At 33.9% G+C, this 60,948-nt stretch overlaps 3 protein-coding genes across 3 annotated transcripts; all 3 read right to left on the bottom strand.

The window, feature by feature from the left end:
* Positions 1 to 1,561: 1,561 nt before the first annotated feature.
* Positions 1,562 to 4,375, bottom strand: LOC137397349 (fap1 adhesin-like). The gene is made up of 2 exons (XM_068083638.1): positions 4,034 to 4,375; positions 1,562 to 1,663 (listed from the first exon to the last, which is right to left on the bottom strand). Exons 1-2 carry the CDS (start codon positions 4,373 to 4,375, stop codon positions 1,562 to 1,564), a joined length of 444 nt encoding a protein of 147 aa, XP_067939739.1.
* A 10,823-nt stretch (positions 4,376 to 15,198) lies between these two features.
* On the bottom strand, positions 15,199 to 18,012 carry LOC137397350 (fap1 adhesin-like). The gene is made up of 2 exons (XM_068083639.1): positions 17,671 to 18,012; positions 15,199 to 15,300 (listed from the first exon to the last, which is right to left on the bottom strand). The coding sequence occupies exons 1-2, from the start codon at positions 18,010 to 18,012 to the stop codon at positions 15,199 to 15,201; spliced, it is 444 nt and encodes a 147-aa protein (XP_067939740.1).
* Positions 18,013 to 24,918: 6,906 nt separating this feature from the next.
* Positions 24,919 to 36,942, bottom strand: LOC137396360 (uncharacterized). Its single transcript, XM_068082598.1, has 7 exons — positions 36,744 to 36,942; positions 34,606 to 34,702; positions 34,010 to 34,174; positions 31,329 to 31,475; positions 30,279 to 30,362; positions 27,592 to 27,851; positions 24,919 to 25,470 (listed from the first exon to the last, which is right to left on the bottom strand). The coding sequence occupies exons 1-7, from the start codon at positions 36,915 to 36,917 to the stop codon at positions 25,258 to 25,260; spliced, it is 1,140 nt and encodes a 379-aa protein (XP_067938699.1). The 5' UTR covers positions 36,918 to 36,942; the 3' UTR covers positions 24,919 to 25,257.
* Between the last annotated feature and the right edge of the window lie 24,006 nt (positions 36,943 to 60,948).

Here is a 60,948-nt window from a genome sequence, read left to right on the forward strand (position 1 = left end):
TCTATGACCAAAATGTCAACTCGACTTGGACAAATCTAAAGAGCTGTATTACTGAGACATGCGAGGAGGTATTAGGCAAAGCGAAAAGGCACCACCAAGACTGGTTTGATGAGAATGACCTAGAAATAGAACAACTTATAAATATAAAACGATCTAAATTTGCAGCCTGGCAAAACGATCTTAGAAACAAGGAGAAACAGAAGGCATACCACAGCATACGAACAGATGTGCAGCGACGAGTTCAAAGGATGCAGAATGAATGGTGGACACAAAAGGCAGAGGAGCTTCAGAACTTGGCGGATCAGAATAAGACAAGGGATTTCTTTGCAGAGACACGAAAACTGTACGGTCCTCTGTCACATGGCTCTGTACCTGTTCGAGACAAGAATGGTGTGCTCCATAAAGACAAAGATGCCATCAGAGATTGCTGGAAAGAATACTTTTCAAATCTTTTGAACCAAACATCCACTGTAGCTGATCCAGTCCTGCAGAAAGTCCCACAGCTGCCAACCCATCAGCAGCTAGGAGAAGAGCCAACACTAGTCGAGACGAAATCTGCCATTCGAGCAATGAAGAGTGGGAAGGCTGCTGGCGCTGATGGAATACCTGCAGAAGTTTTCAAGCATGGTGGAACTAAACTTACCAAGAAACTGCACTGCCTTTTTACACTTGTGTGGACAACTGAGAAAACACCTGATGAATTACGTGATGCACTGATTGTTACCATCTTCAAAAAAGGAGATAGGACGATGTGTGGGAACTACAGGGGGATATCCCTCTTGTCAATAACGGGGAAAATTCTAGCTAGAATTCTGTCCTATAGACTCTCCAGTGTTGCGGAAAAAATTCTTCCAGAGACGCAGTGTGGTTTTAGGCCTAGCAGGGGTACAGTAGATATGATATTTGCTGCTAGACAGATCCAGGAAAAATGCCGAGAACAGAACAAGGACCTCTACATGGCCTTCATAGACCTTACCAAGGCTTTCGACACTGTTGACAGACAATCTCTCTACAAAGTACTTGAGAAAATCGGCTGCCCTCCCAAATTTGTGGCTATTGTGCAGCTTCTGCATAATGAGATGAACGCATCAGTTTTGGTGGATGGCCAACAAACGGATCCTTTTGGAGTAAAAACTGGGGTGAAACAAGGCTGCGTCATTGCGCCAACGCTGTTTTCTATCTACTTATGTGCTGTACTACACCTTGTGAAACAAGAACTCTCTGAAGGTATCACATTGAACTACCGAATAGGCGATCTGTTCAACCTGCAGAAACTTCGGGCTAAAACTCTAACTTTGAAACAAAGTGTTCTTGAGCTCCAATATGCTGATGACAATGCTCTCGTGGCTCATACCAAAGAACATCTTCAAGAAGTCATGACAGCTTTTGAAAATGCTTACAGGGCTCTTGGACTCAAGCTGAATGCAAAGAAAACTCAAGTATTGTACCAGCCGAAACCTGGAAAAACATATTCACTCTACGCATTGTTGCCGGAGGCAAACCACTTTGCCCTGTAGATGACTTTGTATACCTAGGTAGTAATCTCTCCTCCAAGGCCGACCTAGGGAAGGAGATAGAGAGAAAACTGCAGGGAGCTAGCATAGCATACAGCAAACTGAGACAAAGAGTGTTTGAAAATCCAGTCTTGCAAGTCGACACCAAGCTAAAAGTGTACAAGGCAGTAATTGTCCCCACACTACTGTATGCCTCAAAAACGTGGGCTACTTACAGCACTGACGTTAAGGTTCTGGAGAACTATCACATGAGGAAAATGAGAGAATTACTAATGATCAAATGGTCTGACAAACGCACTAACAATAGTGTGTATCAACAAGCTAAGATGTCCAGCCTCGAAAGTATGATCGTTAAGAACAGACTTCGTTGGGCTGGACACTTGGTTAGAATGCCAAACTACAGACTACCAAAACAGATTCTGTATGCCTAACTAAAAAATGGGAAGAGGTCACAGGGGGGGACAAAGAAAGCGCTATAAAAACTGTCTCAAAGATAGCTTGAAGCGTTGTCACATCAGATGTGAAACCTGGGAATGGAATGCCACGAGAAGAACTGGATGGAGAACTCTAACTCATAAAGGGGTGAAAATACTTGAAAATGAAAAGATGCGTCACAGAGAAGAGCTCAAGGCAGCACAAAAGTGCGGCTTAGCTCATCTGATACTTTGATGAATGATGACTACCAATGTCCACATTGCAATCGTCAATGCAGAGTAATGATCGGACTACGAAGCCATCTTAAAACACACCAAACACATCAATAAAGCAAGCAGACATTTTACTCTAAAGAGAGGGATTGCAGAGAGAGAGAGAGATATTTTGCAATAGTTGATATTGGCTATCACATTCAAGTTGCTTTGTTACACACTTCTACTTTGTTGCTCGCTTCGCAACTACCAACACAAGAATCGCACCTTCACTAGTTTTAACGCCGTCAATTTTCAGCCATTTTCATTATGAATCGTTTTGGAAGTTAGACTACCTCAAGCATCAAAAGCAATCGCAAATGATAAAAAATTGCTGATGCTTTCTGACTAAATTTTTGTACAAGTTCATAATTAATGAGCACAGAAAAATATGTGGTATAAGTTGAAATATCTGTCTTTTATATGTAGTTCTAGCATCCCACTACATGAGCCTGCTAAAAATAATAATGCTGCATATACAAATAAAACAAAAAAGTTTGTAAAAAAACCTTTATGGTCTTTTTTCAATTATGCAACAGCAATTGATAACAAAACTTAACTTGAAGTAAAAAAGAGTATTTAAGTTAACCAAAAATATAGCTTTTATGGGCTAGAAGTAGTTGAAACAGCTATCAACATGTTTAAATTTTAGTACCAGAGTTTAGTAAATGTACATAGTTACATGTACTTAAAATGTTGCAACTTTCTAACTTAACCACTAATAGTAGCCCAACAAAAATGAGCTAATTTACATATTTTTGTTGCTGCGTAGATACGAAAACCATGTTACTTCAGCGAGTATAAGATGCTTATGGTCAAGCGTGGCTGCAACTAGCTGTAGTTGGTGTGAGTGTCGCATTCAGCTCTAACTGCATTGGTATGTATAGACAATGAGAAACTTGTTTATTGTATATTAGTATAAGCCAATTCCTTCACTCTAGCTTGTAAAAAGTAATACTTACTTTATAACTTAATGAATGGTAAGTAAATATTTTAATGAACTACTCAATTAATAAAGAAACAAGCACGGGCTCACACACCTGACATAATAATGAAATGTGAGTTTACAATTGAAAAAACTGTTCGCTATTAAAGATAGGAGTCAATATTTATATAGCCAAAATGTCAATTAAAATTTTATTCATTAAATGAAAATCATTGATTGAACTTGTTTTTGATATACTCCCTGACAAAAAAACAAAGTTAAAAGCAGTTACAGTGAGTGTCAAATAAGTAAAAACCATAATCGTGCTAAGATTTGTCAAAACTTGGATTCTTAAGTTAAAATTAACTGCAAACACTACTTCATGCCGCTGTCACAAAATAATCTTGTTGCTAATTATGTTTCAATTTTGTTTTAGACTTGTTTTAGTTTAAAAAATCATATCATCTAGTAAAGCACAATTATTTTTTGTTGGAACAATTTCTTTTATTTGAGAGCACCGGCAAAACTTACATAACTAAAATTGAAGTACAACTGCAGATTTTCAATAGATTTTGATCCTAATAAAAAAAATGACAAACATACATAAAAAATCATCAGGCAGCTGGCAGACACACAGACAGACACACAGACATACACACAGATAGACACACAGACAGAAACACAGACAGACACACAGGCAGACACACAGAAAAAAGCACACAGACTGACATACAGACAATGGCGAGACAAACATACAGACAGACTGATCGACTGACAGACTAACAGACAGACTGACTGACTGACAGACTGAAATACTGACAGACTGACAAACTGAAAGATTGAGAGACTGACAGACTGACGAACTGACAGAGTGACAGACAGACAAACCAATGGACCGACAGACTGACGGACTGAATGACAGACTGACTGACTGATTGACTGACTGACAGACAGACTGACGAACTGATTGACTGACTGACCGACAGACTGACAAACTGACTGACTGAGAGACTGACAGACTGACTGAGAGACTGACAGACTGAAGGACTGACTGACAGACTGATTGACAGACAGACTGACTGAGAGACTGACAGACTGACAGACTGACGGACTGACGGACTGACAGACTGCCAGACAGACTGACAGACTGACAGACTGACAGACTGACAGACAGACGGACAGATGGACAGACAGACTGACGGACTGACGGACTGACGGACTGACGAACTGACGGACGGACGAACTGACATACTGACAGACCGACAGATAGAATGACAGATCTGCAGAAATGCAAACGAACAGTCAGTTAGACAAACAAACCGATCAATAAATAAGTGTACAGACATATAAATGCTTCACATTTTATGTGCATCAACAAGGTTGTCATGGGCTAGTGTTATCAGTTCATTTATCAGTTTAAATTTGAAAGCATATTTTTCTTTGAATTCAGAAAACAAGGAGTTACTAAGTTCAATAGGCACAGTGAACAGAGTAGCTATTTGTGTACACTGGTTAAGTATTGACTATCTGTAGCTACTTGACAAGCGCACTCAAGCATAGAACATATTCTTTGGTGTCAATAAATATATATTTACACACATAGCAAGCGTAACTGTGGTTTAAAGGTATTAAGCAGAGCGGTTTTGTAAATTAGTCAGCAACTAAGCAGTTCACTTGGCTAAAGAATTTTAACTAGGGAAAAGAGTTATGGTCAATTTTGGGCAGTTGGAATGTTTTTTAAATGTGATTAGACGAATATTGTTTTATTGTTGCAATGGCATTACTACTGTTTGAGGCTGCGCTGTTATTATTATTTGATTTTTTTCAGCTCTTTGCCTGGTAGTATACTGACATCCAGTCAGTTCCTTTCTTTTAGATAGACAGGTTTTGTCATACCATCCGTCAAGTAGCGCGGAGAGGAAAACAGTTTAAAAAATTATCTTTACTATTATTATTACTGTTACTATTATTGTAATATAGTATAACAAACACAGTTTAACAAAATTAGTACTACAACTAGAAAAAAACATAAGTTAACATAACATCTAGACTTACATGTAGGTTGGTAACAAAAGTTTCAAATAAGATTCTTGAAAAGAGAACAGTTTGTGGAGCTGTAGCAGCCAAAGGTCTGCTATGTAGCAGTAAAACAGTTTGTAATATAGCACCAATATATCAATATATTGACAAATTTTTCAATTTTTTAGAAAGCTTTTATTTGTAAGGAGAGATTGTTAAATTGTTAGTTTTTTTATTATTTTTCTGTTTGTGGCAAGGAAGATCTGCCTCTGGCTTATGTAAAGCTACGGATTGTGATTATATGCAAGAAACTTATCATTTGATTAATAAAATGCCTTTGATATAAATTCTCAATTGTACAAATTCATTGCCTAAAATAGCTCACTTGATTATTATGTAACAGAAAACTTTTGAACAAGGGATAGCGACTCCATGCACAATCTACTTCTGAAGACAATTTTAAGCTTGAAGTTGTTTCCTCTTGTGACCTATTCATAAATAATGTATGTACTGTTGTAATGGATTTATATATAATATCTGCGATATGTTGGCCATTTTTGTTTGGCTGAGAATTTTGCCTTCTTCATGACAAACAACCGGTAGACTTGAATTACGAAATTATGAATCATGTTGTTTGCTAAGAACGGTGGTCAGCTTGGAATTTCTGCTGACTCCGGAACTACAGCCTACACGTGAAAGGATAATGATTGGACCAAGTATATAGAGACTTTAAGTTTATTGGTCTACCTTTTATGTTTAGAAGGTATATAATAATATGTTACCTTATTTTTACTCAGTCTTTTTCCTGCTCTTATCTGAATATATTCTAAGCCTTATTCTATATCCCAGGTATGTTTTAGTCTGAATCAGTAAATAAAAGGAATTATAACCTGTGAAATTAAGCTTGTTGTTATATCTATCAATCTAGATTGTGGATAAGAGATTTTAGTGCTATGCTATTCTAGGCTGTAACGGCTTATCACCGAACAGCGTTGGTCTATCAATATCTGATTATCTCAGATATTGTTTGAGTTTGTACAACTTTCCATAGTCATCATATCACTATGTCAAGTTGATTATCCTATGTCAATTGATTGTCTCAATTACATAGGACTACGTTATTGAAGTAGCAATTATAACACGAAAGTCATCCTTTCGTACTGTTCATCACAGTTTAGTGTAGCTGTGGGCAATATCAATAACCCGAAAGTCATCCTTTCAGGGTTATGTGGCTATGCTAACACTGTTCATCACAGTTTAGTGTAGCTATCTAGGCCTATTTAAATATTAGGGTTAATATTAATCTGACAGCATTTAAACTATAGCCCGTGAGTTCTTGAAGGTGTAGTAATACGTAGGTATTAGGGAAAATCCTTCACACTGTTACAAAATGTTTTCTGCATATATTTGTGATGACAAATTACTTGCTCACACAACAAAATTGAGGGGTTGATAGCTCCAGAGCTGTGATCAAGCAATGGGAATTTGAATATTCACACAGTCCAATAATTGAAACAAAACTTATTTTTAGTGATTTGAGTTAACTTGGATTTGATTTTAGTAGACTAATATGAAATAGATTAGAGAAGTGATGAAAAAAAACTGTGTAGCAGAATCCAAGTTTAGCAATAAAAATAATTCACACTGTATCATATTTTATATGCATGTTTCAGTAGATTACCTATCAACTATATACTAGAAGCAAAAAATTATTTACATCTATTTACAAAGGCGATTTACTAGCTTAAGTAATTTATAAAAACTTAGCATTGCGAATAAGGAAGGTGGCTAGCAAACCTGCAGAACTAAAAATAAAAACCTGACAAAGGGCGGATGAGCTTCTTTTCAAGCCAATAGTCAGCTAGTTAGAAATGGTGTCCCAATAAAAACCCTCAAACAGAAGGAAATCACAAACCACTGATGTAACCTGCTAAGTAAAGTCATTGTAACAAGAATGGGAGAACTATGATCGCCTATGTTCTCACAGGAAAGGGTAGAAAGAGAGGAGAGAGAGAGAGAGGTCACAAATAAGTTGTGATAAAATATGAAGGTATTAGCATATTTCCTGGTATACAAGTGTCAATTTACTGCATGTAAATACTTATTCTCAGTGCGAAATGACACATACAAATCAGTATTTTGTGGTTGGATAATTTTCCAAACTACATGTAGGCTTACATAGCCTGGTAAGGTGAAATTTAAGTACTATATGAGTACAGCCCTATAGTTTAATACAGGGGTACAGTACTATACTTTACTATAGGGGTACAGTACTATAACTTACCATAAAGGTACACTTCCCTCTGCTGGTAAAACTACTCATCTCCCTTAAAAATGGTTTTTCGCTATGCAGCTGGTCAATTTTGTTCCAATTAATTAGTGTAAACAAAATTCTATTACATAATTCTTTCATCTATTATGTAATTTAAGTTCATCAATAAAGGATTATTAATCCCTGTGTTAATCTGTTATGAGTAGTTCTATCCGCAGTTCCCTTAAACCGATTTTGAGAATTTTGCTGATAAAACTACTTATCAGCTGTTAAGCAGTTTATGTGCAGTTGAGGATATCTGATTTATGCAATGTCTGCTGCTGAAACCATTTTTAAAATAATTTAACAAAGCTAATAGACAAAATTTTAAAGCTTACCAAACAAATATTATCTCCTTTTACCTGTATGTATAAATTTGGGCAGCCTACAAAAGGCAGTGTTTAGTTACATATGGTCATGGCTACAGCATCTCAAGAACTTACCTGACAACCCGCTAAAAAGCAGAGACACATTTTTGAAGACAAGATACAGTATGAAAGATCTGAACATCTGCTGAGACCATCTTTTGATTGTTCAAAACCATACAGTCACAAAATAAGCCAGTTCAGAAGAGTTCGAGTATAAGTAGAGTTTTTGAAAATTAGTTAAATGATAAAAAAACATTTATTCATCAGAGTTTTGACCAGCAAGCAGCGAATAAAACTGCTCTTGCTACAGAAAATGGAGATGAAGTTTGTATAATAGTTTATATCCTTTACTTAACTTATATTATTCTTTACAAGTACATAGTGTTCAAAATAATAAAATAATTTTTGCTGAATATTTGTGTTAAAGAATTATTCTGCAAAATGTTATATTTAGAGTACTGTTATTGTGTAAAATGGTATATGGATAATAACAATTAACTGGTATATGAAAAATAATTAAATGGTACATGTATATGAAGAATTTCCTATGCAGATTTATATTCCCACGACCAAACACGAACGAAATGATTGTTTGGGAGCTTTAGGATAAATGCATATGCGCACACAACTCCCGAAAAATTCTCCCTCAACCGACGTAACCAAACCCTTGTACCGAAATCCCATCAAAAAGTTTAACCATTTTTTGTGTAGAGTCGTTTAAGTATAATAATGATACAAAACACATATAAACCTATTTAAATATGTTACCAAGTCTTTGAAAAGTATAGACAATATCCTGAAACTCACCCATCTAATCAGATTATGCATAAATAGAAAGATAAATTTGGCCTAAAATTGCCATTAAAACCTGACAAGCCTTTTTTTATCAAAATTAAGACCGGCAACAAAAACGCCAATAAAGCCGTGCGACAGATAGTAGAACTATTAGGCCATGCGCATTTCACGAGAAAAACGTGCACATTTCACCAGTCTATGGCATTGTCTAATTGCTAGAGGTTTCTGTAATAAACGTAGAAGTACTGAAAAGTAATCGTTTCTTTTTTTGCCGATTCTACCGGACTCTGACATTTTGGGCACTTATAATGAGTACTTTGGTATTCCAACTGATGTCCAAAGCAGCGAAAGTAAAGAAAATGATGATGATATTTTTCTAATGATTCTTATAAGATTATTACAATATTTAATTGTAAGAATAATTATTCGATTTTATAAGATTATGATTAGATTTAGTTATAAGAATAATAATTCGAATTTGAATTCGAATAGTTGCGGAGACCAACAGAATAGAGATATGTAATGCTGCAACTTGAATTCAATAACTGTATAAAATAATCTGTATAAAAATTATAGTAACGATAACAACCAGTGACATTATTTCACATAGCTTTCTTGCATGGTATCAACTTTTGTCAATTTTAAATTTAAAACATTTTGGCAGTCAGATTAACTCAAACATCAAAACTATTGAAAGTGATAGTAAAATACTGACACTTTCTGTTAAGAACTAGCAAAACTTTGTGTAAGCGGTCATCTTTATTAATTTTGTTTAGTAAGTGCTTTGAAGGATTTGAGTAAAAAAATTTAGTATCATCATTCCAGAAGGATGATATTCTTGCTCAATATTTACTTGTAGCTACTTATACGGACAAATCTTGGATTGAAAGTAAGGGCTAGTCTAACACTGACTAAAGGTCTTTCACTGGCAGCAGAGGAAAAGGCAGCCATCATTTTGTAGCATATTCCTGTAAGAGAGGTATTGACATATTTATTGCAGCTGCAATCAGTATTTCAAATTGATCACTATTTCTTTTTTGATAGCCTTTTGCGAACTCTTGGCGCGTCTGTGCCCAAAAGTTGGCCCATTCCCTGTAAACTTAATGAGCCTTAGTAAAAGTACATCTTTCAGACAAATAGCCTTGTCAGATTTATAATTTTTTTAGTAAATGAACAGCCTCTCTATAGTAGGAGTTCAATTAGTGTTCATTTTATATTTCAAACTCCTTTTGACAATTTATTACCAAGCTTTTTCAGAGCTTGTTTGCCTTGCAATTTTACTGGTCATGCACATCATGACAGAAGTAAATATCTCAAACTTATGGATATGTTCCTGTAAAAATGGTACATGTATGTCTTGAGAAGTATAATTTTTTGAAAGTTTGAACAGGTCTGACAACAAACTTTGAATTCATTGACATTAATTTCTTTTTATATTGAGGTTTTTGTAGCTCCTAAAAATCATGAGGCTTTTGTAACATTGCTAACAATTTAAATTCTGGACCAGAGATAGTTCAAAGAGTTGCTTTTCTACCTGATCTTATGGCTGCACAAATCAACTGCATACTTATGTTTTTTTTCTTCTATACTTTCACTCTACGCAAAAATATGAAAGTTTACTTGATTTGTCTGTAAATGGTTTTTGGTGTAATTTCAAGTTTCAAGCCCACTAGACTACCACTTTTAAGAAATTGCCAAAAAACCGATAGCATTTCTAGCTTACCAAGAAATAAACAATGGCCAATAGTGAAAAATTAGTTTATAATGCCTTCAATAGTATTTATTCTTTTGAACTAATTAAAAAAATTCAGGGGCTTTTTATCGCAGTTAAATTTACCAGATTAAGTGAAAGTGGGATAATGGCATTCATAGTTGGAAAGAAACCAACAGAATGAAGATGCACAACGGTGCAACTGGAACGTAATAGTCAATATCAACTATAACAATACTAGCAGCTAATCAGATCATATTCTAAAGATTTTTCTTTAGAGCTTTTTTTCGCAAACAAGTTTTTCCAATTTCAATCTTAAAACATCTTGGCAGTTATATCACCTCAAATATTCTGACCGATCCCAAATAATAGAAAAAATTCACTAAAAAATTGTGAAAATTCATTTTTGAAAAAATTATATCAAAAAATGATTTCTTTATCTCTTTTTAACAAAAAAATAAAACATAAAATACAAAATTTCAAGAGCTTCAAATCACCTTAGACTTGGGAAGTTCTTAAAAATGCACTCTAAAATGCTACGTGCTTCTTTTTTCTGTTCTTGAGCGATCATGCTAATAGGTGGCTTATACTTTTTTGCTAGAGCATTAGGTTTGGTTGAACACTCCCGCCACTGTAAAACATCAATGCGTTATTTGAACAAAGGACTTAGAAAATGCCTTTTGATACACGAATATGTAGAACACAAACAAAGAAAATTTAAAAACTGATAAAAGGAGATGGAACAAACAAATGAGTTTAAAATATTCACCACAAACAAAATAAAATGCCCCAGCTGACTTGATAAAAAAACAAGAAAAGTGCAGCAGTGGTTCAGCAGTTAGTGAGTCTAGAGACTAGTGGTTTGAGACATACGTCGGCCATTGGTAGTTTTAAGAAGAGCATCCTACTGCAATTACTTCTGTGGCAAATCTCATGAGCAAATGAGCCCTTTAGATCCCATACCAAAAAGAAAACCATATGCAGAGGTGATCTTTAACAGGAAAAGCTAAAAGAAGAAGAAGCTCCAAGCAATAATAAATAAAACTTAAAAACAACTGTAATGTCCATGTAGAACAGCTGGATGGTTAAAGATTGCAGGCTTTTTTTAAGTTGCGCAACGAGTTTATGGCGGATCATTTTTTACAGTTTTATCCTATCTGCTAGAATCACAATGACTCAAGAAAAGTTAAAAACTTTTTGTAGAACATTTCAGATTCCTTAAACTGTAAATAACATTTCTGTTTATTTGGGATAAATGACCATGAATGAAAGGTATTTGAACTTAAAAGTTTTTTTCTGTTTCAATAAAAAAGATACAGATTGATTACATACAGCTTTAATAGAAATTGGATGTCAAAAAATTTTTACATAACATTAAACTGATCTGCAGCAAGTGTAATTAAAACCAACTATTACGTGAGTAAGACAGATACTAAAAATATATTATTTGCAGAAGAAATGTTCAGAGCATATATGCTCTCAAATAGACTTTGTTATTGTTTTTCAAAAGCTTGCAGAATAAACTTAAACCAAAAGCGATGAAAGTACACAACATTTTAATATACAGCATCAGTATTCTGCTACTTTTTTTTCAATTTTTATGGATGTTTGAAGTAATCTGACTGCCAGGATGTTTCAGGATTAAAATTGACTAAATTTGGTTGCAGCTATAACGATTAGAAGAAAAATGCTTGCAAAATGAGGTCACTGGTGGTTATATTTTGCAATAGTCAGTCAGGTCAGGTGCTAGCCTGCTACTGGTAACCATGTAATCCAGTACTACCTGTGCCATGGGTCGGGTCGCCGGCGAATAAACCGGCAACCCCTCCCTTTCTTTGAAAGGAGGGTTTGGAGGGAACCAAAAACAACATCCACCCAACATTCGGGCATGTACTATCCCGACAGCAAAAACACCAGTTGGAAAGGACGAAAGAATCTCTTGCAGACCAACGGCCGCGTACTGCAACTTGTCATACTCCCAATTGTCTAGGTCTTCTTGCCATTGGATCAGAGTATGACTAGCCAAGTTAGTGGATCTCTGCAGTGCATCAGAAGAACCACTTAAATCCACGCGCAGCTTTCTGCTTGCGCCAAACCAACCAACCAAGCCCTGCGGCGATTGGAAGGTGGCAACGGGGACAGGGTAGTGAAACCTGGGAGTCCTCAGTTCCCAACCAGCACGCAGGCGGTGGAAGTTTATCCGTCGCTCGTCTCTTGAATGGAACAGGAGAGATGTTCGGTAGTTGCTTTCACGACTGAGCAGCCCTTTTTAGGGACCACCCTGCTCACCTCAATCCGAGGAAGGGACTAGAAAAGGTGTCCTATACATGGTTTGTTCCATTCTCACCTGGCTGGATTACCGCGTCCAGATGGTTCACCTTTTTGCGGTAGAAAACAACAGATTACACTAGCAACATGGAATGTATGCACGCTCATGGACAATCAGCGCAGTGATCGACCTGACCGTCGCACAGCTTTTGTGGCACGTGAGCTCAGAAGACATGATATTGATATTGCTGCACTACAGGAGACAAGACTTGCTGATGAGGGCCAGATGACAGAAGTGGGAGGTGGTTATACATTCTATTGGAAAGGGAGAGATGCTAAAGATCATAGGCTGTATGGAGTAGGTTTCGCTGTTAAAAATGAGCTTGTTAAGCACATGGACCATCTTCCTGTCGGCATTTCAGATCGACTGATGACTTTACAACTAAACATCAGTAAGAACAGGAAAGCAACACTGATCAGTGCCTATGCTCCGACCCTGATGGCTGAGCAAGAGGATAAAGAGCTTTTCTATTCAGCTCTTGATGACACTGTATCGCATATTCCTAGAGCCGACAAGGTTGTGCTTCTTGGAGACTTTAATGCAAGAGTTGGTACGGACAGCACGACATGGAAAGACGTCATCGGCAAAAAGGGAATTGACAGTATGAATGACAATGGTCTCATGCTTCTCACCAAATGTGCAGAACTTAACCTTGTGATTACAAACACCCTGTTCAGACAGAAGAATAGAAGGAAAACAACCTGGAGGCACCCTCGCTCCGGTCACTGGCACTTGATAGACTATATAATCACCAAACAGCGGGACTTGGCAGATGTAAGAGTAACCAAAGCGATCAACTCAACAGATAGCTGCTGGACGAATCACAGATTGGTGAAAACTCTGCTGAGTTTCACTCTACAGCCCAAGCAGAGAAGAGCTAAACAGACAGCAAGGCCAAAGTACAACGTGAATCTATTCAATAAACCGGATGTGAAAAAAGACTTTCAAACAAAAATCAATGAGAGACTATCAGCTGAAATCTATGACCAAAATGTCAACTCGACTTGGACAAATCTAAAGAGCTGTATTACTGAGACATGCGAGGAGGTATTAGGCAAAGCGAAAAGGCACCACCAAGACTGGTTTGATGAGAATGACCTAGAAATAGAACAACTTATAAATATAAAACGATCTAAATTTGCAGCCTGGCAAAACGATCTTAGAAACAAGGAGAAACAGAAGGCATACCACAGCATACGAACAGATGTGCAGCGACGAGTTCAAAGGATGCAGAATGAATGGTGGACACAAAAGGCAGAGGAGCTTCAGAACTTGGCGGATCAGAATAAGACAAGGGATTTCTTTGCAGAGACACGAAAACTGTACGGTCCTCTGTCACATGGCTCTGTACCTGTTCGAGACAAGAATGGTGTGCTCCATAAAGACAAAGATGCCATCAGAGATTGCTGGAAAGAATACTTTTCAAATCTTTTGAACCAAACATCCACTGTAGCTGATCCAGTCCTGCAGAAAGTCCCACAGCTGCCAACCCATCAGCAGCTAGGAGAAGAGCCAACACTAGTCGAGACGAAATCTGCCATTCGAGCAATGAAGAGTGGGAAGGCTGCTGGCGCTGATGGAATACCTGCAGAAGTTTTCAAGCATGGTGGAACTAAACTTACCAAGAAACTGCACTGCCTTTTTACACTTGTGTGGACAACTGAGAAAACACCTGATGAATTACGTGATGCACTGATTGTTACCATCTTCAAAAAAGGAGATAGGACGATGTGTGGGAACTACAGGGGGATATCCCTCTTGTCAATAACGGGGAAAATTCTAGCTAGAATTCTGTCCTATAGACTCTCCAGTGTTGCGGAAAAAATTCTTCCAGAGACGCAGTGTGGTTTTAGGCCTAGCAGGGGTACAGTAGATATGATATTTGCTGCTAGACAGATCCAGGAAAAATGCCGAGAACAGAACAAGGACCTCTACATGGCCTTCATAGACCTTACCAAGGCTTTCGACACTGTTGACAGACAATCTCTCTACAAAGTACTTGAGAAAATCGGCTGCCCTCCCAAATTTGTGGCTATTGTGCAGCTTCTGCATAATGAGATGAACGCATCAGTTTTGGTGGATGGCCAACAAACGGATCCTTTTGGAGTAAAAACTGGGGTGAAACAAGGCTGCGTCATTGCGCCAACGCTGTTTTCTATCTACTTATGTGCTGTACTACACCTTGTGAAACAAGAACTCTCTGAAGGTATCACATTGAACTACCGAATAGGCGATCTGTTCAACCTGCAGAAACTTCGGGCTAAAACTCTAACTTTGAAACAAAGTGTTCTTGAGCTCCAATATGCTGATGACAATGCTCTCGTGGCTCATACCAAAGAACATCTTCAAGAAGTCATGACAGCTTTTGAAAATGCTTACAGGGCTCTTGGACTCAAGCTGAATGCAAAGAAAACTCAAGTATTGTACCAGCCGAAACCTGGAAAAACATATTCACTCTACGCATTGTTGCCGGAGGCAAACCACTTTGCCCTGTAGATGACTTTGTATACCTAGGTAGTAATCTCTCCTCCAAGGCCGACCTAGGGAAGGAGATAGAGAGAAAACTGCAGGGAGCTAGCATAGCATACAGCAAACTGAGACAAAGAGTGTTTGAAAATCCAGTCTTGCAAGTCGACACCAAGCTAAAAGTGTACAAGGCAGTAATTGTCCCCACACTACTGTATGCCTCAAAAACGTGGGCTACTTACAGCACTGACGTTAAGGTTCTGGAGAACTATCACATGAGGAAAATGAGAGAATTACTAATGATCAAATGGTCTGACAAACGCACTAACAATAGTGTGTATCAACAAGCTAAGATGTCCAGCCTCGAAAGTATGATCGTTAAGAACAGACTTCGTTGGGCTGGACACTTGGTTAGAATGCCAAACTACAGACTACCAAAACAGATTCTGTATGCCTAACTAAAAAATGGGAAGAGGTCACAGGGGGGGACAAAGAAAGCGCTATAAAAACTGTCTCAAAGATAGCTTGAAGCGTTGTCACATCAGATGTGAAACCTGGGAATGGAATGCCACGAGAAGAACTGGATGGAGAACTCTAACTCATAAAGGGGTGAAAATACTTGAAAATGAAAAGATGCGTCACAGAGAAGAGCTCAAGGCAGCACAAAAGTGCGGCTTAGCTCATCTGATACTTTGATGAATGATGACTACCAATGTCCACATTGCAATCGTCAATGCAGAGTAATGATCGGACTACGAAGCCATCTTAAAACACACCAAACACATCAATAAAGCAAGCAGACATTTTACTCTAAAGAGAGGGATTGCAGAGAGAGAGAGAGATATTTTGCAATAGTTGATATTGGCTATCACATTCAAGTTGCTTTGTTACACACTTCTACTTTGTTGCTCGCTTCGCAACTACCAACACAAGAATCGCACCTTCACTAGTTTTAACGCCGTCAATTTTCAGCCATTTTCATTATGAATCGTTTTGGAAGTTAGACTACCTCAAGCATCAAAAGCAATCGCAAATGATAAAAAATTGCTGATGCTTTCTGACTAAATTTTTGTACAAGTTCATAATTAATGAGCACAGAAAAATATGTGGTATAAGTTGAAATATCTGTCTTTTATATGTAGTTCTAGCATCCCACTACATGAGCCTGCTAAAAATAATAATGCTGCATATACAAATAAAACAAAAAAGTTTGTAAAAAAACCTTTATGGTCTTTTTTCAATTATGCAACAGCAATTGATAACAAAACTTAACTTGAAGTAAAAAAGAGTATTTAAGTTAACCAAAAATATAGCTTTTATGGGCTAGAAGTAGTTGAAACAGCTATCAACATGTTTAAATTTTAGTACCAGAGTTTAGTAAATGTACATAGTTACATGTACTTAAAATGTTGCAACTTTCTAACTTAACCACTAATAGTAGCCCAACAAAAATGAGCTAATTTACATATTTTTGTTGCTGCGTAGATACGAAAACCATGTTACTTCAGCGAGTATAAGATGCTTATGGTCAAGCGTGGCTGCAACTAGCTGTAGTTGGTGTGAGTGTCGCATTCAGCTCTAACTGCATTGGTATGTATAGACAATGAGAAACTTGTTTATTGTATATTAGTATAAGCCAATTCCTTCACTCTAGCTTGTAAAAAGTAATACTTACTTTATAACTTAATGAATGGTAAGTAAATATTTTAATGAACTACTCAATTAATAAAGAAACAAGCACGGGCTCACACACCTGACATAATAATGAAATGTGAGTTTACAATTGAAAAAACTGTTCGCTATTAAAGATAGGAGTCAATATTTATATAGCCAAAATGTCAATTAAAATTTTATTCATTAAATGAAAATCATTGATTGAACTTGTTTTTGATATACTCCCTGACAAAAAAACAAAGTTAAAAGCAGTTACAGTGAGTGTCAAATAAGTAAAAACCATAATCGTGCTAAGATTTGTCAAAACTTGGATTCTTAAGTTAAAATTAACTGCAAACACTACTTCATGCCGCTGTCACAAAATAATCTTGTTGCTAATTATGTTTCAATTTTGTTTTAGACTTGTTTTAGTTTAAAAAATCATATCATCTAGTAAAGCACAATTATTTTTTGTTGGAACAATTTCTTTTATTTGAGAGCACCGGCAAAACTTACATAACTAAAATTGAAGTACAACTGCAGATTTTCAATAGATTTTGATCCTAATAAAAAAAATGACAAACATACATAAAAAATCATCAGGCAGCTGGCAGACACACAGACAGACACACAGACATACACACAGATAGACACACAGACAGAAACACAGACAGACACACAGGCAGACACACAGAAAAAAGCACACAGACTGACATACAGACAATGGCGAGACAAACATACAGACAGACTGATCGACTGACAGACTAACAGACAGACTGACTGACTGACAGACTGAAATACTGACAGACTGACAAACTGAAAGATTGAGAGACTGACAGACTGACGAACTGACAGAGTGACAGACAGACAAACCAATGGACCGACAGACTGACGGACTGAATGACAGACTGACTGACTGATTGACTGACTGACAGACAGACTGACGAACTGATTGACTGACTGACCGACAGACTGACAAACTGACTGACTGAGAGACTGACAGACTGACTGAGAGACTGACAGACTGAAGGACTGACTGACAGACTGATTGACAGACAGACTGACTGAGAGACTGACAGACTGACAGACTGACGGACTGACGGACTGACAGACTGCCAGACAGACTGACAGACTGACAGACTGACAGACTGACAGACAGACGGACAGATGGACAGACAGACTGACGGACTGACGGACTGACGGACTGACGAACTGACGGACGGACGAACTGACATACTGACAGACCGACAGATAGAATGACAGATCTGCAGAAATGCAAACGAACAGTCAGTTAGACAAACAAACCGATCAATAAATAAGTGTACAGACATATAAATGCTTCACATTTTATGTGCATCAACAAGGTTGTCATGGGCTAGTGTTATCAGTTCATTTATCAGTTTAAATTTGAAAGCATATTTTTCTTTGAATTCAGAAAACAAGGAGTTACTAAGTTCAATAGGCACAGTGAACAGAGTAGCTATTTGTGTACACTGGTTAAGTATTGACTATCTGTAGCTACTTGACAAGCGCACTCAAGCATAGAACATATTCTTTGGTGTCAATAAATATATATTTACACACATAGCAAGCGTAACTGTGGTTTAAAGGTATTAAGCAGAGCGGTTTTGTAAATTAGTCAGCAACTAAGCAGTTCACTTGGCTAAAGAATTTTAACTAGGGAAAAGAGTTATGGTCAATTTTGGGCAGTTGGAATGTTTTTTAAATGTGATTAGACGAATATTGTTTTATTGTTGCAATGGCATTACTACTGTTTGAGGCTGCGCTGTTATTATTATTTGATTTTTTTCAGCTCTTTGCCTGGTAGTATACTGACATCCAGTCAGTTCCTTTCTTTTAGATAGACAGGTTTTGTCATACCATCCGTCAAGTAGCGCGGAGAGGAAAACAGTTTAAAAAATTATCTTTACTATTATTATTACTGTTACTATTATTGTAATATAGTATAACAAACACAGTTTAACAAAATTAGTACTACAACTAGAAAAAAACATAAGTTAACATAACATCTAGACTTACATGTAGGTTGGTAACAAAAGTTTCAAATAAGATTCTTGAAAAGAGAACAGTTTGTGGAGCTGTAGCAGCCAAAGGTCTGCTATGTAGCAGTAAAACAGTTTGTAATATAGCACCAATATATCAATATATTGACAAATTTTTCAATTTTTTAGAAAGCTTTTATTTGTAAGGAGAGATTGTTAAATTGTTAGTTTTTTTATTATTTTTCTGTTTGTGGCAAGGAAGATCTGCCTCTGGCTTATGTAAAGCTACGGATTGTGATTATATGCAAGAAACTTATCATTTGATTAATAAAATGCCTTTGATATAAATTCTCAATTGTACAAATTCATTGCCTAAAATAGCTCACTTGATTATTATGTAACAGAAAACTTTTGAACAAGGGATAGCGACTCCATGCACAATCTACTTCTGAAGACAATTTTAAGCTTGAAGTTGTTTCCTCTTGTGACCTATTCATAAATAATGTATGTACTGTTGTAATGGATTTATATATAATATCTGCGATATGTTGGCCATTTTTGTTTGGCTGAGAATTTTGCCTTCTTCATGACAAACAACCGGTAGACTTGAATTACGAAATTATGAATCATGTTGTTTGCTAAGAACGGTGGTCAGCTTGGAATTTCTGCTGACTCCGGAACTACAGCCTACACGTGAAAGGATAATGATTGGACCAAGTATATAGAGACTTTAAGTTTATTGGTCTACCTTTTATGTTTAGAAGGTATATAATAATATGTTACCTTATTTTTACTCAGTCTTTTTCCTGCTCTTATCTGAATATATTCTAAGCCTTATTCTATATCCCAGGTATGTTTTAGTCTGAATCAGTAAATAAAAGGAATTATAACCTGTGAAATTAAGCTTGTTGTTATATCTATCAATCTAGATTGTGGATAAGAGATTTTAGTGCTATGCTATTCTAGGCTGTAACGGCTTATCACCGAACAGCGTTGGTCTATCAATATCTGATTATCTCAGATATTGTTTGAGTTTGTACAACTTTCCATAGTCATCATATCACTATGTCAAGTTGATTATCCTATGTCAATTGATTGTCTCAATTACATAGGACTACGTTATTGAAGTAGCAATTATAACACGAAAGTCATCCTTTCGTACTGTTCATCACAGTTTAGTGTAGCTGTGGGCAATATCAATAACCCGAAAGTCATCCTTTCAGGGTTATGTGGCTATGCTAACACTGTTCATCACAGTTTAGTGTAGCTATCTAGGCCTATTTAAATATTAGGGTTAATATTAATCTGACAGCATTTAAACTATAGCCCGTGAGTTCTTGAAGGTGTAGTAATACGTAGGTATTAGGGAAAATCCTTCACACTGTTACAAAATGTTTTCTGCATATATTTGTGATGACAAATTACTTGCTCACACAACAAAATTGAGGGGTTGATAGCTCCAGAGCTGTGATCAAGCAATGGGAATTTGAATATTCACACAGTCCAATAATTGAAACAAAACTTATTTTTAGTGATTTGAGTTAACTTGGATTTGATTTTAGTAGACTAATATGAAATAGATTAGAGAAGTGATGAAAAAAAACTGTGTAGCAGAATCCAAGTTTAGCAATAAAAATAATTCACACTGTATCATATTTTATATGCATGTTTCAGTAGATTACCTATCAACTATATACTAGAAGCAAAAAATTACTTACATCTATTTACAAAGGCGATTTACTAGCTTAAGTAATTTATAAAAACTTAGCATTGCGAATAAGGAAGGTGGCTAGCAAACCTGCAGAACTAAAAATAAAAACCTGACAAAGGGCGGATGAGCTTCTTTTCAAGCCAATAGTCAGCTAGTTAGAAATGGTGTCCCAATAAAAACCCTCAAACAGAAGGAAATCACAAACCACTGATGTAACCTGCTAAGTAAAGTCATTGTAACAAGAATGGGAGAACTATGATCGCCTATGTTCTCACAGGAAAGGGTAGAAAGAGAGGAGAGAGAGAGAGAGGTCACAAATAAGTTGTGATAAAATATGAAGGTATTAGCATATTTCCTGGTATACAAGTGTCAATTTACTGCATGTAAATACTTATTCTCAGTGCGAAATGACACATACAAATCAGTATTTTGTGGTTGGATAATTTTCCAAACTACATGTAGGCTTACATAGCCTGGTAAGGTGAAATTTAAGTACTATATGAGTACAGCCCTATAGTTTAATACAGGGGTACAGTACTATACTTTACTATAGGGGTACAGTACTATAACTTACCATAAAGGTACACTTCCCTCTGCTGGTAAAACTACTCATCTCCCTTAAAAATGGTTTTTCGCTATGCAGCTGGTCAATTTTGTTCCAATTAATTAGTGTAAACAAAATTCTATTACATAATTCTTTCATCTATTATGTAATTTAAGTTCATCAATAAAGGATTATTAATCCCTGTGTTAATCTGTTATGAGTAGTTCTATCCGCAGTTCCCTTAAACCGATTTTGAGAATTTTGCTGATAAAACTACTTATCAGCTGTTAAGCAGTTTATGTGCAGTTGAGGATATCTGATTTATGCAATGTCTGCTGCTGAAACCATTTTTAAAATAATTTAACAAAGCTAATAGACAAAATTTTAAAGCTTACCAAACAAATATTATCTCCTTTTACCTGTATGTATAAATTTGGGCAGCCTACAAAAGGCAGTGTTTAGTTACATATGGTCATGGCTACAGCATCTCAAGAACTTACCTGACAACCCGCTAAAAAGCAGAGACACATTTTTGAAGACAAGATACAGTATGAAAGATCTGAACATCTGCTGAGACCATCTTTTGATTGTTCAAAACCATACAGTCACAAAATAAGCCAGTTCAGAAGAGTTCGAGTATAAGTAGAGTTTTTGAAAATTAGTTAAATGATAAAAAAACATTTATTCATCAGAGTTTTGACCAGCAAGCAGCGAATAAAACTGCTCTTGCTACAGAAAATGGAGATGAAGTTTGTATAATAGTTTATATCCTTTACTTAACTTATATTATTCTTTACAAGTACATAGTGTTCAAAATAATAAAATAATTTTTGCTGAATATTTGTGTTAAAGAATTATTCTGCAAAATGTTATATTTAGAGTACTGTTATTGTGTAAAATGGTATATGGATAATAACAATTAACTGGTATATGAAAAATAATTAAATGGTACATGTATATGAAGAATTTCCTATGCAGATTTATATTCCCACGACCAAACACGAACGAAATGATTGTTTGGGAGCTTTAGGATAAATGCATATGCGCACACAACTCCCGAAAAATTCTCCCTCAACCGACGTAACCAAACCCTTGTACCGAAATCCCATCAAAAAGTTTAACCATTTTTTGTGTAGAGTCGTTTAAGTATAATAATGATACAAAACACATATAAACCTATTTAAATATGTTACCAAGTCTTTGAAAAGTATAGACAATATCCTGAAACTCACCCATCTAATCAGATTATGCATAAATAGAAAGATAAATTTGGCCTAAAATTGCCATTAAAACCTGACAAGCCTTTTTTTATCAAAATTAAGACCGGCAACAAAAACGCCAATAAAGCCGTGCGACAGATAGTAGAACTATTAGGCCATGCGCATTTCACGAGAAAAACGTGCACATTTCACCAGTCTATGGCATTGTCTAATTGCTAGAGGTTTCTGTAATAAACGTAGAAGTACTGAAAAGTAATCGTTTCTTTTTTTGCCGATTCTACCGGACTCTGACATTTTGGGCACTTATAATGAGTACTTTGGTATTCCAACTGATGTCCAAAGCAGCGAAAGTAAAGAAAATGATGATGATATTTTTCTAATGATTCTTATAAGATTATTACAATATTTAATTGTAAGAATAATTATTCGATTTTATAAGATTATGATTAGATTTAGTTATAAGAATAATAATTCGAATTTACAAGATTGAAGTATATAGTGACCGATGGTGTGTAATATGTTAAAATCTAAATACCAGCTAAAATCTGTTTAGATTTTAAAATTCAGCATAATTTTTTTAATATGAATACAGAAATCTAGATAAATATCACAACTTCTTGATATTGGTTGCTATGACCATTGATATACAGCCCCCTGTCCAGCCGGCCTGTGTATATTACACAGCAGCTTGCGATTTGGATTCTAATATTGCATTTTTCCTATTGCAGGGAAAATATATAAACCTATAATCTTTTCCTTTCATTATTGCTGTTTGTTGTACATAATAACACCCATTACATTACAGCTACCATTGCAGCTACCATTGCAGCTACCATTGCAGTTCTCCGATTGCACTGAAGTGCCATTTGATTGCTAATGTTGCACTTCTCAACCAGCAGTACCCTTTATTTTTCCATTATCACTTTAGTCGTGGGCTGTATGGCAGGGGAATTTCTAGTACATATTAAATGAATAATGCTATGTTAAGATTATTTTGAACAGTATGTAACGAATAATATAAGTAAAGTATTTAAATTTTATACAAACTTCCTTCTCCGTTTCTCGTAGCAAATGCAATTTTATTCGTCCTTGCTGGTCAAAACTCTGGTGGATAAATGTTTTTTTTATCATTGTAACTAATTTTCAAAAACTTTACTTATACTCGAACTCTTCTGAACTGGTTTATTTTTTTGCCTGTATGGTTTTGAAAAATTAAAATATGGTCTCAACAGGTGTTTAGATCTTTCATACCGTATTCTCATCTTCTAAAGTGCGTCGCTGCTTTTTAGAGGATTGTCAGGTAAGTTTTTAAAATGCCAAAATGTAACTAAACACTGATTTTTGTGAGCTGCCCAAATTTATATACAGGTAAAAACAAATTTGTTTAGTAAGCTTTGAAACTTTGTCTGTTGCCTTTATTATATTTTATAAATAGTTTCAGCAGCAGACATCGCATGAATCAGATTCCCTCAACTGCACATAAAATTACTTAACAGCTGATAAGTAGTTTTATCTGCAGAATTCTTGAAATCTGTTCAAGGGAACTGCGGATAGAACTACTCATAACAGATTAACACAGGGATCAATAATCCTTTATTGATGAACTTAAATTACATAATAGATGAAGGAATTATGTAATATAATTTTGCTCAAACTAATTAATTGGAACAAAATTGACCAGCTGCATAGCGAAAAACAATTTTTAAGGGAGATGAGTGGTTTTACCAGCAAAGGGCGGTACAGTACTATAGTACTATAGGGGTACAATACTATAGTTTACTATAGGGGTACAGTACTGTAGTACTACAGGAATACAATACTATAGTTTACTATATGGGTACAGTACTATAGTTTACTATAAGAGTAGAGTACTATAACTTACTATAAGGGTACAATACTATAGTACTATTATAAGGGTACAATACTATAGCTTACTATAAGGGTCAAGGACTATAATAGTTTCCTATAAAAGTAAAATAATGAGGTAACCGACTTCATTGTATGAATAGTTTATACTATCAAGTAATACTTTTGTTTGATATTATTCTATTGAAGTGTGTGAAATAGACTTGAACTCTTGTTGGAAAACTAAAAAGCAACAGCGGCCTAGGGGTCTAAAATTTTGACTATCAAACAACAGTTCTCGTTTCGATTCCCGGAAAGGCCACTGATGGTAACAAAAATAACATCAATTCTTAAAATGCTCTCTGGAAATGAACATTTCTCCATTGGTTTAGATTGCCTTGCCACTGGACTCAAACATATCCATTCAAGATGGGAAAGCCTTGTTTGTGTATTAATGTTCCTGAAACATGCACAGCCTTTTCTTGCAGTCAGCTGAGGGAGCATCATATTCTATCTTTGAGAGATTACTCAGAAAGACTGTCTATGGTAGTAGACTGCCTGACTATTTTTATGTAGTTATGTATCTAATACTCATTTTGGTTTGACAAACATCTATAACTACCGTCCACGGTTTTAGTTAGTCATATATTCACATGTTTAAATTGGGCTGCTTGTTTGTTAATTAATGTTTAGTAAGTGCAATGAGTTATATTCTGAAATCCCTAGAAACTGCTAAATCAGCTGAATCGGCGTATCGGCTGGTATCTTCCGATATCGCCTCCCGTCTGTCGCTTTCATGATGTATAAGAAAGCCGCAATTTAGAAAAGAAAAGAGTTGTAGTAGAGCCAATCAGAGATCGAGTTACAACATACATGTATATACAATTGCACCCCAAGGCTTAGAGACTACTTCAATTTATCCGCAATCTGTGAACTTGTACAAATTCACAGTTGAATAGAAAAAGTCAAGCAGTGCAATCTTCAATATTGATATAAACAAGTATCAAAATCCTTTCACTATAAAAGTAGGGTTTAAATAGAGGATTATTCGAAACATTTTCAAAACCAAGTAATCATGTAGCAAGATTAGTATTTAGTATTTATCGAAATTTGGTTTAAAATAAAATAAAACAAATACAAATGAGTCACTCAATTAATTATTTTGAACATACAACGCATGCAAGCTCCGCTGCCTCAATATATGGAGGACAACGACCTAGTGTTGAACAACTTCCTTGTACGAAGTACATCAGTGCACCGTCGAGTCCTCCTTGAAGACCAGCAATTGCTTCTGGATCCTTGTCGACGCAAACATAGTTATACGCTCTCTTGTGCGAGTAATGGCCAGACATTAGATACCCTTCATATTCCTGTATAAAATGGCATATTATGGTAAAATACTTGAAGTTTCTAAATATCTTTGTTATATTATTTTACAGAAAATACAAGTTTAGAAATCCTAATAGAAATACTAGCAGTATGCGTATCTTGATGCTGACAAAATGATTTTTAATATAAATTTTGACGAAACATTTTAGAATAAAGGGGCTGTGTTTAATAGGATTTTGTTTCACAGAGAAAACTATAATCGTGAAAAGCCGTTGTCTTATAAAATAAAAAGAGCACCTCACATTATGTAATTGAGCCCGTCTTCTTATACATATATATATATTTTTTGTAAATTATAAATATATATATTTGTACATGTATTATTTGTTATTATTTGTGTTTATGTTTGTATTGTTTATATGTAAAGATATATATATATATATATATATATATATATATATACACTAACATGTTTCCTATAGTAGGAGCAGTGTTGGTAGGTTCATCCATCTTTTGAAAGGGAGTTAAGGTAGGATAAAAGAATGGTTTAAACGTAATAAATGTATATATTATACAATATAAATTATAAATATTCATACAAAAGAAATAAAAGTATTGTATACATTTAAAATCATTTATATAATATATATATATATATTTAAATGATTTTAAATGTATACAATACTCTTTTTCTATAAATATATATAACATATATTATATAATATTAATATATTATGTAATATATATTATATAATATATTTAAACAGTCTTTTATCATACTTTTAACTTGTCTTCCAAAAACTGAATGAGCAAACTGAAGCTGCTCCTACTATGGTAAATATGTTTTTTGTCTCTTTGATTTTAAATATATACATTGCATCTCTTGCTTGCAACCTCAATTTTGCTGCCTAACAAAATAAAGAAAAAATTAATTTATTTCAACATTAAAAATTTGCGCTCCGATCTTTTCCACTTAACTTGAAATTACTGTCATCATGAACACTAAAACAAGGAAGAATTATATGAACAAAAGAAAATTTGATGGTACAAAGCAATTATATAACAGTTACGCTACAGTCACTAAACTGAAACTTCATGTTTGGTTTTTTCTTATATAAAAAGATGAAAAGATAGTTTGGGATAATTTTGGAATAGGTTAGGTCATTTAGATTTATTTTACGGTTAATATAAAATACCTAAAAACATATGTTTTAAGAATGACTTTTTTTCCTATGTATGCGAATTTACTGTATATCAAAATATTTTACTCAAACAGATTAGATATTTTGAATGAGGCAAAGAGTGATTGTTCTACATGTATATAGAAAAATTAATTTTACAAACTATTTATAGTATTAACAATGCTTCTGTTGTCTAAAATGTTCTTTTTTTAATTTATTTGTAAATAATAAGTAATTTAAATTCACAAAACAATTTTTACTACAATTAGAAATGTTTCCATCCATCCATCTGTTCGAAGCCCCACAAAAAAACCTAAAAAAAACACACACTACAAGAGGCTCACACCCAAAAACTTAGAGTCAAAAGCAAGCACGCTACCACTATAACTCTTCACAGCCACCTTGCTCCAGTTGGTATAATTTTGAATATGCTCGTTACACTTTCACTGCGAATGGGTCTGCCTGTGTGCCAGTATTACATAATAGATTCAGGTGTAGGTAAAATACTTTGGGATAAAAAATTTTGTGAATCCAATAAATTAACATTATATTAATGAGCTACTGAATGCTCGGTGTTGCATGGGCTAAAAAACAATTACCAAATAACTTTTAATAGCTTGAGCTAATAACTTAGTCCATGCTAATATTTTTACTATAACAAAAGCCGTGTCTGAAGCCAGCTTAATAACCATTACGTTACATGCAATGGTCTTTAGTAGTACAGTAAGTACGCTAATATTTACCCAAGCATTTTAATCACGGGTATTTTAACCAATGTTATGAAATTGACTGCCTTTATTCCATTGTATAGCAATTTAGCTGCTTAGAAAATGAGGTTGCCTGCTTGCAGATCTAAAGGTTCTGAGTTCAAATCCAGTACAAAAAGGATTTTTGTTCCAAAAACTTTCTCATTGTAACTCGATCTACAAACGACCAGCAGATAAACGCAAAGATTTATATAGATTCTAAGGAGCAATTTACCATTGTCCAAGATGGTGGACAAGTTCGCTTAGCTGGCATCATGATAGTAGTTGATCTGGTAGGCAAATAGCATCTGGCACAAGGGATGTTGTGGTTCTGCATCGATGTTGAAAATATATAACTCGCGGTTTCATACTCTGCACCGTAAATGTAGTTTCCTGTGCCAGTAGCTAAGTACGAGTTGTACTCTGGCTCCAGAGGCAAGCATTGATATTCTGCTGCTCCTCCAGTATGAGTGTAATGCTGACCAGCTGCTAAACCTAAAAAAAAATTAAATTTATAGTTTATTTTTGATGAACCATCTTAATCCAAGGATGTGGTCAATTAATAATGTGAGTCATCAATTGCATTAAATTACTTATTAAATTATTATTTATCAATTTAATTTAATGCAAAATTCTAAGCAATTTTAATTCAAAATTTTAAGTTTAATGTATTTTTTCTTGGAAATAAATTATTAATTCAATTATTTCCAGTTTTTCAAATGTTTATTTGATACCTTAGAAAGTAATTCACATTTTGAAAAATTTCAGTTTATTAATTGAACTATTAATGCATTTATTTGACAAGATAATTTTTTAAGCAAATGCATAACTAAGTTTAAACACTATTAACTCATTATTTTAATTATTAATCGAAATAGTTTAAATAGTTAGTTAAATTAACAAACAATTTACTTTGATCAAGAATTGATTTAGAAGTTTAATTGTTAATGCAACAATTTTACAAATTAATTATGTAATATAATTCATTACGTGATACACTGGTTGTATCTAGACTGCATGCATCCAGTATTTTACACAAACACTCATAATTACTCTCATTGCAATGTTTTAACTGCTTGTCGATTGGCAAATGCAGGAAAACCCTAAGTGATGACTGAATTTGAGTATCAAACCAGGGTAATGTATAAAAAGAGTGCTGCCACTGAGGCAGTGAGAATAAAACCATTGACTGAATGTTTATAAAAATCACTATATACTATAAAGGGCTATAAAAAACTAATGAAATGTCAACTTGCAATATGTTAAAAAATAGATTTTATTTTAAAAGCTAGAGTAGTTCTCAGTTTAGTTATTTACAGCTTCAATTGAGCAGAAAGCTTCTGCAGCGCATAACTTTGGCACATATATTTTACGTCACAAATGTGTTCAACAGAGAGTAGAGTCACCGGAATTATAAGAGCCCCGTATTGATACCATTTCTGCTGCCTTGGCATCCTTACCATCTTTCTACACCGCTCCTAGTTAAGAATTGGCCATACTTAGAGCCGCTCTATGGCTGTGAGCCATGGAGCAGCTGCTTGGCATTCTTTAGCATCATTGGGCAATCGTAAAACCGAGTGCAGCTATTTAGAGGAAAGTTATAGTTTCAATACTACTTGGTATTAAAGATAAACTCGCACAACATTTTAATAAATATTATCGGAAGATATCGGTATTTTTTCTATCTTAAGCAATTGTTCTGATGTTAAAGATAATCTAACAAGATATTTTAAGACTAAAATTTAAAAGATTTGATTGCAGTAAACACACTCCAATTTAAGCAAAAATGCAATTATGAAGTCTGAAGTTGCACTTTAACATCTAATTGTCTATCCAAAAGTCTACACAAGCTCGTGCAATTTTTAGCTCTTACTATATACTTTATATACCCTGTTTCCAATTTGCGTGTTTAATGACATAATAATTGTAACCGTATAAACTCTATGAAACACAATAGAGTTTCATAGCTTTTTTCCTCCTTGCCGTACTAAAGCTTCGTTCTCAAGTTTCATAGATACTTTTTTGTCCTCAGCGTACTAAAGCTAATTCACTTTTCGCAAAATTTTATCAACAATAATTATTCTCAAAATAAATTTTTTTCGATTGTATCTCAGTTCTATTGTAGTAAATATGGGCTCACAAGCAGATACATGTAAGTGATAAAACTTTGATTAAAGGTTTAATAAAATGCGTACTAAAACTTTGAAATATGTTTTTAGTAAGTCAATTTTATAGAGTTAGAATTAGCATTTACGTTACACGTCTGGCTTGAAAGTAAAAACTCAGCACATTAAATTGTAATGTTACATTTTCTTGCAGATCATAACAACAAAATGCACTAAAGTTATTGTAGGTAACTATGGTTACTAAGGTTAACACATTGTTTTGTTACTATTACTTAATGATGATAATTTTGATGATTTTAACTGGGCAGTGATTGCATTAGATAATTACTATGGGTTTTTATACCACTGTGTAGGTCTATACAATAGTTTCGCCTTGTTATGTCACAACTGAAATGAACTAAAATCATATAATTGTGAGCTAAACAATTTTTCATTTTAATCGTAGCAAAACAGAATACATCTAGCCATTGCTTGCTAAGGATTCTGCATTTACTTTTAAACTCCTTTACAGTTTTATTTTTCTTCCTAATTTATTTCAGTGAAAAACTTGTTTCATGATATAAAATTTAAAAGTTACAGTTGTTGGAAAAAGTTTGAAAATTTAATCTCTACAATTGTTTTGTTTCTTTAATTCATTTTAACTGCACAAAAAATACTTTTCCCATGATATGAAATTTAAAAATTAGAATGGTAAATGTTGCATATGTGAACAACTTTTTTTCTGACTAAAGACTTTTTTATTACCCAGACAACGCTGGGCATTTACCTAGTATATATATATGCCTAGCAGACATACCTGAATAAAGCAGCTCAGATGTGTTTCCGCATAATTTTCTTCCCCATCTAATGTAAGAGCTTCCTCCTGAGGCCGAACTCATCTCTACAAATACAATGAGCTAAGTAATTGTTAAATTTAATTTACAATAAAAGTTTACAAAGCAGTGAGCCAAACTAGAACATGTTGATTATATAAGGACTTCGGCTATCGTATTAGTATTAAAACTCATCACCTCTAATGAAATACATATATAGGCACGTATGCATCTTTCAGCAAGCTTCACTTTGACACCCTGCTTTCTGATCTTTTTATTGTGGGTGTGTTACTCCACGAGCTTAATTCATTGACAAGTGTTTTTAATAATGTAAACAATGTGAAGAAAATTATTTATTATTTTGTCCTACTAACAATACTAAATTTATAATTTTGCATGATACTCACTTCATTGTAAAACGTGTATCTTGTTTTAGAATAATGTTTTTTGTTAATAATTACTCTTTTTTTTGTTATAGTGAAGACACAACATGATTTTAAAAAGTACAGTTTCTTTTACTAAATTGCATAACTCTAATTTTGTACTCTTGCTAAAGAAATTATATGGGGAGGGGTAAATAAAACGTTTTATAAAATATTTCTTTCTACTTGTATTGAACTCATTTACTTCAACACCAAATATCTATCATATTCATATCTTGAAAAATAGTGTTTAGTATTAAAAGAGCAATTCCCCATGATGTTAACAAACGCTCATGTAAGGTAAGAGTTATACGACCACACTCATTATAGCTTATTTAATGTGCAAAATACTTTTAGTAATTCCAATCTCAATTGATAATGTTCTAACTTTCGTTTTCAGTATAAATGTGCCATTATCCATCTGATTAAAAACACAAAACTCCATCTTTAAATGCACTGAACGACCGACTTTAATGAACGAGCTCATGGGTTGCTGTTACAAATGATTTACATTAATTATGAAAAAGTCTGAGCATTGTCTACATGTAGCTTAAAGCTAGTGAGACTATAGGATGCATTTAAAAGATGTACAAAGTCTAACAATAAACTCACGACTTTGTGGACGTGATGACTCGCTTGAATCCTCTCCCATTTGACCATCCAGTTCACTTTGAATAGCTGAGAGCTTTCTGTCATTACTTTGGAGCATTCGAATCAAGTTGTATGCAATAGTTGTATTAAACTCCTGTATTAGTCCTTCTAAAATATTCAATAAGCCAGCATATACATACAATGTATGTAAATCTCGGTGTTTGTCACTCGTCTGTTCAGCTATAACAATAAATATTTAAGAATCAAAAATCCTCTTCGCAAAAGATTTGAACTTAGAACTTCCGTGCCTGCAGACCAATGAACTAATTGAAAAAGCTATGTTGTCCTTGTCAGGCTACACCAAAATAGGGCACCTACTTATGCATTGCTTGTAAATATATTAGCAAGCTTTAAGTTCATCATTGTGTTATAGATTATTGTGCATAATTTAATGTCACAAGCTAGTTTCAGATGGAGGACATAGCTTTCATTATGGTAAGCTGCTAGCTTTGCTAATTCTAGTTAGTTCTAATTCTAATTTGCTAGTTGCTCAAATTCATCGGGTAGTTATTATATTACTCGGCACTGTTGGGCATTCATCTAGTATCTCTATAATAAGAGCAGTGTCCACCGATCTGTCTGTCTAAAACCTTGGTTTGGTGTTGAGGAAAAAATATTGAATTACCATGAATTTGAGCTCAAGTTATTTTGCTTGTTAAACTAACACTATAACACCTTCGCTGACCAACCATATAAAAGTTCTGAATAATTATGTAGCTAGGTAGTATATATTGTACATTTTATCGACACACCTGATCACCTGTCACAGCATGCCATACTGCCAGAGCACTAATACTAACAAGATAACCAAATAGTTTGCTCTGAAACATATTTATATATTTAATAACATATTTATATATTTTGAATGCTCAAAGTTTAACAAATAAAATATAATTTTCTGATGTTATTTTAACCATACTTTACTTTCAACATTGCTCAAAAGGTAGAAAAGGCTATCAGAGAAGGTTATCAGAAATTTTATAACAATATCGTTCAAAATTTTCTTAATAGTTCATTTAATTGAAAGAATATGTCCTCTTCTCCTCTTCTAGCAATTTTTACTATAAGATTTTTAAATTTTTTGGTTGATTTGAAATGCGAGCTTTTTGAAAAAAATTGTTTGGTAATTTGAGTTATGGCGAAGGGTTTTTGCGTTTTTTTAAAGTATATTTAATCTCTAATGGGAAGGAACCAATCCTTTTTATGATACACAATTAATAACCATCAGCATTTTGTGTCTTGGCAATACTATGCCTAACAAGATTAATATCCTGAACAGTTGAACGATTTAAATAGCAGTATATTGTTAAGAAAGCCAACTAGCGTCTTTTGTGACACAACAATATTACAAAGTAACTTTTAGCGAAAGCTTACATAAAACTTCCAAAAATGAAAATGTGACTTGAAATGAAAGATCAAAAACTTAGCTTTTTAGATTGTCACTTGTCTGTAATATTAATTAAATTTGTTCATTGATATGTTTTTTAAACTAAAAAACAAAATGATCGATTGTTTTTTAAACTCAGATGTAAGATAATGCTTTTAGTCTGAATTCAGTATTTATAAAAGTAATCGCAAGGTCATTCATCTCACATCTACTACATAAACGTGAACTTCTGCCACTTTATTGCCAAGTTAGTAAGTTTTTTGTACCAGTGACACATGATAACTTTTAGTGGTACTATATTGTAAAAAAAGTCAATTAGCTGCTTACACAATAGCTTGTCACAAAAACTTATAAAGAATATATTTACATATAAGTACTGATCAGAGCACAAACATTTTTCAGAGAAGGTGCAAACTGCTTTTGCGCTTTCTCATGGATCTTTCCTGTTATATAGACTCTTGACTTGTTAAACTCATATAAACTCTGCCCTTATAAAAACTAACACAACATGTTTGGCAGATTGTAGAAGAAAGTATCAGTACTTTTCTATTATTTAATGTATTTTGATGTTTGAGGTGATTTGACTGTCAAGATGTCTCAAGATTAGAATTGACAGAGCTTGATTACGGTTGAAATGCTTAGAAAAAAATGCATGTAAAGTGACGCCACTGGTTGCTATTGCTACTATAACTGACATCAGCTATTACATTCAAATCACAGTGTTAGGCAAGTTTATTCTTTCAGTTTCTTTGCAACTATAGACGTAATAATCACACTTTTGCTCGATCTGAAAATTTTAACCGCAATAATGTTTTGTCAATTTTAATATTGATACGTTTTGGCGGTCAGATCATTTCAAACATCAAAAACAGTTGCTTAGTAGGTGCTCTGATAGACAAATACCGATACTTTCTGACGAAATCTACTAAGAGTTCATGCAAGTTCATCTATAAATGCATAACAAGTTAGCTACTCAAATAAAAAAATGAGGTGTTGATAACTCCAGAGCTGTGCTCAAATCAATGATAATTTGAGTAATGAAACTTTGAATGCTTCAGTAATTGACCAAAAACCCATTTTAAGTGGTTTGATTTGAAATGCATTAGAGTTGATTGTAATCTGATCCATGTTCAGGCTGGCTTGACTTTTTGTTGTGTTGCCTATTTTGAGCTAGCCTGACGACCTGCTCACAGCACAAATTTTTTGTCAAACTTGACCAACCATGTTAGCTTTTAAATTCATGATAACTACTCACCATATCCACTAAGGTCCTGAACTGGAGCAGGTAGACTATCCGATCCTGCTGACTTGTTGTACAATGCAGTTATCAGCTCATCTAACTTTGACTCATCACAATCTCTTCCATCTCTTCCATCTCTCCCATCCCTTCCTGGAGCTCCTCTCAGGGCTGCCAGCTCCCCTGGTAAATCATTGCATTAGTTTATAGGTTAGGATAACAGTTCTTCAATTTGCTGAAACAGGTTTTCAACTGGGGATTTCACTCTTTAAATCATAGGCAAAATATAGAGGGTACTTTTTTCACCGGATCTTACATCTGCATAAATTCAGTTGTGTAGATTTTCTTTGTTTTTTTTTTGTATTTTTAGTTTACGCAGAGCTAAGAAAAGTTAGCTGTTTTGTGCCAAACAATTTTTCAGAATAATTGCACACTTTCAAGCTGATTGAGATATTATTTTACATCCCAGTCAAACACATTACCATTGGTGTCTCTCAACCACCTTGCCGCATTGTGGAATAATTGTTCAGATACTTATTACACCTGTCCTGACGATCTCTCACTGTGCTCAGGAATGACAGAATACTAGTTATATAGATTGAGAGATGACTTGCCTATAGTTAAGTCATTTAAGATGCTGTCTTCTTCTGAACCCTCTGCATCTCTTTTGAAAATTGCATGTTCCTCGGCTGACCCGCCAGTAAGTTCTTCCTAAAATTAATGTGAAAGTCATGTGAAATAAAACAGCTAATACAATTTGCATGAAGTAAAATGGTTGTTTGGAATGATATTTAAAATGTTGCAATATTATATAAGGTTATGATGAATGCTTTTATTTTGAACATATTTTAGAAATTACAGTACTTTCTATATCTGTTTTTTATTTCTAGTTAAAAAGTATTCATATCCAGTACTACCACACTTAAAGATAAACCTGCGCAAAAATTTAGTAAAGTGTATAAAAAAGCTATCGGTATTTTGTATCACTTGCAATTGTTTTTATGTTTGAATTAAGCTCACTGCCAACACGTTTCAATATTAAAACCAACCAACTTAATTACGGCTAAAACGCTCATAAAAAAGACGATTGTATTTAACTTCGGAGTTCACACGCAAATCATTTTTTTAGGTAAAAGCTATTTGCAAGCAATCTCAAAATGTATTTCAAACACATAACTAATGCTCAAAAAGAGAAATCCTGAATAATTTTATTTCTGTTGACAATATATTTTTATTTTGCTTATTGCGCATTCGTGTATCAGTCTAACATTACCAAAATGTAGTACTGCTTGAAGTTAACAAGTGTCTATTAGCATACATGTTACTTACAATTTTTGATTGCTTTTTAATACATTCAATTAATTGTAAAGCTGAAATTATGTTAATTTTATGTAAGATTAATTTAAGGCATTAAGGCTAGATAATGCGACATGTTTTTAAATAATTAAAATATTTTGCAAATCCTAAAATATTATATAGAAATTGTAACTAACAGTAAAAGTAATAAATATACAATATTTAAAATGGTGTTAAGAAAAATGTGCTTTATTTTTATTGCTTACAAAAATAAGTGTTTCTTTTAAAACAGCATCGTCAACAGGTTTTGTGTAAGATGTATTTTCAGTCACAACTCACTAAAATTTTTGAACTATATAAAGGACATAAAAATATATGAGAGCCAAATTGGGCAATGTAACAACTAAAAGTAAATCATTTAGAAATAACATGATTTGTACGTAATTATTTCCCCGGAACTCTAATAATTTGTAAGAAATAATTGAGTTTGCTATATTTCTGTGTCCTGCTTCAAATTTTTTTAAATTTAATTCTTTGATTAGATTTACCAAAAGTAAATCAATAGTTCATCAATGGTAAAACAATAATTGTTCAGTCATTAGTCAATAGTTAAATCTTCTTAGTAATTTTTAAAATTTACATTAATGAAAGTTTAAAGCAGAACAGAGAGATTTATCAACTTCAATTCCTTCCATAAATTATTGGAACATTGAGGCCTAATTGCAACTAAAACAGCAATATTTCAAAATGATTTACTTTTAGTTGTATTCTTATTAAATTTTCATCGATATTAATTTAACAAAAATTTGATAAAATATTCGCTTTCGGTCAATTGACTATTGACTAACAATTGTTTTGCTATTTACTAACTATTGATTAACTATTGACTAATAACTATAGTTTACCATTGCTTTCTTATTGTTTACCATTGATTGAATATTACTTTACTGTTAGTTATTGATTAACTATTGACAAACTATTGACTAATTATTGACTAAATTTTGCTTTGTTATTGATTAGCTATTGATTAACGTTTGACTTACTGTTGATTGCTCTTCAACCCTAATGGTGTTTCAAATGTACGACACCAGTAACCTTGTTTAACCAGTAACCAAATGTTTCTATATATAACTAGCTACATTACCCGTCTACAGGAACAGATGCACCTGTACCATAAGATATATATATATACATGTATATATATACATATATATATATATATTCTATAAATATATATATATATATAGAATATATATTCTATATATATAGAATATATATATATATTTTATATATATATAGAATATATATATTCTATATATAAAATATATATTCTATATATATATAGAATATATATATAGAATATATATATATTCTATATATAATATATATTCTATATATAATATATGTTACTAATACCGCTCAAGGTTGTTTAAGTAGTAGAGCTTATATTACTTACTGGTTTGATCAAAGACTCCAGATGAGAAATTCTGGTTTCCAAATTTTGATTCATCCAACTAACATACACAGACAAACATAAAGACACCAGGGCCACAACGAAACCCAGTGAGTAGACCAGCTCTTTACCATTAGGTGAATTTTTGCGAACTTGGATTTCCATGCCTTTTTCCATGTCACCAAGCGAATTAGAAAACAAACAATGACATTGTGTCACTCTGCCGTGATCTATTATAGCTTGGCATGGAGAATAAGCGGTAATAAAATATGAAGGTACTAGCATATTATATGGTAAGCGTGTGTCAATTTATTGCATGTAGACCCTTATTGCCACCACAAACTGACATGTACGGGCCTTTAGAAAAGTGGCAAAATCTATATTTGGATGTTGAATGATTCTCAAAACAAGGTTTTTGTGGTCTAGTAATACTACATGTATTTTAAGCTAAACCAAAGTTGTAACCCTTTTTTACTGTTGACAACCCCTGCTGATTAATAGCGTTTTAAATGTGCCTTTTTAATCTTCACATCATTGTTATATAATACATGTATTTATTATATAATACAAATTTTATAATGATAGTTATAATATAATAAAGTTTGTATAACAAGATTATATAATATTCTTTATTATAGCGTGTTCCTCCGTCTGTGTGCACCAAGCCATAGTTGGATGTTGAAACAACACATTTCATAGCACAATATTGCAACTCAAATGTTAGGCTTAACAAAGTGGTTCACTGCTGTGTCACTAAACCACGTTCCTGCATTTTATTAAAATAACTGTGCAGCTAACTAACTCTTGAAGAACTTTCATGGCATACCAAACTGCTGAATACAAGTTGAAAATAAAGTAATAATGTAAATGATTTTATTTTAAAAGGGTTTATACTATAAAATGTTACTTCAGTTTTAAATGATTTTACAGCGCTAAATGAAATACTTTGGAACTCTTTGTGGGAAAGCAAAAAACCTTATTTACAACATTGTTAATTATTGTGAGTTTAGTCAATAGCTATACATATACATAATCACAATTTTGTGTCATATATACAGATATCGGGCTTGGAATAAGCAAATAAAAAAGTATGTGGTGTGATCATATCTTTACAAATTGTTATTCTCAGTCATCGAAAATAAAACTTTCAAAATTTTGCCTTCATTTTCTCTAAAACATAATTTTCCAGCTGTTTAGATGACATATTTCACATCAGGATAAAATGATGATTACTTTAACATATAATATAAAGCTATTGACAAAGTTCTCAATAATAATGTTTTAAAAGTACATTAAAACTTGCAAGAAGGGGTCAAACTAAAGTTTTTCACACAGAGGTATATCTGGTTCAGTCATTTGTAAGAAGCTTGAACAATGCATGAAATTCATTATAGGTTATTATGAGGATATTATAGTAGTTGCGAATAGTGCTACTCTACTTGTGTTAAAATTTGGTGTCACTTGAATTGCAATGTTTTCAGATACTTCCTGTTTTGAAGAAAAATCAGATAGTTTTAAAAAAGCTTTTTCTGCGCTAAAATGTTTATTAATCAAATCTTTTAGGTAATCTTTTAGTATTCACCAGTTTTTGTTCAATTTTTATCGAAACTAAGTGGTCTTGTAAATTGTAATTAAGTTATGCTGTTTTACGGAAATATGAACCTGTTATAGGTTTACAAAAATGAATTGCGAATCTATATTTTCTTTGGCTTACCATTTTTATATTTTTAGATTTTTCATTCAATTTGCCAACCTAAAATTTTTGGTTAATTGATTAACTGGTATGTATAAAATAAAAAACAAAAAATATTATTTCATGAGCAACATAGACATTAGGCCTTAAATTGTGAGTTTAAGAGATATTAGGAAATTTTCAAAAACAAAAATTTGGAAAAAGATTTGTTGTGCCATTATCAAGGTATGTGTATGGAGCCGTACCTATAGTGTCTGAGCTGTTAGTGAATGTTTCTGATTTAATTTTCAAAAGGGTCAGTTTTAATTATATGAACTGCATCTATTATTACAGATCAATAAGATGAACAAAGTCAATCTGTCTTTGAGATATAACCAAGTGTACTTAAGCATATTGTTTCTGCTAAAGATTAAGTAACCTGATTGAATAACTTCGGAAATATGATGAAACTTTCATTACGCAAAGCATGACCCTGTCAAAGTAATTAATATGTGGTCAAATAGAGTTGACTGCTGTCACAAAAAGTGGTTTGGTGACACTTCGACCTGCATATGTGGGGTTTGAGTACATGTTTTTTTCACAGTAAACAATTAGAAATCCACAACCAAAATGTAACATTTACATGCATTGCCAAAATTATTTTTTGCATTCTGTTGGTCAGCAATATGTGTTGTAAATTTTTAAAAAGCTAAGGTTGCACTCAGACTTTCTAGACATAGACAATATGTGCAAATGATATGCATATAGGGATGGAGTTGGGGCACTTGCTTTCGGAGAGTTATGGATATAGTATATACTTATGGGAAGCAGCACTACACGTATGGAGTACGCTTCTGTATTATGCATATAGGGTACGCGTTAGATATGCATATAAACTATGCACTTGTGGCATGTACATGGGTTAAGTAGACAGTGTATTCATATAACATTTAGATTAACCGTATAGTTTTAAAAATATTTTTCTGGGTTCTGTGAAGATTGGGCTGCAACTTGGCAGGCAAGAGCCTATTTTTACTGGCATGCATGTCATATAAATATGTTAACGTAGCTAAAAATAGCTATACATATTTGCTTGTGCCTATTTTTGGCAGGCAATGATAACAGAAGTTTCAGTAGATGGTGCAAACATTTTGTGAAATTTTTCAACAGAGCATTCTGCAACGGTCATATCAATGACTTTGTTTAATAATGCACAAACATACTATTTCAAATGTATTTTAAATTGTTATTCCAACTGCTAAATAGTTCCTTAATACATACATGTATATCATAGAAGTTAAAACTATCACATTTAAATTCCAGCTTTCAAACTATGGTTCTATGCACACTTACAATGTATATACAAACTATTTTTCTATCAATTGTGGTGGTTTTTGATGTTTGAGGTGATCTGACAGCCAGGATGTTTCAATGAATAAATCTATGAAACCTGATTGCAGTCAACCGACTAAAATAAAATGAAGGTGTGATTATGACATCTATTATAGTTGCAAGAAGGGTGACAGAATATAAACACGTAATAATGAAATTTAATTGTAATAGGCGATATAAACGATAATTGGGATCACAACTAGTGATGTCAGTTTGCCCGTACGTATATTTCTTTAGCATTTTAACCCCGATTAAGAATTTTTCACTTAAATCTTGGAACAACCTGGCTGTCAGATCACCTCAAACATCAAAGACTTTGCAAATTATAGAAACATATCAATACTTTCTGATAAAATCTGGTAAAATGTTGTGGAAGTTCATCTATATGGAAAGCTAAGTACCTGGAGCCTAATTATAGTAACTACTAACAGTAAGCTGGTAATGACTTATTTTATATTCAGAGCAAACTGTTTCCATGAATACAAATCATGCATGTGCAGAACAATTATCCTTAACATGTGCAAAGATGCATTCTTGAGTTTCTAATCCGATGGATTGAGGTTCGACTTTAAAAAAAACTCACTTTTGGAAGTGGGCTTGCTTTTTACATTAAACAAACCGTTGGTAATGAGTGGAATGTTTGGCAGTCCACCGTTGTAACACTTCTTTTAAGCAGAAACCTTTTAACATCATGGAACACTGCTCTTTTGGGACTCAAGATTATTTCAACTTATTTGAGGGCAAGCAAGCTGAAGCTGCCAGCCTAAGGGCCCGGGTTGAAAACCCAAATAAATGAACTTTTTTATAAAAAACTTTGATTACCACCTATATTCTTTCTTTGTGTGATGCCATTTCTTTGGGATGGTTTCAAGAAATTTTACAAGGTCAGTCTTATGAAGCTTACAGATTTGTTATAGGAAACTTGCTTAAACTACTACAAAAATTTATCGCAGCTCGTGCCTATTGCAGTCATGACCACTAAATGTGTACGAATTATAGCCATACAACTTTGTAATGATTTGCCAAATTATAACCCAGCAAAGTTTAGAAAAAAACATGGACGTTGTTATAGATGCTATACGCTATACTGCAGATGTAGTTGTTATCAATCAACTATTAGTGTATAACTGCTGGTAAAATTATCATAAAGTTTATTGCACCTGTATATACATTAATATACACTGAAGAATATACATGTATAATATCATATTGATAAGTTAGTCATTTTGGGCACATAAATATTGGTTGACTTTACAGCAGATATCAAACTTCATCTATCAAAAGCATCTGATTGTGAGTAAAACATTTTCTGCCATGCATTCCATAGAACTGACCTTGCTATGAACTAAACATAGCTCAACAAACACAATAATTATTGTGTCGTACTACGAGATGCGAGTCTTTCTCCCCAGCGTCTACTGCCTTTTTTATTAGATTTGTTTGATATTGCCTTTTTTCCTCGACGAATGGAACTTGCTGTCGAGTAAAGTGATTGGCCACCAATTTTTCCCTTTGAAGACAATTGGCTCATATTTTCTAGTTTTTCTTCATGCTCTCTTTCTTCCTTTTCAGCAATGATCGTGCGTCTACGTTTATAACAGCCAATCACTCCAATGATCAGAATAACTGCGGCTCCAACCGAAAGACCTACTACTAACATGAAGCTTTCTACAACAAATTTTATAATAATGACGCCTCTATTTAGGTTTAAAAAAGTTCAATATAACATGAAAAAAGCTTGAATGAAGATAGTGCAATATTTTAATTTCAATTATACGAGATGGTTTAGTAAATTTATGACTATTTGGAGAGCAATATGAACTTATTTGCTGTTGCCACAAGTACTTAGATGTTTAGATGAAATATAAGTACTTCAAAGCTTCTTTGATATGTTTGTGAACAAAATCCTACGCAAGTAACTTCAGCCTAATAAAAGACTCATTTAATTTTGAACAATCTGCATTGAAAGAAACAAATACATGTATTTGTTATTAAAAATAGGAACCAAATTACCATAAAGTACAGTGTTGAAGTATTATCAAATCTATATATATATATTACCCAAAGTTGGTCGTATGTGTGTACGTGCGTTCAACTATAGCTAGTAAATTCTTTAAATATTTTATTCCTCATTTTGATGGATTTGAACTAACGGAGATTGCTACCGCAAGTTTACTAGCCGGGGGCTCTACTACTGACCCATATACAAGACGCAATGTTTTAAGATGCTATCATTTACCCTACAGTCATACTTCGACTTACGAGCTTAATTTGTTCTGAGACTGAGCTCGTATGTCAATTTACTCGCATGTTAGTGCAATTTATTTATATATAGAACAATTAAATATATATTGATTAGTTTTCATACTATAAAAATGCAAATAAAACACTCAAAACAAAATACTGTAACAGAAAGAACATGTTGGTTATTGTACTAACTTACCACATGTTTTCAAAAAGCAACAAAAAAAATAATGCAAGGAAATGTGATTAATTAAAATGTAAAATTAAGTACATGTACATACAATAGCAGCTAACGCTAGCATTTGCCAGAGAGGGAAATATAAGTTATCCTTCATTACAACAGTTGACTTTGATAAATTTGTATTTTATCAAAGTCTTAAAAGACAAACTTAGAAGCAAACCTAAAAGCAAACATTCATTTTTAGCTTAATGTAATTAAAATTTCTTTGGCGTTCATAGTTTGAAGTTCCTTGCTGGTTAGCTAATTTTTCCTTTGTTTCGCTTTCACGACTAACCGGGCATTTTAGGATAAACCTATCTAAGGACGTTTGCCTTTGTTGCCCTTTCATCATGTTGTGATTAGGACAAACACAGACGTCGTCACAAAAGGTTAATACACGACCACGAGCCAACTTGTTCGAGTGTCTATTTTTATAGTTTTGATAGATAGCACCGGCCTTTTCACATAGCATCGTTTCAGTTATGTTGTTCCCGGCCAATTGTTTATCTTTTATCCAATTCCTGAGCAGTCTCGCCATCAGCGGTCGTGAAGATCGCTGCGCCGTTTAGAAACTATGGCCAGTCCTTTTGTGAGCTAAATAAAATGCCCAGAATATAATCCTTCTGTTTGATAATTGTGGATGTATTTCTGTCATATTGCTGAGCTAGCTCAATCACGCATACACATTCCGCGTATTTTTCAATAATTTTCCGTTTGATATCAAATGTTATCATTCGCTTTTTCTTTGCATTAACTCATTTTACTGATAAAATTTTGGTCTACGCACAGTACCTTTAATTCACATAATTCTGCAATTGAAAACGCGCAAACAACACGCCACAAAAGTATAACCTGAACAGTTATGATGATGATGAACTCTTTAAAAAATACAGAGTGATGCTGTTCTCATAAAACACCTCCAGCATATTTGGCAACAGACTAACGTGCTCGTATCTCAAACATGGCTCCTATGTTAGTGCTAAAACTTGCTTAAATGCTGGCTCGTATCACAAGTTTCTCGTATGTTGGAGCACTCGTAAGTTAAAGTATTTCTGTATATCAGTACGCGCACGCTAATTATTTTAGCAATGCGCCCACGTATTATGATCTCCCTGTTAAAAAATGTTTTCACACCTAAGTATATGCAACAAGATGCTTCTACATATTTTTTACATTAGGGCAAAACTGTTCCACCCTACGTATAGAATCAGTACATAAATTGCCAAATCCTAGGTAAGAGATAAGTTATTGTTCACATCGTGGGGCAGAACTACTTTGCCCTAACGCAAAAAGATGAATAAGCATCGTGTTGTATTTACTTACAGTAGATCCCAAATTTTTTTTAACAAGGGGATTATAACGCGTGGGTGAATTGCTGAAATAATTATCGTGTGCATACACTATACAGTATATGATAATGTCTTAAGTCATTTTGCCTTGTATTGCTCAGTAGTTGAGCGCCCAGATTTTAAACATGCGGTAGCAATCTCCGTGAGTTCAAATCCATCAAAAAGTAGAATATAATATTTCAAAGTTTTAATTGCGATAGCTAAACATGCATACACACATATAACCAACTTCTAGAAATATATATATATATAGAAGTTAAAAGATAGAAAGTAGAATATACATGTAGCAGATTAAAACATATATCTCGCTGAACTTGCCGTGGCAAGTTATCCGTATCCCTTTTCCAGTATACCCGGTCTCCGTTATAATGCAAACAATTCGCAAATGGATAAATAAAAAATCTTTTGTGTGAAGTTTACTAAAATACATACTAAAACTGTCTTCAAGTGTGAGTTTAGTAAACTACATTCATTTGATTTAGTTTCAGCATTTATGTTACATGTCTGTCTCAAAGGTAAGAACTCTCCACGTAGTACATTGTAATGTTATATTATCATGAAGAACATAACCACAGAATGTACTAAAATCATTGTAGGTACCTAAAGTTACCAAGGTTAACTTAGTATTTTGGTACTATTTTAATGATAATGATTTTTACCAGGCGATGATTGCATTAGATAATGATTATGGGTTTCTATACTATTCCAGTGTTGGCATGCAAAAATTGGCATGCCGATTTTTGAATGCCAACACTGAACACTGAAACAAACGGAAACTATTTAGTTGTATACTAAATAATTTTTAATGCAATTGTAGCAAAATAGTCTATATTTAAACCACTACTCTTTAGTTATTTCACATTTACATTTAAAAACCTTTACATTTTTTCTAATTTATTTCAACAAAACATGTCTTTCAAGTTATGAAATTTTAAACTACATGTAACGGTTGTTGAGAACCTTTGCAGTTGTTTTTTTAATTTAGTTTTCCTTGACTAAACCATTTCCTTGTTATATGAAGTTTAAAAGTTACAGTTGTTTGACAATTTTGAAAACATTTACGATTGTTTTTATTTTCTCTCTTAATTTATTTCAACTACACAAAATACTCCTCTCATGATATGTAGTTTGAAAGTTAAATGGCAACTGTTGTTATATGTTAAATACAAAACAATTTTCGGTTCTAAAGCTTTTTTATTACCCGAGCAAGGCCGGGTAGCACAACTAGTACTATCATATATTTAATTTTATTTATTCAAAAATCACAATATAAATTAATGAAGACTCAATCATTAACTTAACCACAAATATGATGTTATAGTAGAATTATAGTTATACTGCGGTATTCAAGCCATACTTACCTGCTTAAAATTTTAGTCCGGACTTTTCAAAAGTGTTGCAATCTTTTAAAGCCTTCAAAAATATAATGCTTGATACTTTTACTAGATTGAAATTTGCTAACGAAAATTCTGTCAAAGTTCTAAAACCTTTTACTAAATCTTATTAAAAGTTACAGCTAATTTGAAAAAAATGCATTCAAATAAAGTTTTCCATCAAATTTCTTTAGCTTTAAGAAGCCTTAAAATGGCTCATGTTAGTATTCATACATAAACATTGATCACAAATCCCAGCCCTAACAAACTACCAAAAGCTTTGCCTAAATTAATTTAGGATAGGCTATGGAGTTATCATTCTTGTCAAAAAATCAAACGAGTTAGTTTTCTTTTCACCCAGCAATCCCAGGATAATAGTATGGTTTTCAATCGCTGGTTATTGTTTGTTGAGAGTGAACGAAAAAATATCGTAAAAATGACCTAAACACTTTATGATGTTGATAATTTTTAACATTGGGCCTTAGACACGATAAATAAAAATATTTTTATATTCGATAGTTGCAGTCTGCATTTCTGCCAACTGTGAAAATGACTGCATTTTTCTTTTGCAGTCGGTTTCATTAAACTAAAAATATTGAACATAGTTCTTGTTTGTCAAATGTGTTAACTCTTGCGCAGAATTCTTTGGTAAAAATATGATAAACATTGTAGGCTCTAAATATGTAGAAATCCATTGACTTACGATGACAGTCCAGAGTTGAGCCAAGGTGTTCAGGAAGATGAATACACATATTGTTTTCTGATTTTTCACTAACTGAAAATATAGAAAATGATTTGCTTAACGCTCAGCTGCCAATCTATATGCATATATATATATATATATATATATATATATATATATATATATATATATATATATATATATATATATATATATATACACATATATATATAAATATACATATATATACTGTATATATATGGATATATATATGTATATTTATATATATGTATATCTGTATATATATTTATGTATATATAAATATATATACATGTATATATTTATATATACATATATATATATAAAGATATGTATTTATATATATACATATATATAAATATATATATTTAAATATATAAAAATATATGAAAATATATATACATATCTATATAAATATGTATATATGTATATAAAAATACATATATAATCAAATATATGCATACATATTTGCATATACACATGTATATATGCATATATATATGCATATATATATATATATATGCATGCATATATATATCTATATAGCATATATGTATAAAAAAAATTGTTTCCTCACCTCGGATACCCCGTATGGGTGGCAAATTCTGCTCTCAGCATAGCTGATAGCTAGTGTACAGCTATCAGAATCTTGGAATTATAATTGGCATTCTGGTGAATTTGAACTCACGGAGATTGCAATCAAAAGTTTCAAATCCACTCTGCCACTGAGCTACAGTAGGCGTAGTGATAAAAAATGTTTACTATATACTGTAAAACATATGCACACGCTAATTATTATTAGTATTATAATAGCATATGCACACGCTATTGTTTTAGTATTGCGCCCACACCTGAAGATGCTCCTGTTTAAAAATTATTTAGACATAAGTATATGCAACACGATGCTTCTTCGTCTTTGTTTTCTTATGGTAAATTTTTCTCGCCCCATGTTATCAACAATTATTTATCCCGAACTTAAAGTTTAACAATTTTTGTACTGATTATGTAACTTATTAAAAGATATATGTTGTTTGCCATGGCGAGTGCAGCGTTATCTATTATGGTAACCTTTCTTTAACTTCTATTTTTGGTTTTTGAAAGGTTCAATCGCTATATCATGGTCAAGGCCAATTCTTTTCATACGAACAATTGTATTATCTCAGTAAGAAGAGCCTCGACATTCTCTCTTTGTTCAGGCAGACAAAGACAGTATGATATCTCATTTTTCCAATTGTACCATTATTGAGAGGTACCAGTATCGTCTCTTTTAAAGTATTGATAGATAGCTTCTGGTGAAACAGTAACCTTTTTTCTACACACACACTTCTATGCAAGAATTGCTATTAACTCAACATATTCAGGATTTTATTTTGTTTTCTCAGTTCGTTCTAATTGTATCGTTACCGAATAATCTTTTATTGTAATTGTAGCAAAACAGACCTAATTTAGCTATTATTTACTAACTATTTCATTTTTACATTTAATCCCTCTTCTAGTTGTGATATTTTATTTTTGTAATTTGACCCTAACAAAACATTTTCTTCGTGATATCAAGTTTGAAAGTTAGATTAGCCCATTTTGTTGTATGTTAAATACAAATCAATTTTATGCCTAAAGGCTTTTTTCTTACCCGGGCAATGCCGGCTAGTACCTAATGTTGCTCGGGAAATAAAAAATATTATATAGATTTTATCAAAAAAAGCATCAATTTTTTTTTGCAATTTTTCCCATGATATCCGTGATGATCTGACTGCCTAGATGTTTCAAAGTTAAATCCAACAAAACTCGATCATTTTAAAAACGCTCAGATCAAACAAAAGTACCATCATGACATCTATAGTTGCACTTTGGCGAAGAGACCAACTAATTGAGACACCTAACATTGAATCTTGAACACATTAGCTGATGTCAATAATGAGAGAGACAGGCAGCTCTACATTTGAGGCCATTAAAGCAGATTTGGTTACCGGTGATCAACTTTAGTCAATTTTCTTCTTGAAACATCATAGTAGTCAGAACACCTCAAGCATTAAAAACAATTGCAAATTGCAAACAAACTCACACTTTTTGACAAAATCTACTAAAATTTTATGTAAGCTCATATTTAAATGAAGTCAACTTTATTAGTTCACATAATAAAACTGTTTGGGATATAGCAACATATCGTGTTTTTAAATACTAGCGATTTTAAGACAGTTTGTCGATTTGAAATTCAAATAAACAATTTGATATGTTTGGAATTACTACAAAAACATTATCTAGATATCTCTAAGCACTAGTGGTAATTTTACAATTTACCTATTTGGCAGACAGGCAGACTTCCTTCCCACTCATTCCTAGAATTGCAACGAAGGGTTTTATCGCCGCTGCTCATCTCATGACCGCTGGCACATTGGTAGGTAACTGATATGTTGTTTCTTTCTGAAACTGCCATTTCTACATCAGGTGCAGAACTACATTTATATAGTCCTAAAATATACAGAAAAAACAGCTACGGTAGCAATAGTAATTACATTTTAGTTAGAAATATTTCTTCTGCTAATTGCCAGATTTTTAAAGCTTTCAGAAATGAATGACTGCTTGTTTGAACAGGTTAATATTGTTGCATAAATCTTCACCAGAGTGATATTACATAAATTTCAAATTTGCACAACATTTTCTTAACTCATTGAAGAAGCTTAATATACATTTGATTAAATATTCAATGTTAAAATTATAAAGACTGGCACACCATTCCCATGTGCCATGGGCAATCTTTATGAATAATTACTATGCATACAATTATTCTTTTAAGTAGAAAGTTGGAGAAGTTGTGCACATAGTAGTGAGCTAGGCTAGAAACTTGCTGGTCTAAGTTGAATTCCTGTCCAATGCAATATGTTTTCCTAATAGGTTTCTATTTTTTCGTTAGGACAGACAAATAAACCGGCACATTTCTTATTATAGGAAATATCTTTGTCTAAAGTAATGCTTACCTTTGGCACATATAGGTAGCTCTCCAATCCACTCTTTATCTACTGAGCAGTTGTGTATTTGGTCACCGCCGTACATCGTATAACCAGAGTGACACTCGTATTTCACTGTTGAATTATTTCCAAGATATTTACCATTGGATATGGAGGCGGGTTTGACTTGACACATAAAAGTGACTAAAAATTTATTAAGCCGGTTGTTATTAGTAATGTATTCAAAAACTATTTTTAGCTGCAGTATCTCGTTTTGCAAGAAAACTACAGAATAAATGCAATGGTGCAAACATAAATGCACAAAACTGTTATAAAATGATACAGGTACAGTACAAGATTATTTGCTGCTGGACACACAAACGATAGATGTGATACAAAAATTGAGATTTATATAGCATATGGGCTTTTAAAAAAACAATCGAGAAAATTATTATCATCTATTATATATTTCTCAAAGTTTGTCGTATGTATATTTGTAGGATTGATTGTCCGGCTATAGATCTTAAAACCTTGGAATAAATATTCCATACCAAAGAAGATTTGATCTTGGACCCTACCGTTCGCCGGTCTGATGCCTTACCCGCTAGACTACAGAAATCAAAGTGCTAGCTTGCCAATATGAGTCATTAAATGAGAGCAAATACTTAACTGCTTTGTGTAAGAAGTGGGTCATAACATAACGTCACAAGAATCTGTTCGCTCAAATTGTTGACCTGGGTAATAGCGAGCAACTCTCACTACTTTTCATTGTTTAGAAGACAACACGCTTTTCTCATGATATGTAGTTTAAAAGTTAAAATGGCAAATATGGTTATATGCTAAATACAAAGTTATTTTCTGTCCAAAAACTCTTCTATTACCCGGGCAATGCCGGATGGCACAGTTAGTAGATACATAAATGCATAAAACAGCCACAAAGTGATACAAATACCTCAATATATGAGTAGAGCCTATATTAAACACATTGAACAATAGTTCCATTCCACAATTTTTTGTACAAAGATCAAGCAGACTAATGTATATAAGATATGGTTATTTTCATCAAGTTAATGTGTTGGAGAGTAGAAAATAGCCTGCTTTGAGTTTCACATTTAAACCTACTCATAACAGGTTTGTAATTTTTCTTGCTTAGTATGTAATTTGTTGGACTCACCATCTAGCTTGTATATTCCTTTTATTCCTCCAATATAAATGGCACTGCCGATGCGAGCAATTCCAATTGCATCATTTAACACACAATGATTTATTTCACCTGTTTTAAACACCTCTGCTCCACTCTTACAAACAGATGAGATAGTTTCTGTGATGGTATCAATGACTCTCAGTCGTCCACTTCCTTTGTCACCAGCTGTTATGTATATTCCTTTACTAACAGGTATAATCCTTTTAGAATTTCTTAAAGTAGCAACAGAGAAGTCACCATCATTTAAACCATTATATGTTGAACGAAACAAATATCGATATGGCGGTAAATTTTCTTGAAAAACATAACTCTTTATTAGCCATTTCCGTCCAAACATCAACAGTGTATCTAAACTTTCTGTATCCATAACTAAGCCAGCAAGTAGATTGAATGCACTATTTGATCGAAGAAATGTAGATACAGTTTGCTTTTCTATATCTATGAGTCGAATTTGAGTGTCAGAATCTTTGAGCTCGGCGACAAAAAGCAGATGCTCGGATTTTCCCTCTCCTTTTAACATGAATCTTAAAAGATTAAACTGAGCTGCTCTGAAGACACCATTTCTGTTACCACGCACCGTACATTGGCCAGCATATGAAGTCACCAACCCTGTGTCTCTGTTAACATGCCTCAAGCAGTAGTTGTAGGAGTCTAAGAGAACCACGCTAGATAAATTTAACTGCCAAAAAGCTAAAATTATGTTGAAACGTGCGACTTTTCCTATTCCGTCATAATAACCAAGTTCTTCAGTATCACCCGCAATCAGATATTGGTAGAGTTGGTTTATCGATCTAATATGAGCATTCCTAACAATGAGAATATTCCCTGGAACATACCAGTCTTCTGCGAGATAATTTATGGATGAATTTATTTCACTGGTTGTATACTGTATGATTTCTTTGAACTCAAGCCTAAAGAAAACTTTGAATCAAAATTTCGTGATAGCAAAGTAATACTAACTATTGAAAAATTAAAACTAACATTTTAGCAAATGTGCAGCCTTGGTCTAGCGTTCAAGAATGCTTGACCTGTGAATAACAGGTTTGGGTTCGATTCCCAAAAAGACTGCTGGGGATGACAGAAATGACATTCAACTTAACATTGCTCTTTCTAGTTAGACATGCATTCAATCATTGAGGGTTCTTTGCCACAAGACTCACATATCAACTGAAATTATAGATCCTTTTTTGGTGTAAAAAATTGTCTTAAAGACATGCACAGCCGTTGCTATGCGTATGCAGACAGCATACTCAATATTTGAGTTTTTGCTTACCCATTGTAGTATTGAATATGCAAGTAAGTGCATAAATTTGATGACTACTATAGCAATAACTGTAATGCAGTGAAACCTTGCCATACAGTTTTAATTTGTTCCAGTTTTGGCATTGTAAGGCAAAATTTTGTATAGAGTGGCATAAAAACACTTTTTAGTAAAACTCATAAAAATTTTATATACGTACTCTACATATTATTAGTTACTAACAAAATAATATGTTAACCTAGTACCTGTAATTACCTACAACATTCTTAGTGTATTTAAGGCATTTAGTGGTTATAATCTAAAATAAAGCTTAACAATACAATGAGAGTTCTGACTTTCCAGGCAGACATATAACATAGACCTTGATTTTTACTTAAATTAGTTTAGCTTACTAAATACATACCTAAAGCTAAGTTTTAGTATTCATTTTAACCTTTTTTACTCAACGTCAAGTCCTTCATTGCTAATGTTTTATCACCTATATGTTTCAAGTTTTGTTTTTACAATAACTAATAATGAATAATATTGAACTGAGAAACGAGTACCATATCGGCATATTGGTTATTGCGAGGTAACTGGCACACCGACTGCCGAATTGGAATTCCGAAAGAATCCTTGTTGATATTGTATGCTGAAAAATATTGTGAATAGAAAAGGCCAAAAATCATGGTGTTTTAGTATAAAAAGCAAACACATTGTATAACAGGGTTTTTTTAAAAAATATAATAAAACTTCTTTCCAAACGTCACTTATGCAAATTTTTTTTTAAATTGTGCTTCAAATTTTGACAATGAAATGCTGCTTTACAAAAGATTCAACAACTAATAGTCCTGTAACACAACAAAAACATGCTACTTTAAGCTAATGTCAGTACATGTACCATGTGCTGTTAAACTTGTAGTGTCTACGTCTCACTTTTCAGTTACTTTATTCATATGATTTTAGAAGTGAGTAACTAATATTAAACTTTCTTTTCAAACTCACACTGTTGTATCAACTTTAAAATCTACATTTTTACGATCCTAAATTAATAATAAACTTTACTTAAAAGTTTACATTGTAGTATTGACTTTGAAACCTAAATTTTTCAAAGTTTAAAATTAATAATAAACTTTACTAATAAGCAAATTTAATTGCAGTAACTACCGTGAATTACGTGTCCAAAGAAATACATTGATATACAAGCAAAGGCAATAAAGAAAAAATAAACGTTGAAACTACATTGCAGAATGAAGTCCTCACCACTATGGCTCTTGTGAAAGCACACAATCACTTGGTCCTAACTATTTTGCTTATTTTACAACCACACCATGGATGTTTACGTCCAGTAAACGGTTATAAAGTGAGATTACACGATTATAAGGAGATTCTAGCTTTAACAATAGACGATGATTATCATGAAATGATATTAGGAGAAGAAAACTTTAACAGTGCGAGATGACTATAATAAAATGAAAATAGGAGAAGACAACTTTAACAATGTAAGATAATTACGATGGTATGCAGAGAGAAGCCTCAACATCCAAATGCATTCATAAGAGTTAGCCTAATGGTCAAACAGTTTATGTTTAGCTCTGAGTCATTGTGTAAGTAAATTCAAAGCTAAATTTACATATAATTACTTACCCGGCGTGTGACATGACTTTTCGATGTATAACATTCATTGGGTTGATAAAATTTAGGTATATTCCTGTTATAAGTATAAGGGAAATCTGGAAATTTAAAAGATAAAAATTTAGTCGTCGATATTAAATCTTAGAAAATGATGCTGGAATACAACTCAAAAAAAGGAACAACAGAAATAAACTCACTTCATACTTCTGACCTATTACCAAAGATGAAGGCACCATTGACTTCTTGTAGAGTGAAACCACTTTACTGTGCTAGTAAAACCAACTTTTGTATGTTCTCTGAAGGACTGTGAGTAATTTTAGGCGGTTTTCAGCACAACAATAGAAAGCGAAAAGGCATGTTAACAATGGATCACATAAATTGCATCCTATCTACTACATTATAAAAAACTGATTTTAGTTGACCATACTGAATAAATATAATTAAAAGTTACTATTGGTACATGTTCAAGCAAAACAGTATATTAAAACCATGTAGTTGAGCAGTATTTTATATAAAGACAAATATTTTCTAGTCTTCGGAAACAGTAGCCTGGATGTAAGTGGTGAAATGAATATGCATAGTTAGCAACAGCTACATCAATCTTATCTTGTTACAACAGAAGTGATCTAAATTTTGTTGATTTGAGTTGAAGAATGCTTAACATAATGGTATTAACGAATTGCTTTGAATAATCATGACTCAGTGGAGCCTTCATAAAAAATTAATAGTAGCCAGACCTAAATTCTCACACAACCAAACAAAACATCAGCTTATGTCGCTTTTACCTGCTTTCAAAGGAAGAAAGTCACGCTAGTTCTTTTATAGAAGAGCGTTAAAAGTAAACTTGGGTCATGATCTCTAAAATTAGGGTTAAATTGTAAGTGATAAAACTTTAGATAGTGGTTCAGATAGACAGGATAAATTCTACAAATTTCATCTAAAAATATTTGTTTTATGTTTTTTAGAACTAAATTTATAGTGGAAAGTCAGCATATATTTTGAAATCAACTAGATTGCAACCCCGGAAAAATTGTGTTGAGAGCTCCGAGTATCAAAATAATTTGCTTATAGATATGTAGAGTCACCGTAGCAACTAGTATGAGCCACAATCATACAAACATATATGTTTTTGGACAAAACTTTATGCTGAATATAAATATTTAATAGTTCCAATTTTTATGTCTGCAAATAAAATCGCTAAAAGTTGAAAATCAAGTTTGCTGGCTGCTAACAAATTGATTTGTCATTGCACGAGAATATGGTAAAATGTAAAAAAAAAGTACATGTCACTCTATAGGTAGTGCAATAAAACTTAATGCTTAATCTAAATAGTCCAATGAGAAAGTTTGAATTTTGTTGATGACTTATAGATAATATCGAGTCAAAATAAGTGAATGAAATGTGTTGCTAGTTATAACTGTTTCACCATTACTTTTTTCCTCTGTTGTTGAGTTGGACACTCAAGCATACTAGGTGCATCAGACATGTTGGTAAGACTGTTAGTTGTTTTTACTATTTTTAGTTGTCAGTTTTTTTTACTAGTCAGTTTCTATTGTTCTTTCTATCGTGAAATGTGCATTGATCTTGGCTAAAATTGTGATACCCAACTCACTGCTGGATAGTTCATAGCAAGCATATTTGCCAAAATTTATTTTATCATTGCTTGATGGAGTACACTTAATTCCTCCTGAACCAAATTTGCAGAAAGTAATACATAAAAAGAACGATTTGGAAAGTCAGATTTTTGTTATCAAATTGATGTTCTCTATCACGAATGGAATTTTATATGTAATTTTATAGTCTCAGATCTAATGACTTCCTGTTCTTCTAGCCATGCAAGGTAGTGACATCTCAGAATTTAGATTTCGGTCTCAGAATACATTAGGCTTGTAATTCTTTATAGCCATCTTCAGCATCTATGAAATTAATTTAACATGGAAAATTATCTACATATATTCTTTCTTGTTCATCGAGTGATTCTACATCTATTACAGGGTCAAGTTGATCTTCAGAAGTATGATTCATGTTTTTTTCATCAATCGGTGAAAACAAATGATCTTTTGAATTATTCAATGTGATTATTTATTGTTTCTGGTTTTTATAGCCATGACTCTGTGAGACAAAGTTGTAATGTTTTAAGCCTCTATTGGTTAAGCTGATTTCCAATTTTAAAAGACCACACTTGATATGCCTAGGTAAGTGTACATATTTCAAACAAAACATTTGCACATGGAATCAAGTTTACCAAATTGCTATTGATCTATTATAATAGATGAGAAAACTCCGTTACTTAAATCTTGACCCACTTAACAATTCAATAGAAAATACTATAAAGTATAATATATACTATAAATACTATATAATACTATACTTTAAAATGTTATCTAATTCAATGTGCGAGACAAATTAAACTGTTGCAACAAATGAAGAATATATAGCACTTCTATTACTAGACAATCTGGCTTTCTGTTTAATTTCATGTTCTAAAAATAATATGTGATTTTTATATACCAAAAAAGAGGTATATAAAGGCTGATAATAAAATTAGTTGGGCCGGCCTGTGCACTTTCTGATCACAATTCCTGAAAAAAGAAATCCTTCCGATTAATCAGTTCAACCGTTCTAGCTGCGCTTTCAATGGTAACTTTGGGTCTGAAATTTTTTCTCTGCTCTTGCAAAATTCATAGGTGTTCCACCATTTCATCGCAAGTTAGCATTCACCTTATCTGTTTGAATTTCCATCTTATTATAAACGAAAGTGTTGTCAACACTTCCTCGGCTGGAGATCATAAAAGAAGAAGATGTAGGATCAGAACTCATTAAGGACATTTTAACTATTGGGTAGCCTTGATGACCTGCTTTGTATGTAAAGAATTAAAAAATAAAAATGTAAAGTTATAAAGACACTAATACAATTATAATCCTCACGAGGGTTATAATTGTCTAGCAAGTGGTTAGTGAGTCTAAAACAGTGTAACTTGCTTTAGTTTGTGCCGATGAATGTTAGTCTGAAACTTGCTAAGCATTTTTGACTAATCTGGGAAAAACCTGGAGCAGCTGTGCATCACTACAAAAAATACAAGTTAAATGTTGACTGACGTGGTGTGAGAGTCTCTGGTTATGTATGATTTAGATATTAACCGCAAAAATGCTGAATTTAGACTACATTGTGATGCTTCATTTACTCTATTTCAATACAAAAGTTTCTAATTGTAGTACTCTCCCTCTCTAAGCAATTGTTACTGCAGTATTTTATCAAACAAAGGATGATATTGCAATTGTATCCCATGACCTCACCTTGTAGAAATTTATTATTTTGCTACTAACACTAATAGTAAAACAAATCATCGAAATGGAAAACTTTATGGAAACAGCACAAAATAGCTGTAATTGAGCCTAAGAATAGTACAGCATATGTTTTCCGCATTGATTCAGCATAGTTCAAAAGGTTCAAGTTTATTGCAGTGTTATTTCTTGAAATCTTCCCAAAATGAGAAAAGATTTTCTAACGCACCAAAATAATAAAAATGGTTGCTGACAAAACATAAGTTATTTTGGTATTTCCGGTTCACCTCACTTTACCAAAATTTGATTGCTTTACTGAACATATATTTCAAACATACATCACAAGTTTCAAGTTTATTAGATCATTGGTTTTAGAAAAATGACCACAATTCAGAAGGTACTTCTAACTTGCTAAAAATGATACATTACTGTTGTCAAAACATTACATTTTACTGATTAAAATTATTTGTAATATAGATAACAACTAGGCAAGCTAACTAAAAAGAGCTGAAAAGCTTTTTTTCTTCAGCAACAAAGAGTTTACACTAAAATCATTTGTTTTTCTACTCATAAAAATATATACACTATATTAGGCTCTGTTTCCATCAACTGATATGCTTCCTCAGAGACCTCTTAAAACATCACACCATTGAAGGAATATAAAAAAAAACTATTTATTATATTTTGTTTTTACTTTTGGAATAAAAAAAAAATGAGGCAAATGCCTCGTTCTGTCTTTATTCTAAAAGTAATATTTTCGGTAATTTTTAGCAACAAGCTGATTGGAGCATGATGAAATCCACCAATCATGTGATAGAGAGATATTGGAATAGAAAGATATTTGAAAAGCCACCATCTTGTTTCAGTAGAGATCTACAGTCGAAGCACAAAACTGACAATAACTAAACCTTTTCAATTGGTTTTATTTTTTTCAAAACTTATTTCAACTACGCAAAACACTTTTCTCATGATATGTAGTTTGAAAGTTAAAATGGCAAATGTTATTATATGTTAGATACAATTTAGATTTCTGTCCAAAGACTTATTTATTGCCCAAGCAATGCCGGGTAGTACAGCCAGTATATCTATGTATTCAATTTATATAATAATAGCTGCATTACCCGTCTACAGGAGCAGATTCACGGGTAGCATAAGGTTTATTGAGAGTTGGCTTTCATACCGTAAAACAACTCCAAATATGCAGTTACATCTCCCTCTCTTCATCTCTCCCTCTCTCCCTCTTTCCTCTCTCTCCCTCTCCCCCTCTCTCCGTCTCTCCCCTCTCTCCCCTCTCTCCCCTCTCCCTCTCTCCCTTCTCTCTCTCCCTCCTTCTTCTCCCTCTTTCTCTCCTCTCTCCCTCTCTCTCCCTCTCTCCTCCTCGCTCTCCCTCTCTCTCTCCTTCTCTCCCTCTTTCCCCTCTCTCCTTCTCTCCCTCTTTCCCCTCTCTCCGTCTCTCCCCTCTCTCTCCTCTCCCTCTCTCCCCTCTCTCTCTCCCTCCCTCTTCTCCCTCTTTCTCTCCCTCTCTCTCTCCCCCCTCTCCTCCTCGCTCTCCCTCTCTCTCTCCTTCTCTCCCTCTTTCCCCTCTCTCCCTCTCTCCGTCTCTCCCCTCTCTCCCCCTCTCTCCCCTCTCTCTCCCTCCCTCTTCCCCCTCTCCCTCTCTCTCTCCCTCTCTCTCTCTCTCCCCCCTCTCCCCCCTCTCCTCCTCGCTCTCCCCTTCTCTCCCTCCCTCTCTCTCTCTCCCCTCTCTCTCCCTCCCTCTTCCCCTCTCTCTCCCTCCCTCTTTCTCTCCTTCTCTCTCTCCTTCTCTCGCTCTTTCCCCTCTCTCCCTCTCTCCGTCTCTCCCCTCTCTCCCCCTCTCTCCTCTCTCTCTCTCTCCCTCCCTCTTCCCCCTCTCCCTCTCTCTTTCTCTCTCTCTCCCCCCCTCTCCCCCTTCTCCTCCTCGCTCTCCCCTTCTCTCCCTCCCTCTCTCTCTCCCCTCTCTCTCCCTCCCTCTTTCCCTCTCTCTCCCTCCCTCTTTCTCTCCTTCTCTCTCTCCTTCTCTCGCTCTTTCCCCTCTCTCCCTCTCTCCGTCTCTCCCCTCTCTCCCCCTCTCTCCCCTCTCTCTCTCTCCCTCCCTCTTCCCCCTCTCCCTCTCTCTTTCCCTCTCTCGCCCCCCCCTCTCCCCCCTCTCCTCCTCGCTCTCCCCTTCTCTCCCTCCCTCTCTCTCTCCCCTCTCTCTCTCTCCCTCCCTCTTCCCCCTCTCTCTCCTTCCCTCTTCCCCCTCTCTCTCTCTCCCTCTTTCTCTCCCTCTCTCTCTCCCCCCTCTCCTCCTCGCTCTCCCTCTCTCTCCCCTTCTCTCCCTCTCTCTCTCCCTCTCTCTCTCCCCTCTCTCTCTCTCTCTCCATCCCTCTTTCCCCTCTCTCTCTCTCTCTCCCTTTCTCTCTCCCTCTCTCTCTCCCTCTCTTTCCCCCTCTCTCTACCTCTTTCTCTCCCTTTCTCTCTCCCCCCTCTCCTCCTCGCTCTCCCTCTCTCTCCCCTTCTCTCCCTCTTTCTCCCTCCCTCTCTCCTCCTCGCTCTCCCTCTCTCTCCCTTTCTCTCCCTTTCTCTCTCTCTCTCCCTTAGTTCAACGCAACACTTGCGGATAGACAACATTTTTGGTTTTTCTGTCGGGCGTATGAAGAAACAGTTTTCGGCGTGTGCCTACTTTTGAGCAGGCGACGTATAGCTGGTCATGGCTGATGCAGGGTGGCAGTAAGTCGATAGCAGCTGCTCTCTTTCTTTTCACAATAGCGTATTGCATCCCTCGGAGTACTCGTGAAAGTTCTGTAATAGTAAGTTACAGTAGGCCTACTCGTAGCTGGAAAAAATTAGTAACTCGGCTGCTGAAGGAAATGAACATGACCCACTATCACGAACAGCGGCAAATCCAACGTTATTAAGTAGTGGAGATGTGGCAATTCATAGACAATACAACGTCGTATAAGAAAAACTTACCTTTTTGATGTGGAAATTTAGTAGGTGAGAAATTCGTTTTCCAGTGGCTCCAAGAAACAAACGTTTACGTGACCTTCTCGGTACACGTTGGCAGTAAATATTAATTGCATGTAAATAACTACCCGTTAATTTATTTTATTTAATGAATAGTACATTTTTATAGCTGTATAGACACCTTTGTATAGGCCGCAAAACTCAGGAAAGGTGCTTTTTAACACGGCAGAAAATTTGCTGGTTAAAAAGCGTGCTAACCAGGGATTTCGGTTAATGCGCCCGAGCGGTGAAAGAAAAACAACAGAATCGCCACACCTTTATATAAGCCGCTTGACTCAAATCCTCAGAGAAAAGTAGAGGCTAATAGTCCATATTACGAAATTACGATAATTAGTACTCATATTAATTCGGTTGGCATCGTTCGACCGAATGGAAAAAGAAAGACCGCTCTATAATTTATTTACCGTTACTACACATATTAATTCAGTTCGCTTCGTACGACCGAAATTCGTGCGACGATAAAAGGAAAGACCGCTCTATAAGGCGGACAATCAATCAATCAGACAGACAATCAGACAACGATTGCCGTTTATATAGTAGATATATAAACTAGCTGTACTACTCTATACAATGGTAGAGTAGTACAGCTAGTACATTGGTTTATCCCATTGGCAATGCGATATACCTATATATATCTATATGTATAGTACAGCTAGTATATACACGCATATATAAATATATATATTTCTATATATATATATTTATATATATACCTATATATATTTATATGTGTACATACATGTATAAATATATATATATATATTTATATATATACATGTGTATATAAATATATATATCTATATATATAAATATATATGTGTATATATATTTATATATACAAGATATATAAGATGATATATATAAGATCTTAGCTGTTCCCTGTAGCGTTTTTTTTCTGCAACTCACCTGAGTTGATTGCTGTTGGTATTGCCCAAATACCAACAGCAATTAACTCAGGTGAGTTGCAGAAAAGTGCGCTATTGGGAACAGCTAAGATATTGAGGTGAGTGCTCAAACTCCCAGATCTCTGGTAGACAACTCGAGTTAGAGCAGATATTACCACCCATATGGGTTTACCAGCGTGAAGAAAAAATTTGTAAATATATATGTATGTATATTATATATACATACATATATATTATATATATACATATATATATATACATGTATGTATATATATATATATATATCTATTGTGATATACATTTTTAAGCTTGCAATACTGATCAAGCAAGTTCGGTCGCTCTGCCGACAAACTTGGGTTGCTCGGCAAGTGCCTTGGACATGCACACCTAGCAATAGTTGAACATATTGACCCCTTTGCTTTCCTGTAAGAAATTAAATGATGGAGTTGGGTCAATCCAAGACCTCCGCTTTAGCAATATGCCTTACTCTTTTCTTTTGGATTCATGTTCTCAACTTCCTGTAAAGAAATTATATCTGGCTCGAACAAAACTGAACCCCTAACATTTATTGCAGGTCTCTAATTTTCTGAATATTCAAGTCACTGAGTCACAGATTTTCTGACTGCTGAGTTGGCTAACAGCTTTTTCTTTAGCAACTTTGACTTGTTCAACTGGTATTTTCTTTACAGCTCCGATTGGCAGGTGCTAGCCTTATCTAGTTTGAATCTAAAAAAAACTCTGTGCATAGCCTACCGTCCAACATGGGTGTGAAAACGGCCAACACGTACTGCTGTGGATAAGTGTTGTTAGGGGGATACAAAAACCTGTTTAGGTATTTTGTCTTAGGTGTGCCTCAGGTGAGTCAACATATTCCTCCCTTACGAATTGCTCCACCTTCACCGTATGTTCCTGAAGGAAGACATAGGCTTCTTCTGAGAGGCACTCAGATCTGCTGGAGCTTGCCCAAAGAGAGTTAAAACCGGACTCTTAGTATGG

This window comes from Watersipora subatra, chromosome 5 (assembly GCF_963576615.1).
Source record: "Watersipora subatra chromosome 5, tzWatSuba1.1, whole genome shotgun sequence".
In the NCBI taxonomy this organism is placed as follows: Eukaryota; Metazoa; Bryozoa; class Gymnolaemata; order Cheilostomatida; family Watersiporidae; genus Watersipora; species Watersipora subatra.

Bases quoted from the DNA above. Each gene is read 5' to 3' on its own strand.
- LOC137397349 (XM_068083638.1), bottom strand. From the start codon at position 4,375: ATGTCAGTTCGTCCGTCCGTCAGTTCGTCAGTCCGTCAGTCCGTCAGT. The intron at 1,664-4,033 runs GTCAGTCTGTCG...GTACACTTTTAG, and splicing joins GTCAGTCTGTCATTCAGTCC to CTTGGTGTCGACTTGCAAGA.
- LOC137397350 (XM_068083639.1), bottom strand. From the start codon at position 18,012: ATGTCAGTTCGTCCGTCCGTCAGTTCGTCAGTCCGTCAGTCCGTCAGT. The intron at 15,301-17,670 runs GTCAGTCTGTCG...GTACACTTTTAG, and splicing joins GTCAGTCTGTCATTCAGTCC to CTTGGTGTCGACTTGCAAGA.
- LOC137396360 (XM_068082598.1), bottom strand. From the start codon at position 36,917: ATGGAAAAAGGCATGGAAATCCAAGTTCGCAAAAATTCACCTAATGGT. The intron at 30,363-31,328 runs GTGAGTTTATTG...TTGTATTTGTAG, and splicing joins GTCATCACGTCCACAAAGTC to AGATGAGTTCGGCCTCAGGA. The intron at 27,852-30,278 runs GTATGTCTGCTA...ATTTTTTTTTAG, and splicing joins ATCTGAGCTGCTTTATTCAG to GTTTAGCAGCTGGTCAGCAT.